Source organism: Crinia signifera, chromosome 5 (assembly GCF_055691185.1).
Source record: "Crinia signifera chromosome 5, ASM5569118v1, whole genome shotgun sequence".
Classification (NCBI taxonomy): Eukaryota; Metazoa; Chordata; class Amphibia; order Anura; family Myobatrachidae; genus Crinia; species Crinia signifera.
This window is the reverse complement of record NC_139221.1, coordinates 22,294,564-22,366,652: the sequence shown is the minus strand read 5'-3', so window position 1 is coordinate 22,366,652 and position 72,089 is coordinate 22,294,564. Positions and strand designations below refer to the sequence as shown.

Sequence of the window (72,089 nt, the reverse complement as noted above, 5' to 3'; positions counted from 1 at the left end):
GCATAATGGTTGGAACTGGTCAGGGGGCTGTTGCTGTAAATCCGGCTGCTGGTATGTGTGGCTGGATAATACCACTGAGCTGATCTCAGCTACAACCTCACTGGAGTGAATCATCAGCCGGTAGTGGGGGTGGATGCTGGGCTATAGGAATACATGGCCGCCTTCAGCTGTTCGATCTGTGCAGCTTCTCCTGACTCCATTTCTCTTACAAACAGGGGTATATTTACTTTAAAAAAGCAGGTTTATAGAAGTGAGGTTGTTGCCCGTAGCAACCAGACTCTACTTATTTATCTAGCACCTTCTAGAAGATAATAGCTACACGAAACATCTCCACTTTTGTAAACCCGCACACATATTCCGCAGCGCTGTACAGAGTATGGTTGAACATTCACACCAGTCCCTGCCCCAGTGGAGCTTACAATCTATATTCCCTACCACATGTACACGCACACACAGACATTCTAGGGTTAATTTGTTGGGAGCCAATTAACCCTACCAGTTTATTTTTGGATTGTGGGAGGAAACCGGAGTATCCAGAGGAAACCCACACAAGCACGGGGAGAACATACAAACTCTGCACAGTTAGAGCCATGGTGGGAATTGAACCCATGACCTCAGCGCTGTGAGGCAGTAATACTAACCATTGCACCAGCCATACTGCCCTATTATCTTAAGAAAATATAAATGTAAATGAACACATGACGGGGGAGGGCAACATTTCAGTACAAATATTATTACTATTATTGTTTATTTATATGGCAACACAATGGTTCCGCAGCGCCCAATGATACGTAAATGAGCGAAAATAAAAACTCAGTACAGTACAAGGCAATTCAACACAAGTACATAGTAAATAAAGACAGATGCATCAGGGGATAGGACACGGAAGCCATTATTAGGGTGGCTGGGACCTAGGGTTAGGTGCCGTTTTGTGGAGTAATGAGGAAAAAATATACAGTATATATTGGCCAGATGTTTCAAGCTTCAAAAGTGATAAAATGGAGAGTGATAAACAACCAGCCAATCAGCTCCTGTCTGTCATTTTTCAAACACAGCCTGTGACATGACAGGTAGGAACTGATTGGCTGCTTGGTTATCACTCTCCATTTTATTACTTTTTGAAGCTTGATACATCTGGCCCAGATGTAGCGCTGCTCATCCAGCACCGGGGCTCGCCAGACCACCCCCACTGGCGAGCGGACACTACATCTGACTGGGAGGGGTGAGGGAAGTGGGGGACGGCTTGGGAACCGGCAATGAGGCGGCGGGGACCCGGAGGGAGCTCCCATTGAAGGGGATGCGCGTGTGTCTCGTGCGTGCGCATCCCCGAATCCACCGCCAGCCCTTGCAAAGACTAAAGGTGCTCCATCTGTATGTCTGGTTTGGCAGGTATGGATTACCAGGTGGCCAGTATCTGCACAGTATACATTCAGCATGAAGGGCGTAAGTCTGCATGGATTGCATATGCCAAGCTGCTCACAGCAGTTAGCATATTTATTTATTATTTATATACTGTTACTTATATAGCGCAGCATATTCCGTTGCGCTTTACAATTGGAAACAACATTTGCACGGAGGACCGATGTTGCCCATCTGCGCAGGTGCGTTTTTGGGCATGTGCAGACATAGAGTGCGTGCACCCACGGCAAACTCTCGGTTTTCTGGGTGCACGCACCCATGACGGCATGCAGGGGGAGGAGAACGACGGGGGCGCCAGGCTGGGAATGCCCAGCGTTCCATGGGCGTTCCCATGAGAACGCTGGGCGTTCTCATGGTAATGAGGCGGTGACGCGGGAGTGTTTAAGGTGACGGTGTTTAAGGTGACACTATAAAATCTTCATACTACAACCTTGTTGCTACTTTTAATTGAACCTTTTTTTGGCCATGATTTGTATGTTCTTTGATCATGAAGCTGCTGACTTCCCAGGCAGGTGTCCTCAATTACAAACACTTTCATTATACACAGGGGGACAATGATGAATTATTTAACATATGAAGACAAATGATCACAATTAGACTCTCCACTAGTCTCCAAACTTTCAAGTGTTCCCTGAAAACTCATCTCTTCAGGCAAGCCTATCATATTTAAGTTCTACGCGCATAACCCTCTGAGGCACTTATGTATTATATAGATTCCCTTTTGGACCTGCAACTTGGTGGGACTGCTATGGTATTACTGGTGCCTGTCCTTGTGTTTCCCTCCTATATCCCTATAGATTGTAAGCTTGCAGCAGGGCTCTCCTACCTTCAAGTCTGTCTGTTGTTACCCAGTTTGGTTTATCACTGTCTACAATTGTAAAGCGCAACGGAATCTGCTGCGCTATATAAGAAACTGTAACGGAATCTGCTGCGCTATATAAGACGCTGTAACGGAATCTGCTGCGCTATATAAGACACTGTAACGGAATCTGTTGCGCTATATAAGACACTGTAACAGAATCTGCTGCGCTATATAAGAAACTGTTACGGAATCTGCTGCGCTATATAAGACACTGTAACTGAATCTGCTGCGCTATATAAGAAACTGTAACGGAACCTGCTGCGCTTTATAAGACACTGTAACTGAATCTGCTGCGCTATATAAGACGCTGTAACTGAATCTGCTGCGCTATATAAGACACTGTAACAGAATCTGCTGTGCTATATAAGACACTGTAACAGAATCTGCTGCGCTATATAAGACGCTGTAACTGAATCTGCTGCGCTATATAAGACCCTGTAACGGAATCTGCTGCGCTATATAAGACACTGTAACAGAATATGCTGCTCTATATAAGACACTGTAACGGAATCTGCTGCGCTATATAAGACGCTGTAACGGAATCTGCTGCGCTATATAAGACGCTGTAACTGAATCTGCTGCGCTATATAAGACACTGTAACGGAATCTGTTGCGCTATATAAGACGCTGTAACAGAATCTGCTGCGCTATATAAGAAACTGTAACGGAATCTGCTGTGCTATATAAGACACTGTAACAGAATCTGCTGTGCTATATAAGACGCTGTAACTGAATCTGCTGCGCTATATAAGACCCTGTAACGGAATCTGCTGCGCTATATAAGACACTGTAACAGAATATGCTGCTCTATATAAGACACTGTAACGGAATCTGCTGCGCTATATAAGACGCTGTAACGGAATCTGCTGCGCTATATAAGACGCTGTAACTGAATCTGCTGCGCTATATAAGACACTGTAACGGAATCTGTTGCGCTATATAAGACGCTGTAACGGAATCTGCTGCGCTATATAAGACACTGTAACGGAATCTGCTGCGCTATATAAGACGCTGTAACTGAATCTGCTGCGATATATAAGACACTGTAACGGAATCTGTTGCGCTATATAAGACGCTGTAACAGAATCTGCTGCGCTATATAAGACACTGTAACGGAATCTGTTGCGCTATATAAGACGCTGTAACGGAATCTGCTGCGCTATATAAGACGCTGTAACGGAATCTGCTGCGCTATATAAGACGCTGTAACGGAATCTGCTGCGCTATATAAGACACTGTAACGGAATCTGCTGCGCTATATAAGACACTGTAACGGAATCTGCTGCGCTATATAAGACCCTGTAACGGAATCTGCTGCGCTATATAAGACGCTGTAACGGAATCTGCTGCGCTATATAAGACACTGTAACGGAATCTGTTGCGCTATATAAGACACTGTAACAGAATCTGCTGCGCTATATAAGAAACTGTTACGGAATCTGCTGCGCTATATAAGACACTGTAACTGAATCTGCTGCGCTATATTAGAAACTGTAACGGAACCTGCTGCGCTATATAAGACACTGTAACTGAATCTGCTGCGCTATATAAGACGCTGTAACTGAATCTGCTGCGCTATATAAGACACTGTAACAGAATCTGCTGTGCTATATAAGACACTGTAACAGAATCTGCTGTGCTATATAAGACGCTGTAACTGAATCTGCTGCGCTATATAAGACCCTGTAACGGAATCTGCTGCTCTATATAAGACACTGTAACAGAATATGCTGCTCTATATAAGACACTGTAACGGAATCTGCTGCGCTATATAAGACGCTGTAACGGAATCTGCTGCGCTATATAAGACGCTGTAACGGAATCTGCTGCGCTATATAAGACGCTGTAACGGAATCTGTTGCGCTATATAAGACGCTGTAACGGAATCTGCTGCGCTATATAAGAAACTGTAACGGAATCTGCTGCGCTGTATAAGACGCTGTAACGGAATCTGCTGCGCTATATAAGACGCTGTAACGGAATCTGCTGCGCTATATAAGACGCTGTAACGGAATCTGCTGCGCTATATAAGACGCTGTAACGGAATCTGCTGCGCTATATAAGACCCTGTAACGGAATCTGTTGCGCTATATAAGACACTGTAACAGAATCTGCTGCGCTATATAAGAAACTGTTACGGAATCTGCTGCGCTATATAAGACACTGTAACTGAATCTGCTGCGCTATATTAGAAACTGTAACGGAACCTGCTGCGCTATATAAGACACTGTAACTGAATCTGCTGCGCTATATAAGACGCTGTAACTGAATCTGCTGCGCTATATAAGACACTGTAACAGAATCTGCTGTGCTATATAAGACACTGTAACAGAATCTGCTGTGCTATATAAGACGCTGTAACTGAATCTGCTGCGCTATATAAGACCCTGTAACGGAATCTGCTGCTCTATATAAGACACTGTAACAGAATATGCTGCTCTATATAAGACACTGTAACGGAATCTGCTGCGCTATATAAGACGCTGTAACGGAATCTGCTGCGCTATATAAGACGCTGTAACGGAATCTGCTGCGCTATATAAGACGCTGTAACGGAATCTGTTGCGCTATATAAGACGCTGTAACGGAATCTGCTGCGCTATATAAGAAACTGTAACGGAATCTGCTGCGCTGTATAAGACGCTGTAACGGAATCTGCTGCGCTATATAAGACGCTGTAACGGAATCTGCTGCGCTATATAAGACGCTGTAACGGAATCTGCTGCGCTATATAAGACGCTGTAACGGAATCTGCTGCGCTATATAAGACCCTGTAACGGAATCTGCTGCGCTATATAAGACACTGTAACGGAATCTTCTGCGCTATATAAGACACTGTAACGGAATCTGCTGCGCTATATAAGACACTGTAACGGAATCTGCTGCGCTATATAAGACACTGTAACGGAATCTGCTGCGCTATATAAGACGCTGTAACGGAATCTGCCGCGCTATATAAGACGCTGTAACGGAATCTGCCGCGATATATAAGACGCTGTAACGGAATCTGCCGCGCTATATAAGACGCTGTAACGGAATCTGCCGCGCTATATAAGACGCTGTAACGGAATCTGCTGCGCTATATAAGACGCTGTAACGGAATCTGCTGCGCTATATAAGACGCTGTACTGGAATCTGCTGCGCTATATAAGACGCTGTAACGGAATCTGCTGCGCTATATAAGACGCTGTAACGGAATCTGCCGCGCTATATAAGACGCTGTAACGGAATCTGCCGCGCTATATAAGACGCTGTAACGGAATCTGCCGCGCTATATAAGACGCTGTAACGGAATCTGCCGCGCTATATAAGACGCTGTAACGGAATCTGCCGCGCTATATAAGACGCTGTAACGGAATCTGCCGCGCTATATAAGACGCTGTAACGGAATCTGCCGCGCTATATAAGACGCTGTAACGGAATCTGCCGCGCTATATAAGACGCTGTAACGGAATCTTCTGCGCTATATAAGACGCTGTAACGGAATCTGCTGCGCTATATAAGACGCTGTAACGGAATCTGCTGCGCTATATAAGACGCTGTAACGGAATCTGCTGCGCTATATAAGACGCTGTAACGGAATCTGCTGCGCTATATAAGACGCTGTAACGGAATCTGCTGCGCTATATAAGACGCTGTAACGGAATCTGCTGCGCTATATAAGACACTGTAACGGAATCTGTAACGGAATCTGCTGCGCTATATAAGACACTGTAACGGAATCTGCCGCGCTATATAAGACGCTGTAACGGAATCTGCCGCGCTATATAAGACGCTGTAACGGAATCTGCCGCGCTATATAAGACGCTGTAACGGAATCTGCCGCGCTATATAAGACGCTGTAACGGAATCTGCCGCGCTATATAAGACGCTGTAACGGAATCTGCCGCGCTATATAAGACGCTGTAACGGAATCTGCCGCGCTATATAAGACGCTGTAACGGAATCTTCTGCGCTATATAAGACGCTGTAACGGAATCTTCTGCGCTATATAAGACGCTGTAACGGAATCTGCTGCGCTATATAAGACGCTGTAACGGAATCTGCTGCGCTATATAAGACGCTGTAACGGAATCTGCTGCGCTATATAAGACGCTGTAACGGAATCTGCTGCGCTATATAAGACGCTGTAACGGAATCTGCTGCGCTATATAAGACACTGTAACGGAATCTGCTGCGCTATATAAGACGCTGTAACGGAATCTGCCGCGCTATATAAGACGCTGTAACGGAATCTGCCGCGATATATAAGACGCTGTAACGGAATCTGCCGCGCTATATAAGACGCTGTAACGGAATCTGCCGCGCTATATAAGACGCTGTAACGGAATCTGCCGCGCTATATAAGACGCTGTAACGGAATCTGCCGCGCTATATAAGACGCTGTAACGGAATCTGCTGCGCTATATAAGACGCTGTAACGGAATCTTCTGCGCTATATAAGACGCTGTAACGGAATCTGCTGCGCTATATAAGACGCTGTAACGGAATCTGCTGCGCTATATAAGACGCTGTAACGGAATCTGCTGCGCTATATAAGACACTGTAACGGAATCTGCTGCGCTATATAAGACACTGTAACGGAATCTGCTGCGCTATATAAGACCCTGTAACGGAATCTGCTGCGCTATATAAGACACTGTAACGGAATCTGCTGCGCTATATAAGACACTGTAACGGAATCTGCTGCGCTATATAAGACACTGTAACGGAATCTGCTGCGCTATATAAGACGCTGTAACGGAATCTGCTGCGCTATATAAGACACTGTAACGGAATCTGCTGCGATATATAAGACACTGTAACGGAATTTGCTGCGCTATATAAGACGCTGTAACGGAATCTGCTGCGCTATATAAGACACTGTAACGGAATCTGCTGCGCTATATAAGACACTGTAACGGAATCTGCTGTGCTATATAAGACACTGTAACGGAATCTGCCGCGCTATATAAGACGCTGTAACGGAATCTGCTGCGCTATATAAGACACTGTTAATAAATAAAATAAATAAATTACACCAGGGCACACCTAGTTACTTCACAGGATGGGAGAGGGTCTTGATGACCAAACCCTCATGAGCTAATGTGAATTTTGTAGCTGTTTTAGAAACTATTTTGCCACCTTGAGGAAATTTCTAGTATTGCAATATTGGATTATAATTCATACAACTTCTAGTTGATTTGACATATTTAGTTGTCTGTGCCATAACTAGATATCTGTAGGGGTGTGGCTTTATGATGGAGGGGCATCGTCACCCCACCACCTGCTGATAAGAGTGTCGAGTCTAAAGCTGTGTACACACGGGCAAAAATCGGTGTGCACCAGCGATAAATCGCCGGGTGCACGCTCCCGTTTTCAGCCTCCTAATGGTCGCTGGTCGGAGGAGCATGCTCCTCCGACCAGCGACTTCCCCTACCTCTTCTCCCGGCAGTGTGACATTTTCATCAGCGACCATCTCTGGTCGCTGATGAAAATGGCCCACTGAGCAATATATTGCCAGCGATCATATTGCTCCGTGTGTACACAGCTTAAGACACAGAGGGGGAGCACCAATCAGTATCAGCGTAGAGCTCCCCCATTGTGTCCTAGACTCAGCACTCTGAACAGCCGGTGGCACGGTGACTGGGGTCTTTCCGGCTGGGAAACACAGTGCAGCCCGGGGGGGCACACTGTCACTGGCTGTGGCCGGGAGAGTTGCGGGACTAGGTGTGTGCCAGCGGTGTCCTTACAGTCATACTTACCTACCTCCTCCCAACCCCACCAAAGGGTGGGCAAGCCTCCCATATTTACTGGGGCCGCCCACTTCAGCCTCCACACCCCCTCAATCTGCCGGTCAAATACCAGCATTCGTGGCTCTTTCGGGATGGGGCGTGGCTAAAATTATGCAAATCACGTCATTTAGTACCACCCCTCCAGCCGAAGAGCTGCGAATAGCAGCATTTTTCAGGATGGAGGTGGGGCTTAATGGGGGGCAGAGCTTAATGATGTTAAATAAATCTTTGCATTACCAACTGCTGATTTGGAAAGATCATGTTTGCAATCATGATTTTACTGTTTTTGAAAAGTTGATGGATACCAAATCTGGAGTCCATCACCAACCAAGAAAACCAAGAAGACCAGTGAGAGTAACCACGTCCTTCTGTTCCTCTATCCAGCCTTGACCTTCAACTGATTGATGTTCTGGTTATAAAGCATTGCCAGATACTAATCAATTTAATGAAGGCTTTCTTCAGGGCTCATGTGCGGTGATGCCCTGCCATGTGACTGTATTGGCTGTTCTGCAGACTTGCAGGGTAATGGGGAGGGCCCACTGACAAGTTTTCCATCTCAGCCCCCCCCCCCCCCCCCCCCCCAGAACTGGAAGATTGGCAGCTGCTGACAAGAATTAGAATATCTTGCTGGCGGGCCCCAGGGGTGAGGGGGGCCTAAAGAACCTCCCACCTAATTAATCCAGCACTGCATTCTAATTAGGGCCCTTATTCTGATCGGTGCGGCCCGATCAGAATATGCGGCCACGACCGTGCAGGCGAATCCCCGCCTTCCATACGGATCGCCACCTGCCGTCCGTACGCGGATATGTGGCGATCCGCATGAAATTGGACGGGGATACGCCTCCTCCATCTTGGGAGCAGCCCCTGCATTCGATGGTCGCCGAACATCGAATGCAGGGCCGCACGCTCCACCAGGTCCCGCCACACAAGACCACACGGACACTTGTCCGTGTGAAATCATGTATGGGGGCGGGCAGCTGACATCCGGCGATGTCAGATGCCCGCCCCGTACCCACGCGTCACGGCCTCATTACCATGCATACGCCCCGCGTTTGCATGGGAACGCCCATGAAACGCGGGGCGTATGCATAGGGTAATGAGGCTAAGTAGCCCCTCACGCCCCTCTACGCCCCCTGTGCGGCGTATATAGAATCCGTGCGGCGAAATCGCCTGCACATGCGCAGAGTGACCTCTGCACATGCGCAGAAGATAAACATCGGCGGGCCGTACGCAAGCGGGAATATCCGCACCGATCAGAATAAGGGCCTAGGTGCAGATTATTAGATGGCATGTTCAACCTGCTGTCCTCCAGCTGTTGTGAAACTACACATCCCAGCATGCCCTCCAGTTTTAGCATTCCCAAATAGCAAAACTGTGGCAAGGCATGATGGGACTTTCACAACAGCTGGAGGGCAGCTAGGTTGGACATGACTGGCCTAGGTAGACACTAGGTAGACTCCAAAAGGTTGACAGTCAGGTCGACATGGTCAAACCTGTGTACTGGTCGACACCTGAAATAGGACGACATGCTTAAGTTGGTCGACTCAATGACCCATACCTGACCTTTTGACCCTGTCAACATATTCCATGTCGATCTTTTGGGGTAGACCTATTGACTGTCTGTATTCTGTATTGACATCCGCAGCTATCACTGAATGCCCGGGCTTACACCCACCCCGTGTGCCATCTAAAACAGGCATCTCATCTCCAGCTATATGCTGCTAATGAGCGCTCCTGTGATACTCCCGTGTCGGCATGATCAGGCCGTGATCCAGGGGATTCAGTGGTAGGATCCGGTGATTTATGACATCACACACTATTTAGGTGGGTGGGGCCTGACGCAAACCTTTAATGCCACCGGTCAGTCAGTCAGTAGCGGACGACTGACCTGGTAACTGCAAGATAATTTTCTTATTGCTGCCGGGCAGTCATTGTCTATTGACTGACCTGGCGGTGGCTGCAGGCTGGGAACGAGGCTTTCTGTGGCTCTGTTCCCAGAGGAGCCGTGTGGTTGGGCTCATAGCCATATTAAGGGGGAGGGGGGGGGGGTTGCAGGGCATGTTGTAACAGAGGCCTCGTGCACTGACATCACTAGCAGTCCCTCTTATGCAGCAGCAGGACCAGGTAGTCAGAATTTAAGCAGAGGTGCAGGTTTCATGAGCTGGAACTGGAATGGGTCATGTTGAGCGATATGCAGAATTTAATATAACCCACCATCACCTAAACCGCCTTCCACTGGGGCCCCCGTGTCTTAAGTGCCCTGGGCACTCCCAGGGCTTAATCCAGCCCTGGATGGGCTGATGTCATGATGTCACACGCCGTGATAGCCTACCGCATCATGACCCTAACTGTCCCAGTCTAACACTGAGTGTGATTGTCGCCCAGTCACCGCCCATTTCAGTGACAGAGGGACAGATGAAACTGTGTGTCCTTGCAGTCTCCGTCCATGAGCGAAGGTGTGGTCCAGTGCACATGTAGTGAGCCATTCCCAACACAGCCCCATCGGTGTGGAGTTTGTACATTCTCTCCATGCTCCAAAAATATACTGGTACGTTTATTGGCTCCCGACAAAAATGAACCCTAGCGTGTCCGTGTACTACATGGGCCAGGTGGTTATTATCTGCCATCACATTCTATGTTCCTGTATACCTTGTGAATACAGTAAACCAGGGGTTCCCAATCTTTTTTGAATCACGGCACCCTAGAGTGTCAGAATTTTTTTGGCACCCCTAGGTAAAAAAAAAAAGAAGCAGATTAAATATAACGCTAAGTAGATTGGGTTTCTATGCGATGCTTAGGGTCAGTTATGTGGTAAAGGGCAGGTTTTTACACATTTTATGATTGGCAAACACCAGAACTGGTTTTGCCCATAATTAACAAAAAATTGTTTGAATTGGTCCTGGGCCACCAACCCGGGGCACCCCTGCAATTGTCCCAAGGCACCCCAGGGAGCCACGGCACACAGTTTTGGAACCACTGCAGTAAACTCATCACTGGCAGAATAACTGGTGTTACTCAAAGGATTCCATCATACAACCTTAATTCCTAAATTGAGTAGGCAACTTATTACGTACCGCCTGCCAGGGGCGGGCTGGGCCGTGGGACAAGGTGCCATGTGCCAACCCAGGCCGGTTTAACAGGAGTGCTGTGGGCCGTAGCCGCCTCACATTTTCCTCCACTGTCGGTGGCCATGTTCCTGTAGGCTTTTAAAATATAGCCGCGGCTACAGGAACATGGCCGCCGGGCTATGTGGAGGAGGGCCCGGCAGCTTGTTCCCTCTGCTGCCCGGCGGTGACAGACGCTGGGTGTGGACTGGACGTCATGACGATGACGCCGCCCGCCCATGCATCTGTGAAGAACGTAGGACTAGGAGCAGCAGGCAGGCGGAGGAGTGGACAGGGAGTCGGGGACTGTGGCCGCAGGAAGCATCAAGCAGCAAACAGAAGCTGGGAGCCGCAGCAGCAGGTGAGGATCACACTCACAAAAAAAAAAAAATTTGGCTGTTTCCTGAGGTGTCCTCCTTTTAATGTGTTCAGGGGGGAGCAGCCTGTTGGGTCCTCCTGTTATTATACAGGGGGAGCAGCCTGTGGTGTCATGGCATTATTGTTAATAATAATGCCATGACACCACAGGCTGCTCTCCCTGTATAATAAAATCAATGCCATGACACCACAGGCTGCTCCCCCTGTATAAATTATTATACAGGGGGAGCAGCCTGTGGTGTCATGGCATTATTATTATACAGGGGGAGCAGCCTGTGGTGTCATGGCATTATTATTATACAGGGGGAGCAGCCTGTGGTGTCTTGTTATTATTATTATAAGACAGGGGGAGTAGCCTGTGGTGTCCTGATATTATACAGGGGAGCAGCCTGTGGTGTCCTTTTATTGTCTTTTTATTAATACATATTTTTAAAACTAAAAACCTCCATTTAACGATGCGCTGTTACTTATGGGCCGGTGCTCTGGACTTGCCCCCCCAGGCTAAAAAGTTGCCAGCCAGCCCCTGCCGCCTGCACTATTCCCGGTATAAGGAAACTTTTACTTGTAGTTGTTGTGTCCCTGTCCTAGGACAAGGCTGCAGGAGCGTGAAGTAAGCAGATGCCGCAGACGCAGAGGCTGAACTAACACGAGGATGGTAGTAGGGTGACCTGAATAATGCATGCACCCATTAATCAGCACTGACACGCACTGCAGAGGGGTGTTCCCTGCTAATACATGGACCGTTGCAGCACATGTACAATGGCTGATAGCAGATCATAAGTCCTGTTCCCAAATAACAGCAGCTGTTCCGCTGGTTATACAGAGACGCACACTCCTGTACTGTACATGGGGATTCTGGTGGTACCATGGTATCTGCTCCCTCACTTAGTCGACCATTAATGGTCAACAATAAGTAGGTCCACCCCTGAAAATGGTCAACATACCCTAGGACAACAGAACCTACAGAAGGTCGACACAAATATCGACATGAGTTTTTCATGTTTTTTTTGTTGTACACCATTGTCAACCATTCTTAGGTGTCGACATAGTCACTGTCAACCATTAGACACGGTCTATCATCTATAACAAAACTGGTACAATAGATGAGAGCCAGTGCCAGTCTCACAGCGCCTTACCACTGACATTGTGGTCCATAGCAACCAATCAGCACTGAAGTTACATTTGTAATTTGCATAACACAGCTGATTGGTTGCCTCTCTGGCTCACTTCTCCTCCCTTATCACTACCCCTCTACCCCTACGCCTCTGAGCTTTGATGACATCACTAAGGGTCGTGGCTTAGCAGGGGAAGCCCCAATAACCTCGCTCCAGGATTACATCAAAGACCTAACAATATTGCTGGCTCCTTCTCAGTGACAGGAGCCCAGTGCTGCAGGTTAATGTCACACTGCAGCATGCAGTTCCTGTCAGCGTGGAAGCGTCGGCATTTGGTATCACCTCTTGGAAAGGCAACATCTGGGCGCAGACCGCACTTCACCCATTAGCCAAGAATTAAATGCTGCGAAACAACCTCGGATCCGAGTCAACATAGTTACAGGCACCGGCCAGTCTGCATAAGCTGAAGCTTACTTAGACTGCCCACGGGATCCAGGAGGCCTGCGTCCAATGACCCATCACGACTTCTAAAGGTGCATATACAGCGAAAGTGCTAATGTGGTCTCAGCAGCGAGCGCCTGAGAACCAGCCCCTTATCGGTCCAGCGGGGAGGCGCGCCCATTGGTTGGACCCTCCGGAAGCACTTTGCTCTTTGTGCACTGATAGTCAGGAAGCATTTGGAGGATTTCAGCAGATATAAATAAAATCTTTCTTGGTTAATCTTTTGCTCTTCAGTGGAAGGGGCCGCTAATGAATGACCCGAGGTCGTATTTATAATTAATACTTGATTAATTTATGCATCTCATTACAGCCGCAAATGCGGAAAGCCTGGAGCCACTTTCTTACATTTCTTTCCAGTTTCTATTTACATGTATAATTTATGTCAGCCTGATATGAGAGAAGCTGGAATCGCGCACAGGTCCTGCCTATGTGTGCTGCACATAGGGGATGATTCAGTCCTGTTTGCTAGTGTAGACTTCTATCTAGACTTCTAGATGGCCGAATTCGGGGTGGGCGCCAAGCAGGCTTTGACATGCCTGCGTTCGCAGGGGTACACCCAGCATTTTCATATAACACTGGAAGATCCCCTGCCCTAACCCCCAACCTCGGCCTGAATCACCCCCATAGCGTAATATTCAAAGAGATAAAGATGTTGGAAATTGGGGGCTGTTACTTGGCTCAATGCATCTGAATCCCCGATACTTGTGTAATATCTGGGCGCCCGATTTTTTCATCGCATGCCACTACTTAAGGCATGCGATGAGACACGATTTTCGGGCTTTTTAGAGGTTCCTTGTACAATGTAAAAATCAGTCGCATCGCATGCCATTACAATGGCATGCGATGCGATGGACCCGATTTTTACATTGGACCCAATGTTAAATGGTCCCTCAGACCCGATTTTACATTGGATCCAATGTTAAATGCCCCCCAGACCCAATTTTTAATTGTATACCCACCCTGATGGTTAATTATTATGTCAAATGCCCCCCCATTGTTAACGCAACGCCACGATAAACGTGAACCCGAAGCGTGGCGAGGGGCGGCGGTACGTGTCCTCCGACCTTTTCATACCCCCACTATCCACGTCGGCGTGGAGTTGATTTTATATAGTGTGGCGAGCGCAGCGAGGGGACGCGGAATATGAGCCCGAAGCGTGGTGAGTGGACGCGGAATACATGTTAAATAATCCGCGTCCCCTCGCCACGCTTCGGGCTCGTATTCCGCGTCCGCTCGACACTCTTCGGGTTCGGTGGTTCGCCACACTATATAAAATCAACTCCACGCCGACGTGGATAGTGGGGGTATGGCGTTGATCGTGGGGTGGCGTTAACAATGGGGAGGCATTTGACATAGGCATTACCCATCAGGGTGGGTGTACAATCAAAAATCGGGTCTGGGGGGGCATTTAACATAGGAATCAGGCATCTGGGTGCCTGTACAATTAAAAATCGGGTCCAATCGCATTGCATCGCATGCGATCTGGTCGCATGCGATGCAACCGATTTTTGGTTGTACAATTATTAACAGTTTCTTATATAGCGCATACAAATTCCGCAGCGCTTTACAGAGAATATTTGAACATTCACATCAGTCCCTGCCCCAGTGGAGCTTACAATCTATATTCCCTACCACATCACTCACATACAGACATTCTAGGGTTAATTTTTGTTGGAAGCCAATTAGCCTACCAGTATATTTTTGGATTGTGGGAGGAAACCGGAGTACCCGGAGTAAACCCACGCAAACACGGGGAGAATATACAAACTCCACACAGTTAGAGCCATGGTGGGGATCGAACCCATGACCTCAGTGCTGAGAGGCAGTAATGCTAACCATTACACCGTCCGTGCTGCCCCAATGCCTTAAGATTAAAAAATCGGGCGCCCAGATAATACACAAGTACCGAATCCCCACCTACTTATGCTAATAATTTAGTTATTTATTTATGTGCCAGATTTCAACCAGACAAATATTTGCTGGGTGCAACATTTGACCCCTTTTAGGTGTCTAATTTTGGCTTTGCTTTGTGGCTGGCTGCAAATAACTGTCACAGTTTCCAGGCCACCCAGCAGTTGCACAGGGAGAGTTCACCAACTGTCACATTTTCCAGAGCACAATGGTGCTTGCATGTGTGGTTCACCAAGTGTCCCAATGGTATTCAGCATTTACCATGTTACACCAGGTAGCATACCTAAAGTTTAACACTGTGATAGCTATATATAGATTTTTTTTTTACCAAGATGGAAAAATGTTGGTTGCTATGGGTGTTGCCCATAAAAACCAATCAGATTCTATCTATAATCTTCTAGAGAGTGCTAGATAAAAAAGAAAGATCATCTGATCATCCTCAATAGAACTGCCATCTTAGTGAATGCATCCCATACAGTCCATGATAAAGTCCAGGGATCAGCGGCAACAGCCGCCCGACAATCAACCAACTTGCTGACGGTTCCTTCTCTCAGAAGTCCCTGAGGAAATCCACCAGCGAGTTGGATGAAACGATCATTGCGTGGGCTGTTGCCGCTGATCCCGGGACTTCTCATGGAAAGTTTTTCAAAATAAAAGCTGCATAAACCTGATTTGCTGGTTCTTTGCTTTTTATTCATGACAGTGTGTTTATTTCTTCATATTAAGCCCACAATATGCCGACACAAAATTAACTCAGCGTGGTCCGGTGCACTTCAAAGATAGTATGCAATAGTCTAATGGAAGATGCACTGAGACAGATTAATTCCTACAACTGGTGCATTGGTTATCCATATCGAGTGCTTTTGGGGTCACAGCCCCCCTCGGGATACTCACCACACAATACCTTGAGGACGGTGCTGTGACCCAAAAAGCACTCAATATGGATAACTAATTCACCAGTTGTATGAATTAATCTGTCTGAGTGCCTTTTCCATTGGGCTATGGCGCAAAGTCAGATCTAGGGAGGCCAAGCCCAGGCCATTTTTTCAATTCCGGGATTCGGGACCCCGGGATTGGCCTCCTGATATGCCCAATAATTAATAAATTACGTCTAAGCATAGAGGAAATGTGCGGCGGGCCAGCGGCATGCAGCATTTGAGGCGAGGTGACTTGGCGGACCGTGGAGGAGGCGGGTAACTTGGTGTCCGGGCGTGGGAATCAGTGTGTGGCTGCACAGCGTGATGTGATCTCTCACATCACGCTACGCAGCCACACAACCTTGCTGCCAGGTAGCGCAGCTTGATGTTAGAGGTCACGCTGCGCAACCACACAGTGTTCAAACACCGCTGCGTCTGCCCGGACTTCAAGTTAACCGCCTCCTCCCCGGCCCGCTCAGCGGTACACATGAGAAGGGGATCAAATGCGCATGCCAAAAATGCCCTAAATCCTGTGATCCCGATCCCGGGATTGGCATTCCTATTCAGATCTGATCGCAGTACAAATTTGTTCTCAAAATGTGCAAAACCATGTGCACTGCAGGTGGGGCAGATGTAACATCTCCAAGGCTGTTCGCAGTCGACCATCGGGGCAGGGGCCGAAATCGGCTCACTAAGAATGAACCAGAATCGTCCCCAAGAAGTGGTGTTAACGTGCCACCATTTCTTAAGCCCGTAACCATCCTCCTCTCTGTAAACTAATCTACATGCAATAATATGCTGAGCGCATCCGGGAATAATTAGTCTCAGACCTGGAGACAGCGAGATGAACAGCTTCTGCGTGGTTCTGGCATTACTGACAACTGACAAACTTGACACAACAAGGATATAATTAATTCAACAGTGACATTAGTGACATCGTACAAAAGCACAACCAGTCTGACTTTAGAGAACATGCAGAACTTCTGCAAGTCTTCCCCCTATTTTTAAAGCGGCAATCGTTTACAAGGCCAAACCAAGTCGGTTATTGCTTGTAAATGATTGCCGTTTTAAAATCTTGGAAACAGAAATTCTCGAACAGCCTGCATTGAGGAGAATTGAACCCCCTTTGCAGCAGTGACTGATTTGCACAGATAGGGTGCGACGGCTGCAGAACGTCTTGGTGCTCAACAAAGGGCTACAAATAAAAACATACTCCATTTAAATACAAATAGCATCTGCTTTTACTATACACCAGGTATAATCTGACGTTAGCGCTTTTTGTGAAGGGTTCTGTTTCCAGTTTGTTGGTCTGTTTCCGCTTTCCCCAGCTCATACGCCAGCTGCAGTCTCTGCAGTCCACGCGCCATAAACGCGGCTTGGACATCGCCTCCAAACGCTACAATCCACTTCCTCAGCTCGCTGTGGGGGCGCGGTGTGTTATGTGCGCCGAAGCAGGCGGTACTTATGGGTTGGAGTTTAGACTGTGGCAGCACAGGAACGGCGGGTAGTGCCTCCATCTTGAATCCTATAGGCGCCAGGTGAAAGTCAAAGAGAAAATATGTTTTACTTGTGTCCAGAATAGGAAACAATACAGGTAAACAAAAACAAAATGTTGGTGGGTAATCACATGCTTAGACTGGGTACATACGGTGCGATTTGGCGCCCACTGATATTGATCCGGCTTACAGGGAGGGAGGAGCCAGGCTGCCTTGAGCGGCGTGGCCCTCCTCAGGATCTAATAGAAATAGACTGTGCTGCACAGTCTATTTATAATATTGATTCCGAAGGCTCGGGGCCAAAACATGGGATCGGATGCGGCCAAACGCGGTGAGATTTTGACTTATTTGCTTTGACTATAAAGTCAAAATCGTTACCCAAAATCGCACTGTGTGTGCACACCATTAGCGATATGACACATTTTCAAATACATTTAAAGGATACATTAATACCACTGGGGGCAGTGTCCCATTATAATGTACACTGAACAGCCCAAAGTCATGGTAAAGTGCAGCAACACAGTGTGGCATCAATTTCAAAAGTGGATAGAGAACTTCTGGAAAGATACTGACCCATAGGGCAGTGGTTCCCAAACTGTGCGCCTAGGCTCCCTGGGGTGCCCCAGGACACTTGCAGGGGTGCCTCGGGTTGGTCGTCCAGGACCAATTCAAATTATTTATGATCAATTATTTCTGGACAAAACCAGTGCTGGTGGCTGCCAATCATAAAATATGTACAATCAGAACCAAATCCTGCCCTTTACCACATAGCTGAACCTAAGAAGCACATATAAACACAGTCTACTTCATTTGATATATTTTTGGGGGGCCATGGGGTGCCTTGGAAAAATTCTAATACTCTAGGGTGCCGTGATTGAAAAAAGATTGGGAACCCCTGCCATAGGGTGAAATTTAATAGGATGAGAGATTCAAAAAGTGAGAGATTTGGGAAGAAATCTCCAGGTTTTTTAGAGCGGCAATCAGTTACACTGCAAAATCAAACTAGTTTTGCAGTGTAAATGATTGCCGCTTAAAAAAAAAAAAAAAACAGCAGATTTCTTCCCAAATCTCTCACTTTCTGAATCTCTCATCCTATTAAATCTCACCCATGCTGTCTTAATAGCTTCCCATAGCTCCCATATGTTTGTAGGTGCAGGATCTTGGGTGCAAGGGGACCTAAAAAATGCTCAGTTGGGTTCATGTCGGGCGATGTGCAGGGCCGTCTTAACAGCAGTGTGGGCCCCTGGGCAAAGCAATGCACTGGGGTCCTTACCCTTTCTCCCCTCCTAGGGGTGGGGGGTTCTATCAGCAGCAGCTTTGATGTCCCACGGGTGGCAGGGGGTGCTCTATCTTCCATACAACATGTAGGACCTGGAGCAGTAACTTCTGCTAATTACTCCTTTACTGCACAGGTGGTGGGAGGGAGAACACTAACGTGTGGAAGGGGGCACTGAGCTGAATGAAGGGTCCCTTGTAAATGACTTCCAGGGAGGTAGGGGGTGTTTTATTTGCATAATGGAGTGGGCATAATATTCGTCATTTTCCGATAGAAGGGCAGCTTGTTTGACTGCAGATATCGCCATTATCTGGAAATAGATTTCTTAGCCTTCAATAGTATAAAAACCTAGAGTTCCAACTTTCAGGAGGTGCTGGGAACTTGGGGATCAGAGATCAGGAGCCAGAGCAATCCATTGACAAAAATATAAAACTGTACACCAGACGTTTGGAGCTGGAGCAGGGACCGGCTGCTGGAAGGCTGATATCTCTGGTTCTGGGCATATTAGAGACAAGCCGCTAGTGTCGTCAGAAAGGGGAGAGTCACAGCTTTTGGAATATACTCTAAGTCAGAGAGAACCTGAGAAATATGACTGGGAATTGCAATTAACAGGTCGGATGTGGACTGCTGCTTTGAAGTTGTATATCTCCAGTTCCCCAGGGCTGATTTTCAAAATTCTGTTATCCCTGGAAAAGGGGATCCTCAGCTATCAGCATAGGGCCCTTATACACCTGGGGCCCCTGAGCAAGTGCCCATTAAGCCCATACGAAAAGACGGCCCTGTGAATATAGAGGCCATACAGTTTGTCGAACTGCTCCTACAACCAATTCTGGACAAGTGCATTACACTGCTAGAACATTCCATTGTTGTGGGCAAATGGTCACCAAGCACCACAACATTACCAGTCATTGACATGCCACGTGACCACACCCTACTTCATTATAGAAATACCATGTTGACAACTGGCGTCAGTGACCCAATGGGGTCTGCAATACACCGGAAGCCTACCATCAGCCCAAATAACTGGAACCGTGACTCATCGGACCACGCCACAAGTTACCAGTCCTCCAAATTCCAATTAACAATGTCACAAACCCACATGAGGTGCCGTGTCCCGTGTTGTTGTGCCAACAGGGGGCACTCTGGTGGGTTTTCCACCCCTATAGCCAATGGAAGCTAAAGAACGCTGCGTAGGTGTCTGGTGCTACTGCCGTTGAATGTGGATGTGATTTGAGCTAGCTGCATCTGCCCAGATAACGGTGGGCAGACGACGCTGGTCATGAACATTAGGAACCCATGCTGGGCCACTGCGCTGTCTACGGTGGGTGGTAAAGCCGCCCATGACGAAGCCCCGTACACAATACATTGTAGATTGAGGAATGTTGACAGTCTGCACAACTTGGAAGTGGAACGTCCCATCCCTCGGACACCCGCTATCCTGCCCTGTTGGAACTCTGGCCAATTTGCTCATGGAAAGAAGACTTGTATGGTGCTTATAAGCAGCAAGACCTTACATTCAGCAATCACACCTGGTAATACTACTGGTCAGATCACACTGAGCACGGTCATAACCCAGCCACACATCCCATGTATTCTACATCTGCATTTAGGGATATGGGTCTCAAGCACTCATTGTGCACTACATGAGCCTCCCTACAGTTCTATCTGGTGTATACACTTATTAAACGCTGTACTTCTTTCTAAATGGCCCTGCAGAAGACTAAATGTACAGTTAAAGGGGCACAATCAAGTGGCCGCAGCTCGAGCTGTGCTCATAAGTACAATTACAGTACCCTCATCTCTTCACATAAGGCAGGGAGCAAAAGTCACAGTAAAGGTGCATACACACTGTACAATTTTTTGACCAATTTAGTTCAAAGACATTTCCATTGAACACAGTGTCCTGGACGAAAGATATTGACGACAGACGAACGACGAATGATGATGCGCATACCCGCCAGTTGTTCATCAAGATTGTTCGTCAACTGTGCATGCAGCTCAATTTGGATATCTTTCAAAAAGAGCCTATAAACTGTAGCTAGATCTTTAGTCTGTTGTCAATATCTTTCGTCAACATCTTTCGTCTAGGACACTGGGTTCAATGGAAAGGTCTTTCAACCAAATTGGTCAAAAAATTGTACAATGTGTATGCACCTTTAGAATATGCATTCTGCCAAGCCACCAGAAGCCCTACCAATTGCAGCTTATGGGTTAATCAGGTCTGGAGCAATTTCCCAATTTAGTGTTTTCAGTCTGGCAGTTGCAGTACTGCAGGAGGAAAGTCCCATGACACAATGGGGGTGATTCAATACTGACTGGTTCCCAGCATATGCGTGATGGGGGCCGATGGTACGTCGTCTCTGCGCATGCACGTATTTGAATCGGGCAGGGGCCGGAGCAGGGAATGCCCAGTGTTTAGTGGGGGTCCCCATGAAAATGCTGGGCAATCACATGACGTCAGCGCCCAGCCCCCTCTTTGGCGGACACTGACGGAAATAAAAGCGTCTGACTTATTTACGAAAGGGGAAAAAAAACATCAAATGATCTCTGTCCCAGTGACGGGATGTATTCGGGTACTTCCACTCACACGGTGAAAAGTGGATTCAGTGGCAGGAGGGGGTTAACCTTGCTGGAATAGTGTCCTGCTACCACAGCATGTGCAGGATTAATGACTGGTCCTGATGACGGAAATAAATGTATTTTAAAGCAGCCAAGAGCGTGAAGGCCTGGGCTGCAGAGCAACGCTGGCTCTTAGGGAGAAATTTAAAGGTTATAATAAAAGAGATTTATATAAATAAACGTCTACAGGAAGGAGAAGCCGAGCGATCCGTCTCGGGTGCTCGGCAGCGCCGACGATCCCAGGAGACAGACAGCCACCGCACATTTTAAAAGCAATATTAAAGGTATTATACGGCTTATATATTAATCTGCCGCCCCTTCCCCCTCCACGCTGTATGTGGTCTATGCTGCAGCCACCACCGATCCTCCTCCATGACAATATAATAATTATATAAGAAATCCCATCTCTGTTGTACCTGACAGCCCGGAGCGAGGGCTGGAGCTACGAGATGATGTGGAACTTTGCACCCCGGTAGAACGATTTGCGGCACGTGGCTTTTTGGCAGGCGGAAGCTGAAAGAAAAGAAACATAGAAATACAGGTATGACATCAAAGTGCTTATAACATAACCAAGAAGTACGGGAGGATCGTCACTGTCCAGGAAAAGCTACATGATAAATCAACGCATTAATTTGTAAACCATACATTAAATCTTCTTTTCATTGCATATTAATGGCTGAGGGATGAGAGAGGTGTCCCGAGGGTTGAGGAAAGAGAGAGAAATGGGATTAAAGTGTCTTGTATAATTCGGAAAAAATAAAATTAAAGACTGTCTAGGGGGTATGTAATAGCATCCATGCTTTCAAAAAAAGCCCAAGGAGCAGATTTACCATAGAATATTTGCGGCTAAAACGGGTGTTTTCTGGAGTTAGCCACAAATATTAAGTACTTCCGGAATGTATCTAGGAGGGACCGCAAGAGGAATCCCCAATACCTTCTACGAATCCTCCTGCCAGCTCACAGCCACATCTTCCATAGGTTTCTATGGGGATGCGATGCTGCCGATGTACCAATATCGGGTTCCCGGAGCTACCGCCGCTCTGAGATAGGGGTAGTTCATTGTAGCCTATAGGCGGCTTACAGCAGCTCTGGCGGGGCAGCGCTGACTGCGCGGTCAGCGGTAATCCTGCATGGCACCCGGCTGAGCACGTCACAGGGACAGGCTCCTTTCATAGACCCTCCCCCTGCCTGTGCTCACTGATGTATCCCCCCATTAGGATCGCATATGGCAATGTGATCCTGGGATGTATGATCCCGCCCCAGATCACATTAGAAATGCGATCCTTACTAAAAGGGCCCCCAAGTTTGGCCAGCACCCTACACCTCCGGTGAATCTGGACACTATTTCACATATGTCGCCTTGTCTTAAACACATTGAGCTGGGCACACACTGGAGCAACACCTAAACAATGCACTCGATCTCATAGTCAGAGAACACACTGGAACTATTTTAAAGAAAGCAAAAACGATCTTGTTCCACCCCTCAATAGTATAAACAAGGTTTCCAGCATTATTGCTATTTTGATGTGCAGTGCATCCAACCTAGCATCCGTGGGAGTGGGCAATCACCCGTTCACATTGGGCCTGATTCAAACTTGATCACTCATCTACACATTTGCAGGTGACTGCTAGTAGATAGCTGCCGCCCAGACAGAAAAAAAAACACCCGCTCTGTGCAAATCTGCGAAAGAATTGCACGTGGATCGTTATTCGCAATTCCCCGCAAATCCTTACGCAATTCACTCCCCATCTAATGATTTACTCGGTCCGTGCAAATTTGAGTAGCTCTGACCCTTCCACAGCTATGCGACAGAGACAGGCTGATAGAGGTCGGAGCTGAGGTCACAGACCCACCCTGAAAATGCCTGGGTTCATCTGTGTTTATCCTGACACTCCCAGGAAATGACTTGGTTACCACCCGCAAACGGCAGCTTCCTGTCAATCAAACATGCGAGAGGGATTGCGAATTAGATCCATATGCTACTGTCTTCGCTGTGCATGTGCAGTTGTTCTATAATACATATTGCGAATTTGAACGACAGTGTTTAGGAAACAGCAAACTGGCCTGATATTGCTCCAGTGTGTAGCCAGCTTTAGCTAGTGCCAACGTCTGCTCATGCACCTTACTCCCACCTTTATATTTTGTAGACCATCTTCTAGTGTTTACTAGGATTTTTTTTAGGGCAGGGCGCTAACCTCCGGGCAATCCCAATTTACAGGGGCTATTTTCCCAGGCGGGGGTCCGCGACTCCCATAGAGGGAGAATAGAATAGGAGACGAGCGCAGGAGCCCGCAGGAAGCTTGATTGCGTTCACCCCCACGTCGGGCTCCTAACAGTTGGGGTTCTGATGTTGGAAAAACGACCTGACGGAGAGTTATACCATCCTTACCCCCGATGCCCAGCATGTGCGATGCTTAAATGTATCCAGATCAGTGTAATCATAGAACACAGATACCTCTGATCTCGGAGTGGAAATATACAGAATGGGTTGTGTAGTGGGGGGCAGCGGCCACTTCTCTGCTGGTGTAACCCCAAAATTAAAAACAGCAATGATGTTTTGCTTTTGGTATCACATTTTTACGCAAGTAAATTTACTCCTATGAGCCCAAAGATTGTACAAATAAATACCCCCAGGGACTGCATGATACTGATTGGTCCACTGATTGGTCCACTGTGCCGCTATTGGCTACTAGGCCCTTAGGTAGATTGTCCAGGTTTTACCTTGTTGGCTGCATTAGATTTGGGACTGGCTTTCGGCTGGTTTTGGTCGGCTTTGGCGGAGTAGTGGGGACGGCGCTGCTTCTGGTGTAATGGCAGAAGTGTAGCAACGTCCTGCGCAGATTTACTAAGACCCGCAGTCGCACAGACCCTGCAGGCATCACAGGTGCGAGGTCTGAGACGCTGTTCCAAGTGCCGGGATGGAGAAAGAGGGTCACTGCAATGAAACATAGTGGTAATTAAGTACAATAAAGGATGGTGTTAATCAGATTATACATCGGGATAAGAAAATATTCCCAGTTTAGACTCTAATTTCTCTATACATTTTACAAGCTTATTTTTGGCTTGCCTAGTGACAACAGTGTGAATCTGCGTAAGAAGCGCGACGATGCTGCAGTTGTGTTCGGAATCCGGACTGCCGGTGCTCTAACAGGGAGGCGAGCACAAAGAAGCCCCTTGTGGGCTCGCTTCGCACTCCACATGCTCTATTATACCTCTATGGGGGGCTTGGGCCCCCACAAGGGAGAATAGCCCCTGTCAGCCGGGATCCCGACTGTCAGGCATTTAAACAGTCGGGATTCTGATGTCGGAGCAGTGACCGTCGAAATCCCGACTGTCGGGCAGTCATCTGGCGCCCGTCTCTAGTACCCAGTGAGTACGCCGCAGAGCTTGGAGCAGCTCAGTCACGGCCAACGCCTTGCGCAGTATGTCATATAGCTGCTAGGCATATGAGGAGACCACTGTACTGCCCGAATACACTTCAGAACTACTAGTTTCTCTGGCAAGCATGATCCAGCAGGTGGGTATACAGAGAATTACGCAAGAGGGTGCGTGTATACTGCAAACAGACACCAACACTTACCTGCCCGTGTGATTTGTCACAGACCCATGTTGAGATTCAACCTTTTTGCATTTTCTTGGAGTTTTTGAGCCGTAACACTTTAACAGGTGGTCAATGGCTTTCTGGCGGCTGCACAGGTGTTTCGGACCTGCTTCCTTCTTTGCCATTCCTGCGTTTTAAACCAACAAGAACAAAACTGAAGCTAAGTCCAGTCATACCCCAGGGGTATAAGTCCAGTCATACCCCAGGGGTACATAAAGCTGCAGGCACCAAACTACAAATAAGCTATTTTTCTGTCTACCGCTCACTTACTTTGTCTATGGCTAATCTGTAATCTACTTCCAATTAAAACATTGATTTGGAGCAATAAACTCCTTTATTACCAGAATATTACAACATGCTTTTCATATTTTTATTTTGTCAGATGCAGATCAGCCAATTCCCTTTACTAAATAAAATAGTTTCAAAGGGGTCATATGCTATGGGTGAAATTTACTAAAGGTTGTTATGTTATGCAGACATATGATGTTCCGTCTATCATATCCCTATTGCATTTTAGAGAATGATAGCCAGAATCTGATTGATATGGGCAACGTCCCACACTGGACTGTGGTTTGGATTCCAGATCATAATGATGAATCGTCATACGTCACAGTCGATGTCAGGAAATCGAGTTTGCTCTCCAACATTCAAATATTCTTGTAAGATTAAACTCGTCATCGCATCTGCTCATCGGTGAGATTTCTGGGTACCCTCCTGGCACATATGCAGCAAACCCTGTGCCCATTTTTTTCTTAAATAAATTGGATACCGTGGGTATTGGGAGCATGTCTACCCCCTGGTAATCCTCTTGTCCCTTTGGATATGCCCCATTGAGTGGCCAAATTATTATGACCATTATTTTATGCATATTAGCTTTGAGGCCTACCAAGCTGGAGTAGGATGAATCAGTATAAGAAGAGAAAGGGTATTCAGGGACTAATGGGTATGGACAGCAACTAGGTCAACATGTATTAAGGTCGACGTGACTGAAGGTCGACATGCAGGAAGGTCAACATGGCTGAAGGTTGACAGGTCACTAGGTTGACACAAGCATTAGATGGACATGGGAAAGGTTAACAGTCAAAAGGTCGACATGGGGTTTTTCACTTTTTTGGGTACTTGTGAGTTATCCGGGCTGCCGATTTCTAAATCGGGTCGGATCGGGCACATCGCATCGCATGCGACCATCGGATGCGATGCGATGACCCGATTTTTCCATAGGAATCAATGTTAAAATGGACTGAGTCCATTTTAACATGGAATTCAATGGGAAAAAGGGGTCCTTTTCATACCCCTACTATCCAAGTGGGCATGGAGTTGGATATAAACCTGTGGCGAGCGTAGCGAGCCACCGAGCCCGAAGCGTGGCGAGCGTAGCGAGCCCCGCGAGGGGACACAGAATACCGTCCCCTCGCCACGCTTCGGGCTCGGTGGCTCGCTACGCTCGCCACAGGTTTATATCCAACTCCATGCCCACTTGGATAGTAGGGGTATGAAAAGGACCCCTTTTTCCCATTGAATTCCATGTTAAAATGGACTCAGTCAATTTTAACATTGATTCCTATGGAAAAATCGGGTCATCGCATCCGATGGTCGCATGCGATGCGATGCGATATCGCATCGCATCTGATTGTATGCCTTAACTTAAGGCATACAATCAAAAAATCGGCAGCCCGGATAACTCACAAGTACCCTTTTTTGTCCCAAATGTCGACAGTCGACATGGACACTGAAACGTAGCACAGCTGCCCTCACCATGCTTCAGGAAAGGTGCCTCGCTACGCTCAGCACACTATTTTGTTCTCCCACCACGCCCTAGTGGAAGGCAGGGCATGAAATTCCGCATGTCAGCACGTCGGCTCAAAAAAAAAAAAAGGTGAAAACCCCGATGTCAACCTAATGCTTGTGTCAACCTAATGACCTGTCGACCTAACCCATGTTGACCTTCAGTCATGTCGACCTTCCATCGTGTCAACCAAATGCTTGTCGACTTAGTGACCGTATCCCGGACTAATGAGGTGTAATGGGTATAACAATGTGATGACAGACTGTGAACGTGGAATGATTTGGCAGCAGCGGTGCAAACAGGAGCAAAATGGCTGCAGTGGTCACTCCAGCTCCGACACATCGTGGCTGCTTCTCTCAGCGAGCAGAAAACGGAAGGTTCCGGATTTCCATCAGGCATCTTGTGGGAGAATCATGGGAGTGTGGTGCGCATATTGCCGGAGTTGCATCCTACTGTGGCCAAGAAGTACAGATATATCACTCAGATCCCTGCACCCAGCATAGCGTACCTCCCAACTTTAGGATGAAGCAAGGATGGGCCCCGGCGCACAGCCGACATTTGGGGCATAAAAATCTTGTCACTCCTGTAAGGCCACGCCCCCATTTTGCCCCTATGCTGGCCATGCCCCCAGCCCACAGAAATAGACGCTGAATGCATGCTGAGCAGAGCACCAGGGGACAGAGGACCTTCCCACAAAAAAAGGGCAGTTAGAAGAAGTCTAGAGACTGGTGGATGACATTTGCAAATGTAGGACAGAATCTGATAGGTTGCTATGGGCAACAGCAGCTATTTAATTTTTAAAAGCTTTAGTAAATCTACCTCTTCATTTCTATACATAACATTATATTCCACAGTGATGACTAACCTTGACACTCCTGCTGTTGTTGAACTACACATCCCAGCATGCCCTGCTACAGTTTTACTATTTGGCCATGCTAAAACTGATGCAGGGCATGCTGGGATGTGTAGTTCAACAGCAGCTGGAGTGTCAAGGTTAGCCATCACTGATATAACACAAGTAGACAGAGCTGTAGCTAGAGTGCACGGACCAGTGCAGCTGAGCTGACTGCACCCATAGCCAGGGATTCCCAGCAATCGCAGAACTGCAAGTCCCAGCACTCCCTTCCTGACAGTAGAAGGCATGCCGGTATTTGTAATGCAGAATTGCAGCCTTTGCCTGCCCTGCATTACTCCTTACCTGGACAATGACCTCTGCAGCAGCCATGCACCTCATATATTAATTAACCCATACATTACTTGCGAAAGTTGTGCTACCACAATACAACCACCCACATGCCCAACCCCTGCCTGAGTGACGTAAATGTGCCTCAACACTGACCAATTAAATGTGACAAAGGAAACTCACCAGCCAATGGCAGAGCGGCTGCTCTGGGCGGGAACGCAGGATATAGGCAGATCGAATGGTGATTGGCTGCCTGGAGTTCCCATGGGAGGCGGGGTAGCAGGTGCCACGGATGACAGACTCGCTGGCTGGACCACAATTCCCATCATGCCTTTAGCCTCTTGAGAGAGTCTCTTTGCTTGGCAGTGCATTGTGGGACTTGTAGTCCAAACAGCTGCAGTGCAGTGAATTCTAGTGGCTTATGTTATATTGCTTAGTGGTGTGTTGCAGGCATGTTGTAAGCACATAATTGTGATATATCATTCACCACCCCAGAGCAAGCAACTGGAGGAGGCTGTCTGTCCTAATGGTTATCTATGCTGTCCTGTTTCTCATAAATATAACCACTCCAGGGTGTGCCACAGCAGTAACTGTATTACACAGATGTGTGTGACACAGGCAGATATATCTTGAGCCTGTCAATGTGTGTGCACCCCATATATGTGAGTGCAGACATATATGTGATTTATTTTTATTTTTATGAAATGTATTTTATGTGTACACAGAATAGATATACAAAACATAATCTTCCTATTTGTGTAATCAATAATTCATATTTGATGAATTGTTGATCTATTTATCGATCTATTCATTTATTGTACTTTACCAATGTCTATGTACATTCTCCCCATAAATATATGGTTGGAGTAGGTAGTCTATATAGATTGACTTATTTTTATGCTAAACATCGCTCTTTGGAATCTATTGGATGAAATTGATTCACTGTCATATCTCGCTCTATTTATAAAGTGACTAGTAATGTCTTAATATGCTTTTTAAATAAATGTTATGTGTTAAATGTGAAATTCCCCACCACGAATGGACTGATTGGCGATTCAGATAGTAAATAATATGTCTGCGTTATATATCTCCTTATAAAACGGAGAATACACCCACCTGCCGAGATTGCAATGGAATACAAACAGATCCTGTTACCGTGGCAACCACGGGATTACAAGAAAGTAAACGCTGCGTAATAAAGGTTGGTTACGTGTGCATGGTGAGCGGCTATAGCCGTGATGATGCAGCCGGAAACGACGCGGCACTATCTAGCCGGAAGTAACGCGGCAATAAGGATTAGAATGAAACAGAGGCTTGACCCGCACGGCGGGCGCATGCGCAGATTACGATAATCCACCATAAAAGGCGGAAGTCACCTAACAGCACCATTCCACTCCTGAGGAAGCCGCTGACACGGTTATCGAGGCGGAGAAACGCGTAGAGGATAGAGGGGACATCTTCTTGGCTACAATCAGATACCAACCTACTGTTCTTTGATATGACCGTACAATAGGACTGCACCAACGGTCGGAGACAAACATCGTGGTTTCTACAAAAGCCTGAAAGAAACACCCCATCCCTGCCTCAAGACTGGTGACAAACCTAAGTATACTATATCTTTGCATATGCATAACAAAAATTAATCCTCAAGCTAAAATCAATCTAAGCTTTGGATATATAACTAACAAAACGCTTGCATGCATGCAGCAAACTACTAACCAGTTTTGGTTGAGATGGGAATGGACTAACAACTTTATATGTGTTGTGAGTCTTGTCTGTCTATTGTGGCCATGAAATTGTATACTTTTTAAATAAATTACATTTATATTCAACACAGCGATGTACCATATTCTTTTTGCTTGATTTACTTCAAGGGGTTTAGGTAATTTCCCCTTTTGGTACAGCTGCAGTGTGGAATACCCTAATCAGCGCTCATTATCTTTTGTATTTCTTATATATGTGATGGCCAATATAAATCTGCCGATATATCGGTGCACCTGGCTGTGTGTAGGGTGCAACCGCCTGTACAGAGACCGCCAGTGACTGACCTTTAAATTGGAAGGGCATATGTAAATGCCCACCCAGTTGTGACAGACACAACACTTGTTGATGATCGGTAAGTGTGTACCATGCTGTGTTGCAGGTGGGGCAGATGTTAAGCGTGCAGAGAGATATAATGCAATCTGGGTGGGACCTTACCGCCCAGGATCGCATTTTAATATGCAATCCTAATGGCAAGATGTATGTTTGGGCAGACGCAGGGACAAGGGCTCCGAAAGGAGTGTGTCCTAATATGCATGGTCAGTGCTACCCCTCCGGCAGTGAGGTAAATAGTCAAAAGGCTACAATGGGCTACCGCCATCTCAGAATGGCGGTAACCTCAGGACCTCACGCGATGCTGCCTGATATTGATACATCAGACAGCATTGCATTTCGCATAGAAGTTATAGAGGATGCGACTGCAAGGGGAGCAGTAGGGACCGCAGCAGGTTTCAGAGGCTCCTCCTAGATACATTCGGGGGAGAGCCACAAGTATTAAATGATAAATGGTTTCCTTAGAGCAGTGGTTCCCAACCCTGGTCCTCAAGTACCCCCAACAGTGCACGTTTTCCAGGTGACCCGGCAGGTGCACTCATTATTCAGGCACATTTTCAAAGATCCACAGGTGGATCTAATTATGTCCCCTGTGATTCTGTGTGGAGAGGTATTGTCCAGTGAAACTGGAATATTGATTAAAAAATTCCCTTTATTAAATCCGTGTGTCAGCCTGACTGCTACATCACCTTGGTTGACCAGGACCTTACCCAGCACAATATTTGGAGCCTTGCAGGGTGTGTCATAATGATGCAAAGAGAGGGGGTGTGGATCCGCACAGAATTTATTGCATTTTACGATAAACATCGGTATAACCAATATGTTGGACTACTTATTGTAGTCTTGGATTGGTGGTGCGCCCAACACATTCAGTATTTGTAACTGAGTGGAAGGGGGTGTTTCAAATGAAAATGTACTAAATGACTGATTAAAAACTGACGAATGCTCCGTATATTTTAGATTAAGTCCATTAAAAGTTATGTTTTAATGTAATAACCAAATCAAATTTACATAATAAGGAGTGCGCCCAAAAAGGCACATTTGTCTTTTGGTTTGCTTCTTGCAAACACCCCCTTCCACTCAGGGTGTGTTATATCCCAGGAACACTCTGTTATACCATCCCAGGCCCCTTTGCCTCCACTGGGTAAGGGATCTTGTTCAAATTGTCCCTTATACCATAATCAAATAGCTGCAGGACTTATGGTGCGCGTACACTAGGGCGATCGTGCATACAATCCTTCCATTTTGATCAATCTGTGCGATAAATCAAAGCATTGTATCAAAAGTTGTCACCCAATGTGATGCGCAGACCCGTTGGTCGAATGTCAGTGGAACGCACTCCCTCGCTCCATTAGACTCTCCCCGACCTTGCAAAGCTTCAAACGGGCACTGAAAACTCACCTTTTCATCAAAGCGTACCCTTCCACTGCATAAACCAGCTGGTTCTCTGACCCCTTGCCTGTTTACATCCTGCTATCTAACCACCAACCCCTCGCTTGCACCTCTTGTAATCTGTCTGTCTCCCCTTCCTACTAGATTGTAAGCTCCTCCGAGTAGGGCCCTCTTCCCTCCTGTTGTCAAAGCCCACTTCTCTTCACATTTCACTCACTGCTCTCCTTTACTCCAACACCCAGTGACCATCTTCATACTTATCTCCATCATTGGCCTCAAGCCTCTAGTTGTATGTTGATTGGGTCCTCACTACTTACATTTAAGCTGTAATGTGTATTGAACTGTGGTGCTCTTTTATTTGTACTGTATTTTTGTTATTTATTCAATGTTATGCCAAGTTTTGTCTCCCTGTATTGTTCCTTTGTACGGCGCTGCGAAACACTTGTGGCGCCTTATAAATAAAATTATAATAATAAAATTATAATAATGTCGCGCTGATAGCCATGTGCTGCACATAACATTTATTGAATTGCATGAGGGATCGCAAGTGGTTAAAACCATATGCGATCACTCTCAATGCGATCGGCACGCAGAAGGAGTCCTGGTGGTGGGCGGTGGTGTCGCGGAGCAGGTGACAGAAGGACTGGCCTGCGGCGGTAGTCAGTGGCGGGCGGCAGAATATGAATTAAAAAATAACAAAACACTGGGTGGTCCTCTGATTGGCTGAGAGAGAGCTCTCTCAGCCAATCAGCGGCCGCCTAAATGTGAGCCCTCTGATTGGATGAGACCTCTCTCAGCCATCAGAGGGCCTCCCATTGTTCTGAAATGTTTTTTTTTCTTTCAAATTTTGCTGCCATCCGCTGACCACCGCTTTAGGCCAGCCGACCGCTCCGCTACACTGCCCGCCCGCCACCAGCCCTCTTCCAGCCCCCGATGTGCCATCGCAGGTGACATGTGACATTGGGTGCTGGAAAAAAAGCTCTTGGGCACCATAGGATGCGATGGGACATCACATTGCGATTCCGATCGCACAAGTGTATGGGCACCATTAGTGTAAGCGTTTAGGTCCCTGGTTAATTACCTGGAGCTACACAATTACAGCCTGAGGTGGATTTCTTTTTGCACCTCAGGAGGGTGTGTACAGAAAACTGCATTAAGTACCCCCTCGGGGCAACTTGCAGGCTCACTATGTACAGTAATGTCATTGCTCCCGAATCTGTGCTCCACCACACGATTACTGCGGGATATGGGGCTGAGGGAACTATTTCCCTCTTCTAATTGAATACATACTTAGAAAGGGGTATCTCCTAGCTCAAACTTAAATTGTAGGGCAGACATAAAGCGGTCCAGCATTCATGGGCTACCGTACCTGGCCTTCCATCTCCCATTGCAACCTCCATCTTGTTTTCCTCCTCTTCAGCCGTTAGGTCTGTGCAGTAGTCAGACACCAACTGTAGAAACTGCTGCGGGCTCACATGTAATGATGCTGCAGGGAAGGGACAGGCTCACTGGTGTATTTATGTAAAATGTGTGCAGCGTGTGTGGTCACGGTGCGGCCATTTTCTCAATGTTTTATGCACGTGCAGTAGAAAAATCCATACATGTTTTTTTTTTTTTTATTCTGAGCCTCTAGTGCTCAGGCTGTACAGCGCTGCAGGCTAGTGAGGAGGGTCCCCGCACAGAGGAGGCTGTACACGGGCCTCTTCCTCTCTTAAAACGGGAAGCGGTCATCTATTAGAATTAACTTAGGTCTACAGTCATTAGGTCGACCCCACTAGGTCGACTGGCAGGAAGGTCGACCTGACTTAAGGTCGACATGGGCCAAGGTCGACATGACTTAAGGTCGAATTTGCATAAAGGTCGACATGAGGAAGGTCGACTGGTCATAAGGTCGACATGGGGTTTTTCACTGTTTTTTGAGCCGACATGTGCCGACAGGCGGTATTTCATGCCCTACCATCCACTAGGGCGTGGAGGAGGTTATTAAAGCTGTGGCGAGCGAAGCGAGCCACCGTGCCCGAAGCATCGCGAGCGAAGCAAGCGATGCGAGGGTCCGATTCTCATTGCCAACTGTGTCCATGTCGACTGTGTCCACATTGGGATAAAAAACTGTGAAAAACCCATGTCGACCTTATGTCCAGTCGACCTTCCTCATGTCGACCTTTATGCAAATTCGACCTTAAGTCATGTTGACCTTGGCACATGTCGACCTTAAGTCAGGTCGACCTTCCCGCCAGTCGACCTAGTGGGGTCGACCTAATGACTGTAGACCTAAGTTCATTCTGATAGATGTACCGATTCCAAAACCGGGACAGTCCTGCAAAAATCAGGACAGTTGGGAGGTATGAAATAGATAGCTAGCACATGGGCCCCTGGGTCCGGGTGCCAGATGACCTCCCGACAATCGGGATTTTGTCGGTCAGTATTTCGCCATTATTACCACAGAGCCAGCAGAACAGTTACGACTACATGTCTGTCCAGGGATGTTTTAAGGGAATCGGTACATCTATCAGAATGAACTTAGGTCTACAGTCATTAGGTCGACCCCACTAGGTCGACTGGCAGGAAGGTCGACCTGACTTAAGGTCAGGACCCCACACGGTGCATGTTTTGCAGGTCTCCTCACAGAATTAAGTGACATAATTAGCTCCACCTGTTGAGCTTTGAAAATGTGTCAGTCAGGGATGAGTGCGCCTGTCAGGTGACCTAGAAAACGTGAACTGTGTGGGGTCCTGAGGACCGAGTTTAAGAACCACTGCTCTACAGTATATTATCCTGAGCTGCAATGTAGCTGAATATATGCTGCCCTCCAGTGGCTCCCATATAGAATGCAATGATAGTTCATCTTCAAGAAAATGATTTATATAAAATAATAGGTTGCTGAGAATTAACCTATACCCTGCTCACACTTGGTTAGGTTTTATTCTGTTATTTGGCCAATATATATTTTAGAGTGAAACTCACCATATATATAGGACATATTTTGGTTTAAACCCACTAAGCATTATCATATATGCAAAATACAACACAACATAAAAAAATGAAATGAAGCAAGCATCTATCATTTTCTAGGATGCAATATAGAATTACAGAATCTGATTGGTTGCTATGGGTAACCACCTCTTTTCATTTTTACAAGCTACTAAATGTACCCCCTTAGTTCTTATAGGCAATTTTAATTGAATTGCTTTTCCATAGGTTCAAAATGCGATCCTCATTTATCCACTAAACCACTGGTTCTCAAACTCGGTCCTCAGGACCCCACGCAGTGCGTGTTTTGCAGGTCTCCTCACAGAATCAAGTGAAATAATTAGCTCCACCTGTGGATATTTTAAAATGTGTCAGTGAGTAATGAATTCACCTGCCGAGTGACCTGGAAAACGTGAACTGTGTGGGGTCCTGGGGACTGAGTTTGAGAACTCCTGCACTAAACAGATTTAAAGATGACTTCCAACTTCCCATTAAAAGGAAGGTCCCTAATTTTGCAGGCGTGCCGACTTCACCTGACATTTTTGGCTAAGCTTAGTTAATATCTTTGTATGCTGTCGCTGCAAAGGTCAAGGTGGTACTAGATGCAGTGCTAGGTGATAATTGTTGTATATCTTACATTGATAGATACCCTGTGGAGCTTACGTAGCACAATACACTTTCATGGTGTACCTGGACATCCTTCTCATAGATCCTATTAGCTATTTGGTGACCCCATCTTTGTATTCATAAAGGGAACTGTTCAAATGATCTTATATTCAAATAATCATTTCACAAGTTTTTGTGCTGCCCCCTGATGTTGCCTTTAAAACAGATTAGGGATGACTATCGGTATAAATGGTTGTTATCGATGTTTGCCATCGATGGCAATGGTCATCAATAGTAGCATACTATGTGCTGTACCTATTGATGGCCATCCTTTTCTTTGACTGACTGCCCATGGGTCAATCAGAACATGGGGGCGGGGCTTCACAGGTGTCAGGGCAGACATATGGGAAAAAAAACAAAACTGTTCAGTTATGCCGTGCCATCAATGGAGGGAAATCATCTGGTTCTTCCCCATCAATTTTCTACATCGGTCATAGACCATCAATGATTAGGAATCATCGATGGTCGATGGCCATCCCTAACACAGATTATAGCCATGCACATCACAATGCAGTCAAGGTACATACAAAGTACATAAAAGGTCAAAAGCAGAGTTGTGTTCCTGAAATGACACGTGCACCGTTGGGGGTCCCTGAGGACCGAGGTTGAGAACCACTGGTTTATGCTATTGTGATTTGTAAAATGTAAAGCTGTAGAAAGCAAGTGTATACATAGGTCTTTGTTTATTTTAGTATTAGAAGAATAATTATTACTATTGGGGGGTCCAAATGTAATCCATTACACACCTGTTGTCGGTTGAAAGTAATAACTCAAGCGACCAGGTTCTAGGATACAATGTGTTAAATATGGAGACTGACACAGGACATTTCAAAACAAAGATAAACATTTATTTAAGCTACAATAATAAAAACATGCAAATAAGTAACAAGTTAATACTCAGCTTTTATCTCAGATGTTTTAAGATCTGTCCCGGATGGTTGTCATCAGTAGTTTAAAGAATAAAAGTCCAGTCGTCCTCAGGGTCCCTCTTTAAGTAACTCTACTGAGTTCTTACACTGAGGTGATTTAGAAATCTATGTCCGCTGCAGACAGACCTAGCTTCAGGAACTTCTGCCATGTATAAGTCTCTAGCCTTTATACCCATCCTGCAGCAAATATCCTAGTATTGTAAGATATTGCTTACTGGATGTAGCAGTCTGTTCACATGATATAAATTATCCCAAAATGACACGATTCCCGTTCACATAGTTATTGGACACAATAGCCCATACAGCTTACTAGACAGTTTCCATCAGACATACTGATAGCAGGAACATATATTACTTACTGTCAGCTTGCCTAAACACTGGCTACACTTCCCACTCCCTATATCTTCCACACCAGGTCAAGTGTAAAAGACAGCTGGCACTTAGAATGGAACTATATTTCTAACTGGTGCCTATATGTCTGTAAAAGCACTAATCCTAATAAAAAGTACATTTATATAGCAATGAAGTTATACAGATACAAAATGGAGTTTATACATGACAAAATGGCGTCCAAAAAGTAGTTAAAAATATCACCCTATACAATCCACCCTTACTTTTTATGAGATGGTGGTTTACAGTTCACTAACAGGGGCTTGCTACTTGGTAACAAACCATTTATATAAATTTTTTCTCAAATTCAGTCATAGTCAATGGTACCTCTACCCAGTTTATGGTATTGGTAGCAACCGAGGCATGAGTACCATAGTCCTTAATCTGCAATTGTTCTGCAGCTCTATAATGTCATTGTACAAAGGAGTTAGACCATGACTCCAATAGACCTTTTCTTGACTCAATATCATTCTTGTAGAGGTCTGTAAGATGGAAAATCCACATCAGGAGAATTGTCTTGACTGTCAGGATAATGATACCCATGATGCTTGCCCACAAAGCCTTGTTTGAGCTGTGCCCGAATAATCTGTTGTACGCCATCATGTTGATCTGGGGTACAGCCTGTGAGAAGATAAATAGACAGGAATCGGTATCATTTTCAAACAACATTTTACACATCTGTCCTAATGTAGCTTTGATAATTTCTCCTGTCAATTTCTGTGCTACATACACAATGTTTAACATAATCCACTTAGAGCCTATAGCCTCACTTTGTGTCAGTTCATGTGGGATGTTCCCCTCTACTGCCCTCTCATTCAAACAACACACAGCTTCCTGAAGGACTTCATCCCCACCCTTTCTCTTATGCGTGGACATTCTTTCCTGGTCCTTCAGGAGCTCATTCATATATTCACTCAACATGGCAGCTTGCTGATAATGGGGAATGTGGCATAACCAGGGCACCCCCCACACAGCCACCCAGTCTTTGACTGTCTTGTCTATAAAGTGTGTTTCATCATCAGACTGGATGTCTTTGGGTGTCTCATATAGCAACTGTAAGTCTCTTGAAATTTTGATTGGAACTTGTTTGTCCACACTTGCGAAGAGACATGCTTCAGCACCACTCATATCATAAGTCTGCTCCTTGTGGTTATTCGGCAGTTGATGAGTTTCACACTTCACTTTTTCTCTGGCCATACATTGCGACATTGGGATACTTTTACTTTCTTCTCCCAAATGGTATAGTTTTCTTTTCTCTTGTGGGGTAACCTTTACTGTTCCAACATGCACCAGGGCATCTTCAATTTCATTGCCTTCTAGTCCATTGTGGGTAGTAATGTGTTCCATGGACACAGACCATTGATGACACTGGTTCTTCCAACTTTCATTCCACAGCTTGGTTTCTCCCCAGATGTCCTTGTCATGCACCTTCCAATCGTGCTGGTGCCAGGTGTAAATGGTGATGGGAGGGCCTTTAATTTCTTCCAACAGCATGACTACAGCATGTAGTTCTGCATACTGACTTGTTCCTTCTTCACCACTCCCATGTATCAGTTCTTGGATACCCCTTGTGGAGACCACTGTTGCTGACCTGTTCGACAAACTTGCATACTTCTTTTCTTCTTTGTTCAGTTGGGTATATAGTTCTGTGATCTGAACTTGACCTCCATTGTTTGATAGTGGAGGCAACTCAGTCTCTGTACTTTCACAGTTCACCATTCTAGTAATGCAGCAGGTCACTTGAACAGGCTCTTGGCTGGACACTCCACCTCTTTCTGACCGGTACCACTGCCACTTCTGCAGCGTCTGCTTCTGGACCAAGGCTGTGTATGCACCTAGGCCCTCTTGTCTCACCCATCCTTTCACAGGTGTTTTTCCAGCGACATATTGTTGCTTGGTGACATTTGTCACATGTTGAAATGCAGTATATGCTGCCAGCAAAGTCTTTTCCAAAAGTGAGCATCTTGTCTGTGAGCATGGTAACTGCTGAGCCCAAAGTCCAATAAAAACATGCTCAGTTACTGTCATGTCCATAAAGAAATGCTGATCTCCCTGGATGGAGCCCAGAGCATTATGCTCCTGGATATCTTGCTTTGCAGCTTGAACTGTATCTTTCTGTTCAGCTGTCCACACAAATGTATCTTTCTTTCTGGTAACACTTTTGTAGATAGGCCGAAGAATCAATCCCAGATGCAGTACCAATGTTCTCCAATATCCAAGAGTGCCTAACACTTGCTGTGCTTCTTTGGCTGTTGTTAGAGTCTTTAGCTGGGATATTGCTTCCAACACAGGCTGCGGTATTGTCCTTTTAGGCCCAGTCCAAATCATTACCAGAAACTTCACACTTTGAGCAGGGCCTTTCACCTTGTCTTTGTTTATAGCCCACCCTCGGTTCTCCATATGTTGTACCAAGGTGTGTAAATCTTCTTCAACTTGTTCAGCAGTAGGCCCAGACAACATGATGTCATCGATGTAGTGAAAAAGAGTGCATGGTAACTGGGGAATAATTGTGTCCAGATCCCTGGACACCAATCCATGACAGATACACGGACTGTGCTTGTAATCCTGAGGCAGAATGGTGGGAGCCAGCTGACGACCATCCCAGGTAAAAGCAAATTGATCCTGACACTCTGGGATAACCACTTCTGTGGTTTGTATTATTTCTTCATGACCACTATGGGTGCAATACTGCTTCAGGCATACAGGTTGGGCTGCTGGGGGTATGTACACAGGTTGCCATTTAGCATTCCCCCTAACTGTCAGATTTACTGCAGAGGTTGTGAAGGCTTTTACAGAGCTACCAGACATATAAGTGTTGGACAGGCTGTCTATGGACTGCCCCTTCAGTATGTCCATTCCAATTATTTTGTCTAGTAACTCAAAGACCAACAGTTGGAACTCTGGGCATTGCCCGGTCCACATTCTGCAGTAACTCTGGGCCGTCCACGGCTTGGTATAACCATCTACTGCTACCCAGCTGGTTGTGTCATGATGTGACTGTAACAATGATGATTGTACATTATCATTCACCAAAGTTGTGGATGATATATCTGTGCTTTTCTCTTCATCTTGTCCTGTGTCTCTAGTAACACAGATCTCATACTTAATTACTTCCCTGGGAGAGTGGGCTGTCAGTGACCCCCCTCCCTGTGAGAGAATAAAGTTTGTCTTCTTCCAGGGAGTGGTGAGTGCTTGTATATTTCCACCCTTGGCTGACTCCCCTTCTCCCCATCCTGTGTCCCAGTGGGCTACCTTTGCTTTCTCATAGGGTGAGGGGCATAGAGCAGGCGGGGCATATTGCCTGGCTGATTCACCCACTTCCTGATCAATGTCATTTCTATCTATGTGCTCAGACGAAGCTGTCTGTGATAATACAATCATCTCATTTATTGCTAAATCCTCACTCAATGAATCAAAATGCATTTGTTTCCCAGGTGTTTCATAATGGACAGGGTCTCTGGCTGGTTTTTGTGTAACCTGTCCCTGATATGTTCCATTACCACCCTCCTCCTGTTCACCTAAAGCTGCCAGTTCCACACATTTACACACATGTAACAATCTATTTGATTCTGCTTGAGTGAACAGTGGTATCGTGTATACAGGTACCCCAGGTGGTACATTTTCCACTACATAACTGGTCATGCATGGTGTTATTTGTGTCATATCAGTAGCTCTCTGCACCAATTTCAACTGTGGATCAATATTTTGTTCACAAAACTTTACACAATCACACTCAACCTCTTCTAAAGTCTGCATCTTACTCTCAGGCATGTCATTAACAGTGTGAAAATAATTGTCATGACTACATTCCTCTGACTTGTAATCGTCACAGCAACTCTCTGCCTGTGAGATTTCAAATCCAACTTCAAACACTTCCTCCTGTCTACTGCACATCTCCTCGGTCTCCTCAATGTACTCATTATTTAATGTATTCTCATACTGCAATCCTGCTTGCTGTATAATTGAAACATGCGCTTCAACAGGTTGAAATTCAATTTCTCTTAGTGTATTTACACTCTCAATTTGCCTCTGTGAAGTCTCAGGACTAAACTTATTTCCCACACAAAAAACATTTTCTATTGTGTGTGTATCAAGTTCTTTCTCTGTCAGTGGATGTAGCCACATCCCACTGTCTGTGTTTCCTAAATCAACTTGCTCATCACAAATACCTCTATTGGATATGTCAAAAATCACATTTCTCTGCTTCAATGTTAACTGTTCACAATCCTCTTTTTCAGCATTTTGCTGGTATGTAGTTACATTGTCTGATCGATATGATGCATCTAAACAAGTCGGATCATTTGACTTTATACAGTCACATACAAATTCAACATAATTTTCGAATATCTCATAAGTTTGTGTCTCACAGTCACAGCTGCAGCTCGGTAAGGGGGAACCAGCCCCACCTTCCTGTCTGCAGCATGTTACAACTCCACAAGACTTATCAGAATCTGACTTTTCCTCAAAACTTCCTAAAGTGAGACTATCTGACAGAACTACTTGGTGTTCATTTTTCCCAACAGTACACATTTCATCAAAAAGCATTTCCTCTGATGATACATTATTTTGTTTCTCACTCTGTTCATTTACATAAAACTTTAAACTTTCATTTTGCTCTCTAAGCATGTCACATTCAATTTTCACATCCTCAAACTGGTTAACAGATTGAATGGTAAAATTCTTAATTTCACTGACAATTTTCTCAGAATCACAACTAACATCAATTCTTTGCATAGCATCAATTGGATTCTTAACTTGTAAAGGCTGAATGTCTTTACAACACCCATCCATCAATGGTTGCCACCGGCCGGGTCTCGCAAACCATGATGGATGCTTGGAGCTCTTCTCAGAAGCTGCTCCCCTGAACCATTTCTTAAACAAACTCATTGTTAAAAACAGTCTTAATTTAACCCTTTGTATCCTGCCGACTACGCCAAATGTTGTCGGTTGAAAGTAATAACTCAAGCGACCAGGTTCTAGGATACAATGTGTTAAATATGGAGACTGACACAGGACATTTCAAAACAAAGATAAACATTTATTTAAGCTACAATAATAAAAACATGCAAATAAGTAACAAGTTAATACTCAGCTTTTATCTCAGATGTTTTAAGATCTGTCCCGGATGGTTGTCATCAGTAGTTTAAAGAATAAAAGTCCAGTCGTCCTCAGGGTCCCTCTTTAAGTAACTCTACTGAGTTCTTACACTGAGGTGATTTAGAAATCTATGTCCGCTGCAGACAGACCTAGCTTCAGGAACTTCTGCCATGTATAAGTCTCTAGCCTTTATACCCATCCTGCAGCAAATATCCTAGTATTGTAAGATATTGCTTACTGGATGTAGCAGTCTGTTCACATGATATAAATTATCCCAAAATGACACGATTCCCGTTCACATAGTTATTGGACACAATAGCCCATACAGCTTACTAGACAGTTTCCATCAGACATACTGATAGCAGGAACATATATTACTTACTGTCAGCTTGCCTAAACACTGGCTACACTTCCCACTCCCTATATCTTCCACACCAGGTCAAGTGTAAAAGACAGCTGGCACTTAGAATGGAACTATATTTCTAACTGGTGCCTATATGTCTGTAAAAGCACTAATCCTAATAAAAAGTACATTTATATAGCAATGAAGTTATACAGATACAAAATGGAGTTTATACATGACAAAATGGCGTCCAAAAAGTAGTTAAAAATATCACCCTATACAACACCCTTTCCAGACTGCATTGTTTGTGCTATTTTGTAAACTGGGTGGTGAACTGTGCACTATTAAGAAGCAGATTTCAGTAGCAGTGACTATCTCACATGGTCCTTCCTGTGGGTAAAGTAGCACCCATTAAATATTAATGTCTGCTCACATTACTAAAATCTTTATTCAGAGATGCATTCTGCAGCTCTGTATGTACACAATCGGAGTACCCAGAACCCTCCCCGACTGATGAAGTTTTCTTTATTACAATGGCTGTGCTGTTATTAGGCATCTGTAAGGGGTGTCGGTGTGGTATACCTGCCAACTTTATCAATGGTAGAATAGGGAGAGCGCCCGAAAAGGGGGTGTGGTATATGTAAATGAGGGTATGGTTTATGCAAATTAGGTAGCACCACCGTTTTCGGTCGCAAATATTCTATTCTGTCAGATTGGGGGGGGGGGGGTGTGACTCCCAACTGCCCCCCCCCCCCCCCCGCAGTGGGACAATGCCGGCCGCAGGAGGGATGCGGGAACGTCCCTAAAAACCGGGACCGAAGTGACACCTATTGGCACTTGCGCACCTAGGTGAAAACTCGACCTTGCACATCCACGGTCTGCCCAGAAGGATGGGGGATACAAAACAACAGACACACAGAGACAGGAGGAGATGAAACTCGCCAGCACTTATCTTGCACTTCTTCCACTTCTTGATTTACTTCTTGATGTAAGAAGACAATAACATCACTGCCGAGCAGGGAATAATGCTGACTAGTGTGGCACAACTAAGTAAACTGCCTCACATAGCCAGGGCCGGTGCAAGGCAACGGAGCGCCCCAGGCGAGAGGGGGTGGGGCGCCCCGGTGCCTACGGGGGGGGGGGGGTACCTGCGGCGCTGTGTGATCTGGCGGCGGGGTCCCTGCAGTTATGCGCGCTATCCGACAGCCAGGCGGCGGCGCGGGAAGCGCTGATGGGTTTGAAAACTCGCCGCACGCTGATTGGCTGAATCTCAGCCAATCAGCATGCGGAATGTTTTCAAACCCAGCAGCGCTTCCCGCGCCGCCGCCTGGCTGTCGGATAGCGCGCATAACTGCAGGGACCCCGCCGCCAGATCACACAGCGCCGCAGGTACCCAGCACAGACACCCCTACAGCCTCCATGCGAGAGGCGAGGGGCGAAGTGCCGCCCTCCAGTGGCTGGCGCCCTAGGCAAATGCCTAGATTTGCCTAGTGGTGGCGCCGGCCCTGCACATAGCCCTCGCACCTTGCCGGGGGGGCAGTGAGGGGGACACGATTTCTGGGACCCTCCCGGCCAAACCGGGAGGGTAGGCAACCCTGCTTTGGCCTAGTGCCCAAAGTAACTTTTAATTTAATTAGGCCCATTTACCTCCTAACTGTACCCCAGGCCTAATGCCTGTTTATGGCTATGGATCTAGTGCCCAGTTCCGAGCGCCTTGGGCCTGATGCCCATTTAAGGGGTGCACAGGCCTAGTGCTCAGTTGCGAGGACCTTTGGCCTGATGCCCGGTTACAGGAGCCATAAGCCTATTGCTTGGTTTTCAGGGGCCACAGGCCAGGAGGGCCCGACTAATACACTAACCAGCTCAGAGGGCCTGATTACCATGCCTACAGGCCAAAGTGGAGTGAGGGTAGGTGGTTAGGGATGGAGTCAGGGTAGGTAGCCCATGGCTGCCTACCTGGGTTTGGAGAGGCCGCAAGGCCAGTCACTTCCCCTTCCTTTCCTTCCTTCCCACAGTAGCCACATATCCAGCTGCTGCCGCCCTGGAAAGAGGGAGCTTTCAGAGGCAAGGGGTGTATGCATCTGCAACCTACATTTTTTAAATTATTTTTTTCAATTTAGCACGGTCGACTGCCGACACAGACCGGCCAATGCCAGCGGTTTTAATTGGGTCATCTGTGTAAAATAGTTTCCTTGCTAGGGTGTACTGTAATAGTTGAGGATGTGTCTGTGAAATGAATTATGTCTAATCTGTGTTTCTAAATATGAAGAGGTCTGATGGTAAAATAGTGGCATGCAGAGAGGTATGATGGCATAATAGGGGCATGTGGGTCATTAGTGGCATGCAAAGGAGACTGATGGCACAATAGTAGCATGAGGAGGACTCTGATAGCATAATAGTGGCATGCGGAGGAGTCAGAACAGTGGCATGTCAGGCCACCTCAAGGCACAACATTATCAATTGCCACCGCCCATTATGTCATTTCACCCTTTATGTTGAGGCCATCCAACTGCCAAAGCAGTACCAACCTCAGCACATGCCTACTGGGAATACTGCCACTGTATGTAAGTGCACTTTTACTGCTTATCATTTTTCGCATATTGGAAGGATATGTGCGCTAGAAGAAAAACCAGGGCCACTTGCTTGTGTTTGCCCCCCAGGGTGAAAGTGGCCAGCCAGCCCCTGGGTGCTGGCCTCGGGCACACGGCACTGCACTACTGCCAGTGCAGGGATCGGACATTTTATGCCAGCGTTGGCTAGAGCCGGGTCCCAATAGGGACATGGCTCGTCTCCAGGCTGCCACTCCAGTGCTGGGAGCGGAGGTGCCGGGGGACACTTCTACACATCAGTTTGCCATGATTTGCTAAAATGGGAGTTCTATTAAAGATGTTGTCCATAACAATCAATCAGTTTCTATCTATTATTATCTTATAGAAGGTGCTAAATAAACAAAAAGTAGCGGTACTTGTGTATTCCGCGTCCCCTCGCGGGGCTCGCCACGCTTCAGGCTCGTTTTACATGTCCCCTTGCAGAGCTCGCTGCGCTCGCCAAACTTCAGGCTCGGTGGCGCGCTGCACTTGCCACACTTTATAATATTACTCTACGCCGACGTGGATAGTGGGGGTATGAACAGGTCGGGAGGACGTGTAACGCGTCCGCACGCCACGCTTCGGGCTGACGTGGATAGTGGGGGTTTTAAGGCATTTGCCAGTATGAAACATGGAGCACTGGCAAATGCGTCCTTTATTGTGCATGAGATGCGCCCGCACCCCCCCTTTGTGCAGGAGACGCATGCTCGACCAAATCCCTAACCGTCTCCCTGAAGTAGCCATGGGCAGGGTTGCCGTACCCTGCCGCAAGAATTACTGAGACGCACTTGTCTATGAGACGCTCGTGTGTCCCAGGCAGATCTGGCGGTTACCGGCGCTGTATGAGAGGAGCTCACTAGGCTTGCCAGGGACGCCGGGGACAGAGCCGCAGCTCGCGGGGACAGTACAGTACTACGCTGACTACGCAGGGTTGCCACGGGGACACTGCTGACTACGCTAGGCTGCCATTGGCCTACGCTGACAGTGTACATAATATACATACATACATGTGGGGAAATCCCCCCACAGCAATACAGCATTTGCAACTGTTAGACTTATGCGCAGTAGCAAAACATCGCTCCACTGCGCCTGACATCGGATTGCTTTAAAACAAAATGTTTCCATGGTGAAGTTTTATATCACATGCTGAACTAAATGTTTAACAGCCACTCAGAATGTCACTGTATCCGTGAATATCGCTCCCCCGCGAGTACTCTATTGTAAGACATCTGCTACTTGGAGACCGCGTTGGACCTGAACGACCGCTTGGCCGTTCCTGCTTCATTTTATAATTGTTTGAGTCAATTATGGCAGGATCCGAAAGCCAAGAAAACAATCTTGATTTGTTATGTTGGCTTCTGATTTATTTCCAGTTTTGTTATTATGTTTTTTTTTTTTCTTTCTGCAATTTATGACATTTTTCGTTTTGCCAGTTCTCAGCCCTGTAACACAAGTGTAGTATGTTATGAAAACAAATGCGTCTAGGCCAAGGCACCGCGGCAACTGCTGGGATCCAGGAATTAGTAATCAGGACATTGCTTTGCAGGGGGGCTGTTTCTATAGCAATCGCGCTCGATGGAGCGGACTTATAATCTCACACACGTACCCCCAGCGTTCTCGGTACGGAATTATACTGCCAAGGCTGTGCTGCCTCAGCAGTCCTGGCTCTGCAGTCATCGGGGGGTGTATCAGCAGATGTTATTTCAATTCAACATGGAGAAAGGCTGGAATGATGGCAATGTACTGTACTCGTCTCCGCTCTGCCATCCCCCAAAATAGCAATGTGCAGCCAACTGTTAGGAAACCAAAACACATATTTTACACACATTTTAGCCCGCATAATGGATTATGTGATCTCCATTTATTGGATCCCTACAGATAAAGTCAGTCATTCTCTTACAGATCAGCCAGTATTTATTTTATTTTGTGCAGAAATGCCAGATATTCGTTGTTTGGATGGCGGAGATATTACTGTTACATAGGACGATAATGGGCCTTATTCTAGTTTACTCTTTCTGACAAAATCCTTCTTAGATAGACAAAACCATGTGCAGCGGCGTAGCTACGTTTTGGGCGCCCCCCCGCCGTTAGGGGGGCGCCCCCCGCCGCCCATTCAAACCCCCACAATCCCCCGCAGCCTTACATTTCGATTTGGTCCTTGCGGCTCCGTTCTTCTGCTGAGGACCACCACAAAATGGCCGCCCCCATACAGCAGACAGTTTCAGAGAACTGTGTGCTATATGGGGGCGGCCATTTTGTGGTGGTCCTCAGCAGAAGAACGGAGCCGTCGGGACCAGCGAAATAGCTAAGCCTGCGGGGGATTGGGGGGAGGTGTAACTATAGCACTGCAGCCCCCGGCGCCCCCATATGCACAGTGCCCCCCCGCGGTGGCGGGGGCTGCGGTGCTATAGTTACGCCACTGACCATGTGCACTGCAGGGGGGCAGATGTAACTTGTGCAAAGAGAATTAGATTTGGATGGGGTTTTACTTTAAAGTGAGATCTATATTGCAGTGTAAAAATAAAGCAGTCAGTATTTACCTTGGCACAGAAACAAAATAACTCACCCAAATCTAATTATCTCTGCACATTTAACATCTGCCACCCTGCAGTGCACATGGTTTTGTTCATCTAAGAAGGATTTTGTCAGAAAGAGTGAACTAGAATAAGGCCCAATGACCTATAACCAACATCATTAAAAAATAATCATTCCAAGCGTTATACAGAATGGTACAGAATCCCCTCAGGTACCAGGTGAGGGGATGAGTACATGAACACGTTCCCTCGCATACGGCCCAAAAAAACCTGTCTGCAGTATGGGGGCAGCCATTTTGTAAGTGTCACTTTTCATTATAGCAGCAGGAGCCGGCGCCAGGAGAGACGGGACCGTGACGGCAGGTACTGGCAGACAGCAGCGGGTAACTATAGCCCCGCAGACCCCCGGGGCCGGCGCCCACACTTTCTCTGCCCACCACGGGGGCTGCGGAGCTATAGTTACGCCACTGCGCTGACCATCGAATGATTTATCTCCCCTTCGGTAATAAAAAGTAGTCTATACTGACTTTTATTTCCGTCGCCGTTTGCCCGAAGACGCCGTTTGCTGCCGGAAATTGCACATGCAAAGAAATCAGCATGCGCAAACCAGACCATTGTGGCTGGGGCAACGAGCGATCCTGAATCATCCCCACAATGTAAATGTTACTCTGCACTATATGATAAAGTGAAAGTGGTACCCGGAGGGCTGTCGGGTACTGGGGATAAGGGGGTCGTGCTATATGTATATAAGGGTCTGTATTGTTTCTCCTTATTAAACTTTGGAGCCTTTTTATCAATAAGTTGTAGTTATGTAACACTTGTTGTGTATGATTTATGTTGCATCAGCCAATCAGTTCCTAACTGTCTTGTGTTTGAAAAATGACAGAAGCTGATTGGCTGGACCTCGTTTATCATATGCATCGAGTTTTAAATAGTTTCACACTCAGCCCAGAGCTGCCGCTGCTCATGGGGTGTCATGCACACCCTCCAACATCTGCAGTTTAGAAATCGGTACACATTCGGGAAGGGGGCGTGTCCAATGGCAAAGAGGGCGTTGCCATGAGTAAAGGGGGCGTGCCCACGTCCCCTTTCCGAATATGTACAGGGAATTTTTTATCCTACAATATAGATATGTTAACTATAAGTGCATTTCAAACACTTTTATTGTTGTGTATTATGTGCCCAGCACAGTACATTTAACTGGGCACATACAGCCTGGGCAGTGGGCACAGATACAGCCTGACCTGGCGGTGCTGGTCTGCAAGAAGACACAGTTGATGATCGCATTGCCCGATAGTGAGACAGCGCAGCCCGGAGCACCATGCCGGCGGGCCCCAGCGGAGAGAGCGACAGGCCACAGACACAAAACGGCTGGAGTGAGACTTCACCGGGTCACTGCTGCAGGTATATGATATATTCCCCTGGGCAGTGGGCACAGATACAGCCTGACCTGACGGTGCTGGTCTGCCCAAAAGAGCAGCGCACTAGAGCCGTAGCAGACCAGCACCGTCAGGTCATACATACATACAGCTGAGCGCTCCCCTCATCTCCGCGGTCCTGTCACAGCTGCGTCCAGACTATAGGAGAATATGCTCCTCCACCAGCAGCTCTCAGCCCGGGAGTCTCACTCTCTGGCTGCGTGATGTCATGACGCGCCGCACTGCACCCTGGGACCCGCCGCATTGCATCCCTGGGAACGGGTGCAGAAGCCCCAGAATAGGATGAATACATTGTTCTTTCCATCTGCGCCGGTCCTAATCGATTCCCTTTGCCTGTCAAGGGGAAAAGGAAGCGAGGAGTCGCCTAAGCCCCTCAAAAAATGGTAAAATCGGTACACTTGGATTTAGTCGGTACAGACCGTTAAAAAACGGTACTGTACCGGCTAAATTGGTACAGTTGGAGGGTATGGTGTCATGTGGGGCAATGACATCATAGGTGGCAGGGGCGGTTTAAGAGATGAGGAAGCCGGAAGGGTAAGTATTAAAAAATGGGTACAGCATGTGCGGTGTGGGCCCCCTTGAGTTATCGCTATGAGAGCCAACATTGCTGTGAGAGATCCTCAAAATATCCGCTAAAAATGCCAGTGCCGCTCACAGCGACTGTTCTTGTACTATATATAAATACAAATACAGACAAGTCATTTAATTGAAGTTTAGTTAAATATTTCACCCAAAAAAGGAATAGTCGCTGTGAGTGATGTAGTACAGTCTTTGGAGTGAAATAAACTGGTATCGATGGTACCGATAGTGCTGGTTGGTATCGACTGGTTACCAATGGTACAAGGTAGTATCAGACTGGTTACTGATGGCCGGTCTGGGAACCGATGGCACTGGGTAGTATCAGACTGGTTACCGATGGTTGGTCTAGGAACCGATGGCACTGGGAAGTATCGGGCTGGGTACAGATGGTGCAAGCTGGTATCAGGCTGGTCTGCGCAGAGGTATGCTGGACTGGGCACAGAAATTGCAGATGGAAGTTAGAGATGGAATAAACTGGAAAGAGCCTGGAGCCTTGGGAGCACTCTTGGGAGCAAACTCAGGCGGAAGACAATTGTTTAAAGCACCGGAGGATACTGGGAGGCCTACTTATATTTTCCAAGGTGCCTGTTGATTGGCTGCTGAAAGCAGCAGCAATTTGGACAGAACCAGGAAGTGATCTTACCTGCGTCATGTGATCCCACCTGGAATCACTGGGTTTGCTGTATAGGCGACCAGCTGATCACAGGTGTCATGGCGGCACCCATGACCAGTAATTTTTGTAGTAAACACCAGGAGACAATTAACCACAAGATACGGTGACACAGGGACATCATGCCAAACAGAACCAGTGGCCACTCTTCTGCGCAGAGTGCACCAGCGGGGCGGTAAGTGAAGTGCACGGACAGATTACCGCAATTCCTGACAGGAGGCCCTTAAGTGCCTTGCCTAAAATAGTATAAGTTCCCTGTAAAAAAATTGGACTCCCAATTTCTCCCAGACTTGGACTCCCAATTTCTCCTGGAGGAAGAGCATTCATAAAAGAGCAGCCGGGACAGCTAGCTCGCTGCAGGCGGACGTCAAGGTTTTTTTTGGGTGTGGCTACCGGAAAGGTAGTGTGGCTATGCCTGCGCCGCTGCCGCAAGGCCGCGCCCCGTTTTCGCAGCTGTGGGGGCATGTTCAGCAGCTCCGTGACCTGCTGGCTATGCCCCCAGCCCCTCTGGCTCCCAACTGCACCCCCCCACCGCGGGACACTGTCGGCTGCGGGAGGGACGCGGTAACGAAACAGAGACGTTCCCACGATAAGCGGGACGGTTGGGAGGTATGGAAGGGGAAGAGAAGGTTGTTAGGTGCACATGAGGTAAAGTTTGTAGAACTCTGGCTCAGAAATTACACAGTCGCTCGGTATGATCATTTGTTACCTTAGATTAGTGCATCTCACTTCCTGTGTTATTGTGTTGTTGTCAGTATGGCACTAAACAACGTTACACTTTGCATCCAAACTCAGTTTCTTTCAACAAACATACAACATATAAATACTAAGCAGACACTAAACATTTCCTTTTGTCCAAAAATTAAGTTGTTAAAATAAACGGAAATGCTTCATGGCTGCAGCGGTGTAGTCAGCATGTGACATGGCTGCAGCGGTGTAGTCAGCATGTGTCATGGCTGCAGCGGTGTAGTCAGCATGTGACATGGCTGCGGCGGTGTAGTCAGCGTGTGACATGGCTGCGGCGATGTAGTCAGAGTGTGACATGGCTGCGGCGGTGTAGTCAGCATGTGACATGGCTGCAGCGGTGTAGTCAGCATGTGACATGGCTGCAGCGGTTGTGTCATGGCTGCAGTGGTGTAGTCATCTTGTGACATGGCTGCGGCGGTGTCGTCATCTTGTGTCATGGCTGCAGAGGTGTAGTACGCATGTGACATGGCTGCGATGTAGTCAGCGTGTGACATGGCTGCAGCGGTGTAGTCAGCATGTGTCATGGCTGCAGCAATGTAGTCAGCTTGTGACATGGCTGCGGCAGTGTAGTCAGCATGTGACGTGGCTGAAGCGGTGTAGCCAGCTTGCGACATGGCTGCAATGGTGTAGTCAGCTTGTGACATAGCTGCAGCGGTGTAGTCAGCGTGTGACATAGCTGCAGCTGTGTAGTCAGCATGTGACATGGCTGCAGCAGTGTAGTCTGCTTGTGTCATAGCTGCAGCAGTGTAGTCAGCTTGTGACATGGCTGCAGCGGTGTAGTCAGCTTGTGTCATAGCTGCAGCGGTGTAGTCAGCTTGCGACATGGCTGCAGTGGTGTAGTATTCTTGTGACATGGCTGCAGCGGTGTAGTCAGCTTGTGACATGGCTGCAGTGGTGTAGTCAGCAGTGACATGGCTGCAGTGGTGTAGTCAGCTTGTGACATGGCTGCAGTGGTGTAGTCAGCTTGCGACATGGCTGCAGCGGTGTAGTCATCTTGTGTCATGGCTGCAGTGGTGTAGTCAGCAGTGACATGGCTGCAGCGGTGTAGTCAGCTTGTGTCATAGCTGCAGCGGTGTAGTCCGCTTGCGACATGGCTGCAGCGGTATAGTCATCTTGTGTCATGGCTGCAGTGGTGTAGTCAGCAGTGACATGGCTGCAGCGGTGTAGTCAGCTTGTGTCATAGCTGCAGCGGTGTAGTCAGCTTGTGACATGGCTGCAGTGGTGTAGTCAGCTTGTGACATGGCTGCAGCGGTGTAGTCAGCTTGTGTCATAGCTGCAGTGGTGTAGTCAGCTTGCGACTTGGCTGCAGTGGTGTAGTATTCTTGTGACATGGCTGCAGCGGTGTAGTCAGCTTGTGACATGGCTGCAGCGGTGTAGTCAGCTTGTGACATGGCTGCGGCAGTGTAGTCAGCATATGACGTGGCTGAAGCGGTGTAGCCAGCTTGCGACATGGCTGCAATGGTGTAGTCAGCTTGTGACATGGCTGCAGCGGTGTAGTCAGCTTGTGACATGGCTGCAGCGGTGTAGTCAGCTTGTGTCATAGCTGCAGCGGTGTAGTCAGCTTGTGACATGGCTGCAGTGGTGTAGTCAGCTTGCGACATGGCTGCAGTGGTGTAGTATTCTTGTGACATGGCTGCAGCGGTGTAGTCAGCTTGTGTCATAGCTGCAGCGGTGTAGTCAGCTTGTGACATGGCTGCAGTGGTGTAGTCAGCAGTGACATGGCTGCAGTGGTGTAGTCAGCTTGCGACATGGCTGCAGTGGTGTAGTATTCTTGTGACATGGCTGCAGCGGTGTAGTCAGCTTGTGTCATAGCTGCAGCGGTGTAGTCAGCTTGCGATATGCCTGCGGCGGTGTAGTCAGCTTGTGTTCTAGCTGCAACTGTGTAGTCAGCTTGTGACATGGGCACAGCGGTGTAGCCAGCTTGCGACATGGCTGCAGCGGTGTAGTCATCTTGTGTCATGGCTGCAGTGGTGTAGTCAGCAGTGACATGGCTGCAGCGGTGTAGTCAGCTTGTGTCATAGCTGCAGCGGTGTAGTCAGCTTGTGACATGGCTGCAGTGGTGTAGTCAGCTTGTGACATGGCTGCAGCGGTGTAGTCAGCTTGTGTCATAGCTGCAGTGGTGTAGTCAGCTTGTGACATGGCTGCAGTGGTGTAGTCAGCTTGCGACTTGGCTGCAGTGGTGTAGTATTCTTGTGACATGGCTGCAGCGGTGTAGTCAGCTTGTGACATGGCTGCAGCGGTGTAGTCAGCTTGTGTCATAGCTGCAGCAGTGTAGTCAGCTTGTGACATGGCTGCAGTGGTGTAGTCAGCTTGCGATATGGCTGCGGCGGTGTAGTCAGCTTGTGTTCTAGCTGCAGCTGTGTAGTCAGCTTGCGACATGGCTGCAGCGGTGTAGTCATCTTGTGTCATGGCTGCAGTGGTGTAGTCAGCAGTGACATGGCTGCAGCGGTGTCACTGGCGTAACTACAGCACCGCAGCCCCCGCGGTCGCGGGGAGGCGCTGGGTAAGTGCGGGCGCCGGGGGGCTGCGGTGCTATCGTAATGCCCCATCCCCGCAGCGTTACCTATATTCGCTGCGGCGGTCCCGGCTCCCCTGGCTATTGCGACGGGCTACCATAAAATGTCCGCCCCCATATAGCAGCCAGTTCTTTAAAACTGTCTGCTGTATGGGGGCGGCCATTTTGTGATGGTCCGTGTTTCATATCAGAATGAAGCCAGGATGGGAGCCGGGACCAGCGCAGCGAATACAGGTAAGTATGCGGGGGATGGGGGGTTGGGGGGGCATCGGCGTCCGGAGTGGTGGTGGGGTGAGGGAGGGGGGGGGGCGCGTGTTTTATTATCGGCGGGGGGGCGCCAAAATTATAGTTACGCTGCTGAGCGGTGTAGTCAGCTTGTGTCATAGCTGCAGCGGTGTAGTCAGCTTGCGACATGGCTGCATTGGTGTAGTCAGCAGTGACATGGCTGCAGCAGTGTAGTCAGCTTGTGACATGGCTGCAGCGGTGTAGTCAGCATGTGACATGGCAGCGGCGGTGTAGTCAGCATGTGACATGGCTGCGGCGGTGTAGTCAGCATGTGACATGGCTGTGGCGGTGTAGTCAGCATGTGACATGGCAGCGGCGGTGTAGTCAGCATGTGACATGGCAGTGGCGGTGTAGTCAGCATGTGACATGGCTGCGGCGGTGTAGTCAGCGTGTGACATGGCTGCGGTGGTGTAGTCAGCGTGTGACATGGCTGCGGCGATGTAGTCAGCGTGTGACATGGCTGCGGCGGTGTAGTCAGCATGTGACATGGCTGCAGCGGTGTAGTCAGCTTGTGACATGGCTGCAGCGGTGTAGTCAGCATGTGACATGGCAGCAGCGGTTGTGTCATGGCTGCAGTGGTGTAGTCATCTTGTGTCATGGCTGCAGAGGTGTAGTACGCATGTGACATGGCTGAGATGTAGTCAGCGTGTGACATGGCTGCAGCGGTGTAGTCATCTTGTGACATGGCTGCGGAGGTATAGTACGCATGTGACATGGCTGCGATGTAGTCAGCGTGTGACATGGCTGCAGCGGTGTAGTCAGCATGTGACATGGCTGCGGCGGTGTAGTCAGCGTGTGACATGGCTGCGGCGGTGTAGTCAGCATGTGACATGGCTGCAGCGGTGTAGTCAGCATGTGACATGGCTGCAGCGGTGTAGTCAGCATGTGACATGGCTGCAGCGGTTGTGTCATGGCTGCAGTGGTGTAGTCATCTTGTGACATGGCTGCGGCGGTGTCGTCATCTTGTGTCACGGCTGCAGAGGTGTAGTCAGCATGTGACATGGCTGCAGCGTAGTCAGCATGTGACATGGCTGCAGCTGTGTAGTCAGCATGTGACATGGCTGCAGCGGTGTAGTCAGCATGTGACATGGCTGTGTCAACCTCTTGTCAATGTCTGGTGGAATCGATGCAATAAAGAATACAGTATCTATCCTTATGTATCAATGCCTATTTCCCTATAGATTGTAAGCTTGCGAGCAGGGCCCTCCTACATTTTGACTGTCTGTAAATACCCTGTTTTGTTGTATCACTGTCCCCTTTGTAAAGCGCAACGGAATATGCTGCGCTATATAAGAAACTGTTAATAAATAATAATAAATAAATGTCGACCTTGGGTATGTCGACCATTTCAAGGTGTTGACCTAGTCACTGTCAACCAAGAGTGGTCGCCCTAGGGACTGTCAAACTAGATATTGTTGATCCAGGGACCGGATACCGGTAGAACAAGGCAGAATTTACCCACAAGCTTATTGAGATATATTGAAGGCTTTGTTCAGCTACTGTATGTGTAGTTATGTACAGCACACAAATGTAATAGGTTCTTTAATCCACAAGAGGGCAGTAGTGCTGTTTGTAAAGGCAGTTTGGAATACTGTAATGTAATTTGTCATCACAATCGTTACTGTTAATATTTAAAATGATCCATTTAGTATAATGAGGATTTCACTGAAAAGAATCTCTACCAATGGGAAAAAAAAACTTTGAAAAGTACAAATGTGACACATGAAATAAACATGGTCCGGAGCCCCCGTGAGTTTATGTAAGACAGGAATCAGTTGGGCATGACGCGTAATGAATCAGCAGTAGTTTAGGAAGATGGAAATGTAATGCATTTTAATCAGAACTTGGCACATTTCTTTTCCCAGAATGCAATTCTGCAAAAAGCAGTACAGGCTGCAAATGTACACATTTATGCAGAACTGAAAGCACTGCAGGACCGCAGCAGCAGGAGGCGTAGAGGCTTTGGGTCAGTACCCCCCTGCCGCAACCGTGGCAGTGCCAGACAGTCATTTTTTGGGGGACTGGCCCGCGTTCCGCCTGCAGCCAGCAGTGTCCTGTGCGAGGGGAGGAAGGTGGGTGGTAGTGGTAGGTAGTTGCTGAACAGAGCAGCTGTGAATAGACTCTGTGCGCATGGGAGACAGAGGGACTGGGGGCATAGATTGCTGATCATAGAGCTCTCACCATGCGCCTATAGTGGTGAAAACGTGGCGAGTCCTCTTGGCAGTGCCACCATTGTAGGCCACGCTCCCAAAGTTTTGGGCGCGTGCAGTTATCCCTACTTTGTTGTTTGATAAAGTTGGGAGGCGTGCCATCTCATTGGCCTTGCGTCCTGGTTAGCCAAACCGGCCCTTGCTATGGCCCTGCTCCCCCAGAACATCACTGGGCGGAGTTCCAATGTACTTCCGGGTGAGCAGGTCACTCTCCCACATCTGGCCTAATTCCTATTGGCAACTGCATCATCCCTTCTGCAGAATGGCGTAATTTGCGATCTACAGCTGCAGAAATGACATCATGTGGAGCCGTACGTCAATGGCAAAAATGCATGTCCGCAGTATACCTTTGTGTGGGATTAGAAACTGAGCTCATTATAAGGTGAAAGCAATGGGGTATCTATAATGGGTGCAGGGTGTGGTGTACACGGGTCCCTGAGTCCAGGGCGTCCACATTGCACACCCTACTCCCATTTCTTTATTACCTACCCCTCCAAAGTCCCTTGCCCACGCGCAATAAGAAAACCAATCAGATTCTGTCTATCATTTTCAAAGAGATTGGTGAGGACCAAACAATCCTTTTTTCTCCCTCATGGAGAGGGCCAGGTAGGCAAGTATGCCTTGTTTTTTTTTCAATTTCTAAGTGAAATTTCAAAAAAACCCATCTTTGACGTGCACACCACCGGGTCCAGAGGTACCTTGTTGGCGAATTTGGTGGCTCTGAGTGCCACAGTGTCTCCGCAATGCGACAGACACGCAGACACACGCACTCTTCAACTTATTATTAGAGATGTGCGGCGGCCACTTTTTCGGGTTTTGGTTTTGGATCTGGATCTCCCTTCGTGTTTTGGATCTGGATTGGTTTTGGCAAAACCACCCTTGTGGGTTTTGGATCTGGATTTTTATGAAAAAATGCTAAAAATGGCTAAAATAACAGAATTTGGGCCTGTTTTTGCCCCTAAAGTATTATTAGCCTCAATAACATTAGTTTCCACTCATTTCTAGTCAATTTTGATCACTTCACAGCTTACAAAATTGTTTTCATTTACTGTAGTTGGGCCAAAAGGGTATACCGAGGTAGCTGGATGACTAAGCTAAGCGACAGCAGTCGGCATTACATACATGTGGACCTTATACTTCCAACCTGGCAGAGCGGCACTGCAGGGGCAGACAGGGTGGCAGTTTAATAAACTATCCCAAAAAAAAGAGAAATGCTCCAAACAGCAAATACAAAGAGGTATTGGCCTTGTCATGACTGGTGGTAGCAGCTTCAGCACTCCCACTATTTCCTCCTCCATCATCCTCCAAAAATGTGTTTTTATTTTATTTATTACTTTTATTTCTTTTTCTTACTTTACACTGGACACAGCCTGTCACTCTGGACACAGCCCCTTGGACACTGGACACTGCACCTGGACACAGCCCCTGGACACTGCCCCTGGACACTGGACACAGCCTGTCACCCTGGACACAGCCCCTGGACAATGGACACAGCCTCTGGACACAGCTCCTGTACACTGAACACAGCCGTCACACTGGACACAGCCCCTGGACAATGGACACAGCCGTCACACTGGACACAGCCTCTGGACACCGCCCCTGGACACAGCTCCTGTACACTGGACAATGGATATATGTCACGCTGGACACTGGATATATGCCATCACACAATGGTTAGATGTCACACTGGCCACTGGATATATGTCGTCACACTGGACACAGGATATATGTCGTCACACTGGACACAGGATATATGTCGCCACACTGGACACTGGATATATGTCGTCACAGTGGACACAGGATATATGTCGTCACACTGGACACAGGATATATGTCGTCACACTGGAGACTGGATATATGTCGTCACACTGGACACAGGATATATGTCGTCACACTGGACACAGGATATATGTCGTCACACTGGACACAGGATATATGTCGTCACACTGGACAATGGATATATGTCACGCTGGACACAGGATATATGCCGGCACACATTACATGTCACACTGGACACAGGATATATGTGGTGACTTGTGACACTGGCCACTGGATATATGTCGTCATACTGGACACAGGATATATGTCGTCACACTGGACACAGGATATATGTCGTCACACTGGACACTGGATATATGTCGTCACACTGGACACTGGATATATGTCGTCACACTGGACACAGGATATATGTTGTCACACTGGACAATGGATATATGTCACGCTGGACACAGGATATATGTCGTCACACTGGACACAGGATATATGTCGTCACACTGGACACAGGATATGTCGTCAGTCGTCACACAGGACAGGACACAGGATATATGTCGTGAGTGACTCGTGACACTGGACAATGGATAAGATATAGGCCGTCACACTGGACACAGCCCCTTGTATTAATGCTGCCCCTGTACACAGTGTACTACTCAGCAGCACTGCAGCCCCTGCGTGTGAGCACTGCAGCACTGAGTTAGTTAGTTAAATCACAAAAAAAACACAGGGTTCAGGGCTAAATAAAAGAAATCACAACACAGGGCTTAGGGCTAAATAAATCACAACAGGGCACGGGCCACAGGACAGCCCCTGGACAGTGGACACTGCAGCCCCTGCGTGTGAGCACTGCAGCACCTAGTTAGTTAAATCACACTACAGGGCTCAGGCCTATAAACAGTCACTGACTCTCAAGTCTACAACACAGGGCAGTGAGGGCAGGTCACGGAGCACAGCACAGCACGGAGCACATGGCACGGAGCACAGCGCAGGGCAGGTCACGGAGCACAGCACAGCACGGAGCACATGGCACGGAGCACAGCACAGGGCAGTGAGGGCACAGGTCAGGTCACGGAGCACATGGCACAGAGCACAGCACGGAGCACACGAAGCTTCCCAACCACCCTCTTCCCTCTCCAAGATTGGAGTGAAGATGGCGGGGCGTGCGTGCGTCTTTTATAAGATCCCGCTCCCGCGAGAATCCGACAGCGCGATGATGACGTTCGGCCTCGTTATTGGTCCGGAATTCAGGCGGGAACTCCTGAGCAGGCTCGGATCTGGCCCGGATCCCCGATATTCGGATCTGTCGGATCTCGGGGATCCGGACCCGCTCATCTCTACTTATTATATAGATTGCAGGAGCTAACAAAATGGCCGCCTGCACTGTGCATCAGTGACGAATGCACTTTCATAGTTAGAAATGGGCAGATGAGGAAAAACACAAGTCGTACATGTTTCATAACAGTCTCCAGTGGCTCTAACGATGTTGATTCATGACTGTAGGTGTATATTTAGTGTGAGGCAAGTGAACTAATCATGGCTTCCGTGTGAATCAAATAATACGGGACGGGTGTACTGAAAAGAAGGGAGAGACCAGACAACAAGGTCACTGTTCTATAAATAGGCCTCAAATCTGATTGCAGAGGCACCTCCGCGTCATTCCCGTCCAGACCCCCAGTTCTGCCATGAGCACCACCAGCAATCATGAGTCACCACTTTCCCCACTTAAAATTCAGCAGCTTCAGGCACAAATGTATTACATAATAGTTCCCTAATTGCCGCCATCATTAACCTGCAAACATTATGCTATGGAAACCAGGGAAATCAGCAATAGACATACATTTCCAATGGAACGTGCACTTTGTACATGACTCTTGTCGGCAGCAGTGCTTACGTCAACAATTGTGTTACCTAGTTAACATTCATTTAGGGGGCACTTTGAATTTAAGACATTAATATAACGTTATCCTTGTTCCAATGCTCTAATGATATTGTTGTTTCATCAAGGTATCTATGAGTATTACATGAGAACAAGGTAAAAGACTTTAGAAATATTCCGTACAATAAACGAAATATACCATTGGTTATAGAAGAGAGAGAGAGATAGAGAGAGACTGTGGGATGTACTAAAGGGAAAATGCGGTAAAATGGGGGATTTACAGCATTTTCCTATTTACCATTAGCTGTCTGCCCCGTCTCCGCTGGGCAGGGTATCGCCACCCTCTGGGTTGCGATACCCTATAGAAGCCTATGGGCTTCTATCGCCGCCCGCCGTCCGCGCGCCCCCCCCCCCCCCCCTCCCGTCCTCCATTGTCTCCTCCTCCCCCAGCAGGTGTCACAGCCGGGAGGAGATCCGGCTGCAGGGGGGAGGAGGAGAAGCAGGGGGACACTGACAGCCGCCGGGATGTGACGGAGACCCCCGCACACAACATTATAGGTATCACGGGGGTTTCCGTCACTGCAACCCGATGCTAGCCGCATATGTTAGTACATATATGGTAGCATCGCGGCGGCTGGCAGGCGAAGGGCGGCGATGTATATTAATACATCCCGCCCAGAGAGAGAGAGAGAGAGAGAGGCGACCATTTATTAAGGATCAAATTTACAATGTGATCTGTGTGGAATATTACCGGCCAGGATTGCATCCCCCATAGTAACCTACAGTATGTGGGATGCAGCCGGCGGCAGTGGGGAGGGATCGTATCACATGATACATTCAGGTGACATACCTCCCAACATGACCCATGCCAGGAGGACACAATGCTCTGCTTCTGGACTTTCCTTTTAATGTATGATTGCCATCACCTGTGGTGAACAGGTTTACTAATAAGAAAGGGGTTTCAGGTGATAGCAATCATATATTAAGAGGGAAGTCCAGGAGCAGAGCAATCTGTACCTCCTGGAGAGGGTCATGTTGGAAGGTATGAGGTGATACCCAGGGCCAGCGCCACCACTAGGCACTAGAGGGCGGCAATTTGGAGCAGGTCCGCCCCCCCCCCCGGATGGAGGTGAGTGGCAGCAGCGTCCGCAACTCCCCCCCCCCCTGGACCCGTTCCCCTCCCCACCCCTGGAGTTACTTAGCGGCATTAGCCGCATCCACTGTCACCGCCCCCGAAGTGCGGCGAGCCCCGTGAGGAGTGGCGGAACGCGTCCTCCCGACCTTTTCATACCCCCACTATCCACGTCAGCGTGGAGTTTATTTTATATAGGTCGGAGAGCGCAGCGAGCCACCGAGGCGAGCGCAGCGAGACCTGGGAGGGGATGCGGAATACATGTAACGTAATCCGCTTCGGGCTCGGTGGCTCGCTGCGCTCGCCACACTATATAAAATCAACTCCACGCCGTCGTGGATAGTGGGGGTATGGAAAGGTTGGAGGACGCGTACCGCCGCTCCACACGGGGCTCACTGCGCTCACCACGCTTCGGGGTGGCGTGGATAGTAGGGGATGCCTGGAACATGGAAGTACATGGAAGAGGGGGAAGTACAGTAGGGAAGTATGCCTACAGGGAAAGTATGGAGTTGAGGTCTTAGAAGTTCCACAGCCGCCAAAGACATCCTTAATTTTTTGATAGGCAGGTGGCGCCCCCCAGATCCGTGTGCCCTAGGATCCCTGTATCTGTAAAATCCCTGTATCTGGAAATCCATAAATTGTGATTGCTGATGTATGGGGCCCATTACCCTAACTTCCCTCCACAGCCTAATGGGCCCCATACATCAGCAATCACAATTTATGGATTTCCAGATACAGGGATTTTTTGGCCAGATAAATGGATTTCACAATCTATCTGACTTTGCCCACACATTACAGATTTATTTCAGTGATCGGCAGATTTTTCCATCTAAAGATTGCATCTTCATATCTGGAAATTGCCCAATCGATTGCTGTTCATAATGTAAATAGATGAAGAAGACGAATTGGGAATGCCCACACATATAAAAAAGATCCGCAGATAATACCAGATTATTAAACATGTTTAAAAACATGATTAAGCAATCGATTGGCGATTTTGATTGGGATTGCCAAAAGGGGGAGTCCACACATCTAAAATTAATTGTGGCAATCATCTCCATATCTGAAATTTGTCACAATTAATTGCTGATGTATGGGGCCCTTAACCCTAACCTTGGCCCTTATTCAGATCTGTGCGGCCGGAGCCGCACACGGTGCTCCGGCCGCACAAACCAATCCCCGCCCACGATACGGATCGCCACGGCCGTCCGTACACGGACGGCTGGCGATCCGCAAGAAAATGGTGGGGCGTACGCCTCCACCATGGTGGGAGCTGCCCCCTGCATTCGATGGTCGGCGACCATCGAAGGCAGGGCCGCACGCCCCACCAGGTCCCGCAAGCTGAGACCACACGGACAATCGTCCGTGTGATAGCTTGTATGGGGGCTGAGAGCTGACATCCGGCGACGTCAGCTTTCCGCCCCCATCACTGGCGTCATACCCTCATTAGCATGCATACGCCCCGCGTTTGCATGGGAACGCCCATGAAACGCGGGGCGTATGCATAGGGAAATGAGGGTATGAAGCCCCTCACGCCCCTATACGCCCCCTTTGCGGCGGACGAACTACGTCTGCGGCGAATTGGGCTGCACATGCGCAGATTGACCTCTGCGCATGTGCAGACTGAAAACATCGGCGGTACGGCCGCACGCGGGCCGTACCGCACGATTCAGAATAAGGGCCCTTCCTCCACACCCTAACCCCCCCCCCCACACACACACAGGGTAACCCCATCCTACCCCAACAGTTTAGCCCTTACCCTTCCTCCACAGCTTAACCCTAACCTATCCGCACAGCCTAACCTCCTCCAGCAGCCTTAACCTAAATTCCCTCCACAGCCTTACCATAATACCTCCGCACAGTCTTAACCTAACTTCCCTCCACAGCCTAACCCTAACTTCCCTCCACAGCCTAACCCTAACATGCCCTCCACAGATTAACCCTAACTTCCCTCCACAGCCTAACCCTAATACCCAGGTCTTAAAGTGGTCATGCAGACCACATAGACTCATTTCTCTATGCCACCTAATTACCCCTCTCCCCCCCATTAGGCAGAGACAGGGCCAGTTATAGGGTTTTGACACCCCCTGCAAACTACACTGCTTTTCTGTTAGAATTACTGTGAAGGGCCAAAGTGGAGGTTAAAATGTTCCACCTCACCATTAGCGGTGGTGGAACTCAGTTCTACCCCGTTCCTCCTCACTTTTAATCAATGCTAATACACCCCCCCCCCCTCACAGCCTTACCTTAACTTCTCTCCACAGCCTAACCCTTACCTCCCTCTAAAGCCTAACCCTAATTTTTCCTCCACAGCCTAACCCTAATACCACCCACAGCCTTACTCCTCAGTCTAACCCTAACCTATTCCTGCAGTCTAACACTAACCTCCCTTCACAGCCTAACACTAACCTCCCTTCACAGCCTAACACTAACCTCCCTTCACAGCCTAACACTAACCTCCCTTCACAGCCTAACACTAACCTCCCTTCGCAGCCTAACACTAACCTTAACCACCTCTCACAGCCTAATCCCAACCTCCACCTGAACCCAACCCTAACCTCCTCCTGCTACCTAACCCTAACCTTCCACCACAATTTAACCATAACCTCCTCTTGAGCCTAACCCTAAATTCCCTCCACAGCCTAGCCCTAACACCACCCCATAAAGCTTCCTCCACAGCCTAACCTCCCTCTACAGCTTTACCCTAACCTTCCTCCACAGCCTAACCCTAACCTCCCACAACATAACCCTGAACTCCATCCAGAGCATAACCATAATCTCCTCCCATAGCTTAACCCCAACCTCCTCCCACAGCATAACCCTTACTGCCCACCATAGCCAAACCCTAACCGTCTCCCACAGTTCAACCCTAACTTCCCTCCACAGCTTAACCCTAACCTCCCTCCACAGCCTATCACTCACCTCCCTCCACAGCCTAACCCTAACCTCCTCCCGCAACCTAACCCATACCTCCCTCCACAGCTTAACCCTAACCTCCCTCCACAGCCTATCACTCACCTCCCTCCACAGCCTAACCCTAACCTCCCTTCTCATCTTAACCCTAACCTCCCTCAACAGGCTCACCCTAACCATCCTCCTCTGCCTAACCCTAACCACCCTCCCTTGATCTAACCCTGACCCCCTCCAGCAGCCTAACCCTAACCTTTCCACCCGCCTAACCCTAATGTCAACTTTCTCTCAATTACGACATTTCACCTGCTTACATTTTGAGAATGTCAACCCGTTGAATCACAACATTTTAACAATGTTGACTTCAGCACTGTCAGCATTGTGGTGTCAACATAACCTGTTGATAGTGTTATTGTTGCCCTTTGAACTACGGTACACCCCGTGCTACAGTACTGTGTGTTTCCATACCGTATATACAGCATTGATGTATTTTCCATGCTGCACGCTGAGGCAGTTGTGAGTGGTGCTGCTCTCAGTATAGAAATCGTCCCCTTTCCCCCATGAAACCCCAGCATTCCGCAGCCCCCCCACGCAGGGCCATGAACATGATTTTTCCTCCTAAACAATTACCAATAAAACCTATCTTTCAGGAGACTAATTAAATATGGCAATGTGCGGCAAAAACATGGATACAGGCCACTTAACCTCCTAACGTTAAGTAGATGGGTCCACAAAATCAATGCACTTATGGGTAATGATAAAATTTAAACCAGGTGACAATCTTCTTTTCAGAGGGGTAGCAACATATTGATAAAATTATCATCTACATTATAAAGGACCCCAGAAACGAATATGTATTTTGTTCTCATTCCCACGGGTTCTAATTTCTTGATTTGAAGAAATAATGAATCAAATACAAAGCCTGGCGTCATCTCCCTCCTGTACTTATTTTGGGAGGAGTTTTATTGTTACTGGAAGACTAACGATGATTGTCGCTCTGTAACGGTCTCATCTGGAAGTACAGGATAAGCAAAAGCACTTAAATACAATAAGGGCCTGATTCACTTCTGCTCGTCAGCGAGCGGTTTAATGCTGAATGATATTGAATCACCCCCTAAGAGTGTATAGTCATATAGGCGATTGCAGTAGGTGTCCGGAAATTGAGAATTACGCGTGACAATCTTCTTTTCACTATAATAAATGATTTGCATCACCGAATGTCAGTGGCGGCGTTAGTTGGCTCGCTGCTTTGCACATCCACCAGAACCAGGGCCAAGATGTATGGTGACCAGAGGTCAGTGTGTTAAGATGGCCATACACTAGTGCAATTTGTCCACTTTTCATCTGATTCCGGCGGATCGGGCTGAGAAATCGGATGAATAGTGGAAAATCGCATGTGTTTGACATCCCATCTAGGAAAGCCAATCCCGGGGCATTTTTTCAATCCCGGATTCCTGGGATCCCGGGATTGGCTCTCCTAATAAAAAGACTGCCCCACAATTACTTACATTTGAGGGGTTGCTGGGTGGGGGGACGGGTCGCCAATGCCGCTGGGTGCGGGCTGGCGTGCTAGCTGGGCGGGTGGGCGCGCTGGCTGGGCAGGAGGAGCTGGCTTGGCGAGCGGCGCGACATCACAATGCCGGGCGCGACCTCTTCCTGCGCAGCGTGACCTCTGATCTCACGCTGAGAGGTCACGCTGCGCAGTGCTGCCGGGAGCGATGCTCAGACGCTGCCTGGCATTAGACTGCGCGCATGCGCAGTCTAATCCCGAAATCCCGGGATTGGAAACTCCAATCCCGGGATTGAAATCCCGGCGTTTTGGGGGCCAAATCCCGGGATCCCGATCCCGGGATTGGCCGCCCTAATCCCATCCCATCCGATAAATCAGAGGTCGGACCTGCTTCACATAGGATTAATTGGAATCACAGGCGTCAGGTGCATATCATGGATGATTTGAACGCCTGCGATATACTGCATGCGATTTGCTTTAAGTAGCCCTATTTGCCAGCCCCTATAGTACAGACCATCAGATAAATTGCATGCAAAAATAGCGCATCAAGTACAAAATTGGATGTAAGGACTCCCGTGAAGCTGTCGTGGGAAATCAGATGCAACTTGAGGCCTTTAAAAATGTATCCGGCTGACCATTAGTGGTCAACCACGTGGATGATGATCTAGACATCATTGATCCTCTATACCAGTGGTTTCCAACCGTACCCATTGATTAGGCTTTTCATTTATGAATACCCCTTATATTAAGGAGTAGTGGCGGAGTAGTGTGCGGTCAGGAATCGGTCCCTCTGTGTCTAGCTGCAGGCTGTGCATTAATCCTGCAGGCATTAGCGGGAACCCATGCAGGGCTGAACTGGCAATCAAGCACTTCTGGCAAATGCCAGAAGGGCCGATGGTTAGGTGGGCCGATTTGTCCATCCAGCAGTGCCCGCACCTCCTGCTTGATCGGTGCACAGAGAGAGCCGCTGGACCTGCCACAAGTCCAGCGGTTCTCCGATCGGGTCTAGGAGAGATGGGGACATAACATGCCCCTCATTCCTGCAAGCCAGGATCGCAGGATGTATCGTGCCTGTGCGATTTTATCAGCATGCAAGCGCATAAATGCCAGGGCCGATTCGAGGCCCATTCCTTCACTGAACTCATGTATGCATGGGGCAGATGATCACTGATGTCTGAGGGCAACGCTGGTAGCTCTCAGTGAGTTGCTGGTCGGGCAAAAGCACGAGGAGATGCTGATGAAGCTGCAGATGGAACCAGAAGAGACCAGACTTTCTTTTCCCACCATTACCAATTTTATGTTCAGGTACCCAGGACCGAACCAGCCTGCAGCGTACCCCCAGGTGTACACATAGCCCAGGTTGGGAACCACGGCGCTATACCATAACCCTTTAAGGGGCAGATGTATTAAGCTTGGATAAGCTGGAGATAAACTGGAGATAAAGGTAAAAGGAGATAAAGCACCAGCCAATCAGCTCCAAACTGTCTTTTTCAAACACAGCTGATTGGCTGGTGCTTCATCTCCTTTTACCTTTTCTCCGCTTTATCTCCAGTTTATCTCTTCTCCAAGCTTAATAAATCTGCCCCTTAGTCTTTTATTCCAACATACCATAGAAAATTAGATACAGGATGTATACCAAGATTTATTCATATAATCGCCCAACACAATCTTTGGCATCACAACACAGACATCTTTCAAAGTCAACAAAACATATAAAGGCAGAGGTGGGGAATAAGCAAATTCTAGTAAATATTAAAAATCCGCACAAAACATACTTAGAATTTACAGTCTCTATCAATAACATTTTAATAGTATTTATTGTAAGAACCATTTGGTAGATTTTCCATCCAAATTTACAACTCTGCTGTAAAACAAATTAATTATGTATACACTTACAGCAGCTGTGACTTGCCTGAGTAAGTGACTGTCTGCTGCTGCTGTATACTATTTAGAACCTGTATATAGCAGTGGCGTGCCATCGGGGGAGGCAGAGCCCCACCTGTCATACGCCAGAGGTTCCAACTTTTAAAATGATTAGAATAATGAAAGATATTTATAACTTCTGGATGTAATGCCCCTGAGTTCGATGGCTGTGCGTGATGCCGGCGGACACTTTGTTTAATCAGGGGCATACAGAGGGTGGATCCAGTGGAGCATGCAGAACGTCACCAATGCTACACTGCGCGGCTGTCTGCCCGTCTGTGCGATCTCCTGTGGGAGGGGGAGTAAACGAGAGCTGCCGCAGCCAGATAACGAAGCACCCACCCCTAGAGTGGCCTGAATCACAGTGGGTGCACTGGACTGTGTGCAGCAGGAGTGGGTAGGAATATAGTGTGGAGGGAAACTGATGTGATCAGGGTTGGGCTGATTAGCAGCACCTGTTCTCTCCTGATAATTGTTTCCAGGGCAGAGGGTCAGGGCTCCTGATGGTGGTACAGCTGCCCAGGTGATAGGCCGGGGTGTGGGCTATGGTAGGGACCACTGGAACATATTGAGGAGTTGTACCATGCTGTGACATCTGTATGCTGCAATGCTGTAACTGTGTTTGCCAATGCTGTTTACCTGGTATGCCCGTGGTGTAAATTAAAATTTTGCTCCCCACAGCTCCCCCAGAAATTCTGCCCCCCATGGCAAATTGCCAAGGGCTGTTTCTTGGCAATTTTAAAAGTAAATAATTTGCGCTCACCTATAGTGTGCCCATTCCACATAAAGAGACGCTGACACACAGGTGCTGACACTTGGACAGATGCCGACATGTGGACAGATGCTGACGCAGGGTCACCACCTCAACTTACCAATATGCCTTCCTGATCACACTGTGGGTCATATCCGGTTTTCCTGGAGATTTACTTTCTGCTGCTGTATATATGGGGGGACAGAGCCCCACACAAGCGGCTGCAGGGGATATAGGATAGGATATAGGATAGCGACTGTGGGCATTGTGTAATAGAAGCATCAGAGGAGAAGCCTCAACGCCAGTGACATCATATCACTCTCGCTACCTCACACACAGGTGCTGTCAGTGCACTGCGCAAACAGTACTAGGGAGGAGGGAGGGATGCTGCAGGTTAGCGCAGGCTGTACAGCAGCTCCCTACACTCCTGCCAAACTCCACCGGTGCTGACTCTCCCAAGCCACTGCGGGGTCTGCGGGACCATAGTTACGCCACTGTGGTATGCTGTATACCTGCTACAAAATATGCTTGTGTGTGTGTGTGCTTACCTGAAGCTTGAATCTGCCGGATCAGCATTTCAGCCTCATTTACCCACAGTATGCACAGTTAGCCCAAACATGTAGCAGGTAAATCTGCCAGCTGATACAACTATTCTGTACTGCCATTTCCAACAATATTGAAGGCAGTTTCCGACAAAACAAATCCGACTTTAAAACAATCTGTTTTTTTAGAAAATGGCTGTGGATTAATGATTTCACGGTCGTTTTTTTTGACAATCCTCGGACATTTTCACCAAACCTCTGATTTTTCGACACTCGACAGTCGGAACATTGAATTCTGACTGTTGAGTTCCTTTGCTTGCCTTCCAGAGTGGCCAGGAGACTCCCAAAAACCGTGTTTCCTCCTAGGTACCTGGAAGGATTGGCAAGCCTCCCGCATGCCTGTGGACCCCCACATTCCCCCTGCATTCTTCTACCTACCCTGCCGCTGAAATACAGTCTTCCTTGGTCTATGCAGAGGGGGTGGGGCTAAAATGGTACAAATTGTGCCATTTTAGCCCTGCCCCCTCCATGTAGACCCACTAATCACAGCATTTCTTAAGGCCCCCATACACTATACGATTTGGGCACGATTTCACCCGATTCGGATGAATCGGGCCATGAAATCGGGCCAAATCGCATGGTTTGACAGCCCCCCCGATCCGATGCGCGGTCCCGTGCGCATCGGATCGGAGTCGGGCAGTCGGACCGGCTGCACATAAGATTTCCTAAATCTTATGTGCAGCCTCCGGGCGGGGGACGCCAGAGCCAGGCAGGGGGAGAGCGGGCAGCGTCAGCGGTGACAGACGCTGGGGAGGGCGATGCTGGAGAGCCGGGCTGGGGACACAGGCAGCAGCGGGCGGGGGTGGACGCCGGTGAACGGAGCTGGCCGGGCGCAGCATGACCGGGGACGGGGAGAACGCTGCAAGAAAAAAAAAACCCATTACAAATGAATTGGAAGCCAGTGATTGGCTGAGAGAGCTCTCTCAGCCAATCAGCAATTGGCTGAGAGAGCTCTCAGCCAATCACTGGCTTCCAATTCATTTGTAATGTTTTTTTTTTTTTCTTGCAGCGTTCTCCCCGTCCCCGGTCATGCTGCGCCCGGCCAGCTCCGTTCACCGGCGTCCACCCCCGCCCGCTGCTGCCTGTGTCCCCAGCCCGGCTCTCCAGCGCCCCCCCACCGCCCGCTGCCTATTTGACAGCTACAATGCCCGGCTCCCCCCCTGTTGCTCCCCAGTGTCCCTCACCCCGCTCTCCCCCTGCAGCTCCCCGGGAGTTTTATATGATAAATCGCATGGCGATTTATCATATGCACAACTTGGCACATCAAGTGCCTTATCATGATGGAAACCTCCCGGGGAAATCGGGTCCGACTTGTCCCTAGGACAAGTCGGGCTAATGTATGGGGGGCCTTAGGATGGTTGATGATTCCAGACTCTGGCCCCACCCCCTGAAGCGCAGCTGAAAGTCTCCTCTCCCGGCTCCTCTGGCTAGTGATGCGAGTCCCTGAGTGCCCATACACACGTGTTTAGCAGCATTACACGAGGAGCTACCTGTATATTAGCCTAGGGCACCTGGAACCTTTAATCAGGCTCTGGGAAATACAGTATGGATTGTAATCTCCTGTCCATGTCATCATTGTGGCATATTATACCACAATAATTTATAAGGCACCTGATACAATCTAGACCACAGAGCCCATCAGTTCCTTTCTGGCAGGAGGCCCCCACTTTGTGCTGGCTGTTCTAAGGAAAAGGACAATATGTTCTATCCACAGAGAAGATTTTATATGGAAGAAATAATGCAAATTCCACAATCAAGGCATCGTGTAACATTCACGTAACTGCAGTGATCTGAAGAACAGAGGCATGACTTAGTCACTATTGGGTGACAGGTGCTGTATAACAGCATAGACGTTCTGGTGTGTTCTCTTCTCTGCATGAACAGATAAGTGCAGCACTGACTGTGCTGTGTTCTCATAATACATCGTACAGAAATTCCAAACGTTGCGGACAGTGGCGGAACTTTGTCCCAGCTGAACAGAGGCAAGACATATATTGGTGACCCCCCCACATGTTTTTAATAGGCATTATGGTGTTTGGCATAATACATAATGGACATCATGCCGTGTAACTTAACGTGCAATGGACATTATGGTGTAAATCAGGCATGTCCAACGTTGGCCCTCCAGATGTTGTAAAACTACACATCCCAGCATGCTTTGCCACAGTTTTGCTATTAGAGAATGCTAAAACTATTGCAAAGCATGCTGGGATGTGTAGTTTCACAACATCTGGAGGGCCAACGTTGGACATGCCTGGTGTAAATGTTTAATGCGCGCCTTTGGTGGACAATGTCCCTGTTTATGAAGCGTATTGTGAATTTTGTCTTAATCTGTGTGGCATTATGTGAATTTTGGCTCAATCCGTGTGTTATTATGTGAATTTTGGCTCAATCCGTGTGTTATTATGTGAATTTTGGCTCAATCTGTGTGTTATTATGTGAATTTTGCCTCAATCCGTGTGCTATTATGTGAATTTTGGCTCAATCCTTGTGGCATTATGTGAATTTTGGCTCAATCCGTGTGGCATTTTGTGAATTTTGGCTCAATCCGTGTGGCATTATGTGAATTTTGGCTCAATCCATGTGGCATTATGTGAATTTTGGCTCATTCCATTTGGCATCATGTGTAAGGGGCAAGTATAATGGGGTCTAGTATTTTGTTGCATAATGTGTAGAAGTTGTATATGGTGTTGTACACTACACTCAAGGACATGCCCCCTGTTGAGTGGCCAAACCCCCTTTTCCAGAGCGCGCCTTCGGCGCGCGCACAACTACATCCTTCACTTTTGTCACCGTGGTGGGCCTGCGTACTTTAAATGCCAGGGCCTATTTTTAATCCCATTGCCACCCTCTCTCTGCCGCTCTCTTAGCATGTACATTGGCACCACTAACACTGGCCCTCCCCCACCTAAACCCTCTTTTATCATGGTGCCCCCCCTGTCATTTTATCCTGGATCCGCCCCTGCCACCAGCCAATCACAGACTGTGTTTGAAAAATGTCAGGCAGGAGCTGATTGGCTGGTGGTTTATCGCTCTCCATTTTCTAACTTTTGAAGCTTAGTGCATCTGGCCCATGATCTTTACTTCATGAATCTGGTGCTGTAAAATTAAAGTTAAAAGTACTACACAGCCCAGCAAACACAGATCTAATAAAAAAAACAAAAAACAAAAAAAACATGTGCACTGCCTAGCCAAAGTCTGTGTCTTTGTGAGTGAGAATGTGTGATCGTGCTACACACCTTTCTGTGATACTATGCTGCTTCTGATCAAGGCCGCCGAGAGGGGGGGGGGGGGGGGCGACTAATTACCCGGGCCCAGGCTTGCTGGAGGGGCCAGGCGGGGCCCTGATCTGACCCCCCCCCTTTCCCCCTCCCGGGCAGCAGCAGCAGCACACAAACCTCTACAGCATGTGTTGTACTGAAAGCAGGCTCAGCATCAGCGTCTCACTGACAGTGTGAGAGCTCATGCTGAGCCTGCTGTCAGCACATGCTGTAGGTGTGTGCTGCTGCTGAGAGGGTGTGTGTGGGGGGCAATCACTCCCCCTCCCCTCGACGAGTGTTTTTTCACCCACCTCTAAACATTTTGCGGGCATGGCCTCCCACAATTAGGCCTCTTCTCCCAAATTTTACCGGGGCCCGGCATTCCTCTTGGCTGCCCTGCTGCTGATACTGGGTACACTCCTGTGAGCAGCATCAAATCCTCTGCTGGGACCTGTGGTGCTTCCCTGTTATTTAGCAGCGCTCAGCAGCTCCGCCTCCAATGCAATACTCTCTGGAGTTAGTACATCTCAGCTGCCACAAGTGGCAGTGCTGAGCTCAGACCTGGGCCCTTATTCAGATGTGATCACAGTACAAATTTGTTCTCAATATGGGCAACACCATGTGCACTGCTGGTGGGGCAGATGTAACGTGTAGAGAGCGTTCGATTTGTGTGTTATTTTGTTTCTGTGCAGGGTAAATACCGGCTGCATTATGTTTATACTGCAATTTAGATTTCAGTTACAACACACCCCACCCAAATATAAGTCTCTCTGCACGTTACATCTGCCCCCCTGCAGTGCACATGGTTTTGCCCATTTTGAGAACAAATTTGTACAGCGATCAGATCTGAATAAGGGCCATGGTGTGGATTGGACTCTGTGGAGCTGGATTAACTACAGCCCTGAGTCAGTCAGTACAGTTCCTCTAAGCTACCGTGTGTGGCACTGCTGTGCAAAACGAA

General features: G+C 47.8%; 1 protein-coding gene across 2 annotated transcripts; it reads right to left on the bottom strand.

The window, feature by feature from the left end:
* Positions 1 to 17,198: 17,198 nt before the first annotated feature.
* Positions 17,199 to 32,842, bottom strand: LOC146079992 (uncharacterized). 2 transcript variants are annotated; one of them, XM_083186753.1, is made up of 5 exons: positions 32,799 to 32,842; positions 24,954 to 25,101; positions 24,095 to 24,308; positions 21,789 to 21,885; positions 17,199 to 17,506 (listed from the first exon to the last, which is right to left on the bottom strand). In XM_083186753.1, the coding sequence occupies exons 1-5, from the start codon at positions 32,827 to 32,829 to the stop codon at positions 17,250 to 17,252; spliced, it is 747 nt and encodes a 248-aa protein (XP_083042879.1). In that variant the 5' UTR covers positions 32,830 to 32,842; the 3' UTR covers positions 17,199 to 17,249. The 2 variants fall into 2 exon arrangements, with proteins under 2 accessions (XP_083042879.1, XP_083042880.1); XM_083186754.1 differs by lacking the exon at positions 32,799 to 32,842 and adding an exon at positions 27,959 to 28,078.
* Between the last annotated feature and the right edge of the window lie 39,247 nt (positions 32,843 to 72,089).

Coding starts and splice junctions, on each gene's coding strand:
- LOC146079992 (XM_083186753.1), bottom strand. CDS start 32,829: ATGGAGGTTGCAATGGGAGATGGAAGGCCAG. Junction 25,102..32,798: donor AATGGGAGATGGAAGGCCAG/GTACGGTAGCCC, acceptor TTTAAAACGCAG/GAATGGCAAAGAAGGAAGCA. Junction 17,507..21,788: donor CCCTCGCTCCGGGCTGTCAG/GTACAACAGAGA, acceptor TGGCGCCTATAG/GATTCAAGATGGAGGCACTA.